This window comes from Rhynchophorus ferrugineus, unplaced genomic scaffold (assembly GCF_030347505.1).
Source record: "Rhynchophorus ferrugineus isolate W39M unplaced genomic scaffold, kcgeb_rfMv2 rfM1, whole genome shotgun sequence".
NCBI classification, from domain to species: domain Eukaryota; kingdom Metazoa; phylum Arthropoda; class Insecta; order Coleoptera; family Curculionidae; genus Rhynchophorus; species Rhynchophorus ferrugineus.
Window position 1 is genome coordinate 40,348,375 of NW_027472580.1, and position 72,089 is coordinate 40,420,463.

The 72,089-nt window shown below is 31.6% G+C and overlaps 2 protein-coding genes across 3 annotated transcripts; both read right to left on the minus strand.

Moving 5' to 3' along the window:
• Positions 1 to 273: 273 nt before the first annotated feature.
• On the minus strand, positions 274 to 1,784 carry LOC143197196 (uncharacterized). Of its 2 annotated transcripts, XM_076405447.1 has the most exons (3): positions 1,336 to 1,784; positions 1,157 to 1,275; positions 274 to 872 (listed from the first exon to the last, which is right to left on the minus strand). In XM_076405447.1, exons 1-3 carry the CDS (start codon positions 1,655 to 1,657, stop codon positions 369 to 371), a joined length of 945 nt encoding a protein of 314 aa, XP_076261562.1. In that variant the 5' UTR covers positions 1,658 to 1,784; the 3' UTR covers positions 274 to 368. The 2 variants fall into 2 exon arrangements, with proteins under 2 accessions (XP_076261562.1, XP_076261559.1); XM_076405444.1 differs by having other exon boundaries at positions 1,157 to 1,784.
• A 20,112-nt stretch (positions 1,785 to 21,896) lies between these two features.
• Positions 21,897 to 26,719, minus strand: LOC143203531 (uncharacterized). The gene is made up of 3 exons (XM_076415757.1): positions 26,579 to 26,719; positions 25,946 to 26,294; positions 21,897 to 21,976 (listed from the first exon to the last, which is right to left on the minus strand). Exons 1-3 carry the CDS (start codon positions 26,633 to 26,635, stop codon positions 21,897 to 21,899), a joined length of 486 nt encoding a protein of 161 aa, XP_076271872.1. The 5' UTR covers positions 26,636 to 26,719.
• Between the last annotated feature and the right edge of the window lie 45,370 nt (positions 26,720 to 72,089).

Here is a 72,089-nt window from a genome sequence, read left to right on the forward strand (position 1 = left end):
TATGTTGCTGGAAGAATAGTCATCCGACCGACATTCTGTGCATTTCCATCAGTATTAATCGCATCTCGAAGGTGAATATACTCTTCAGATCGGAGTTTGGTTTGATTCAACCTGATGAATGTTAATCTCTCCGTTTCAATTTTAACATACATGTCATCAACATATTTGTGATATAATCGCCGACATTTCAATATGTGATTATCTGCATTTTCCCGAATCATTAGGCGGTATGAATAATAGTTCATTGAACTGACTTTTTTCTTGGTTTCAGAACCTGTAAACAGATTTTGTTTTAATAACATTCAAATATAAAATTAAAATACATAATATAGTGACTGAGATATTATCGCCATAGCTAAACTAATATTTTAGTTACCTGTAATGGGATTTATCATTTTTATTGATAAATCGTAGCCATCTTCACCTTGCCAAAATATAATGGGATATTGCAGTGCATCATATGAGCGGTGTGTTTCCTTTATAGGTTGTAATTGAAAATTTCGACGATGTAAAACAATATCACGGGATTCCAAGTTTTCTCCAACTACAACGATAGCAACTTCATCAATAGTTGGTGCATTAAAACGTCTTGTATGTTGACCTGCAGGTGTTTTATCAGCTCTGATTACAATTTTGTGATTATCGGATGGCATCAGATCCAGGGCAGTTTTAAACAATATAATCAATTGATTGTGTTGATGAAATAAAGTTTGTAATTGTTCTACAATAGACCTTTTTACTAAATTGTTATGTGCACAACGCAGATCAATTTCTTGTGGTGAATTGCCCATAAAATAAATTTGCAGGAATTTGTTGTCGCTATCTGACACTGGTAACAGTGAACCTGCTCTGTGATATATTTGCCCTTGTATCTGTAAATAAAAAAAATATTATGGTGTGGTATAAATTAATGGATTGTCAATGATCAAACTTAAATAATATTTGATCTTAAAAAGTATATATTTAGTTTTAACTAATATCTATCAAATATAAAATATAATAAAAGTGTCACTGAAACTGAATCACCATATAATATGATGACTAAGTGATATATTTCGTAATGATTAAGAAATTGAAGATTAGTAACACATCTTAACTTTGGTGACAGAAAATTTTGTTCGCTAAAATAATTATGAGTAACTGCTATAATACATACCTTGAAAGTTGGCATAAAATTTTCCCGAACTGCATTTGTTGCCCCAAATGAAGTCATTTGAAAGCAATTGTTATATTGTTGAATATGTGTCAAAAAGTGTATAGAATCTGTTCCTAGTCCTGAAACCAATGAGTACAATGGTTCTGGTGGTGGATCCAATTGTATCAATTTCACTTTACCATTTGCGCAACACAATCCATTGGCTTCGTTTTTGTATTTTAATGCCTTACAGTGTGAGCAAACCAAGTTCATAGAACCAATAACAACACATTGGTAGTTACTGTAGTCAATTGACACATCGTAACTGAAAGCAGCTGGATTCAAACTTGCGCGATTATTAGTTGAATGTCGCGCTCGCGCTTCACGCGTTTGTGATATCCGAATTCTTTCACGTTCATTTCCGTCGTCACGTTCTTGTGCAGTACGATTAGATCGGTAATTAGCTTGGTTTATAGCATTTCTGGTTCTTCTACCTAAATTGCTTCGTCTTATAGGAGGCATATCAAATATAAATTATTTTTTCACTAATCACGAACTAAACAAACACTAACTAACTAAACACTCTGCACAAAACACGATATACGAATTTGTTTCGTGTATCACTTGACAATTCATCTGTCATCTGTCAAAAGTCATCTGTAACAGACAACTTTTTTTTTTAAATTTGATATGACTTGAACTCAAATCCTTTTAAGCCGTACGAATTGTTTTATTTATTTAAAATTTGAATTAAATTTTAAACAAATAAAAAATTTTAAATAAATAAAACAATTCGTACGGATTAAAAGGATTTGAGTTCAAGTCATATCAAATTTAAAATAAAAAAGTTGTCTGTTACAGATGACTTTTGACAGATGACAGATGAATTGTCAACTGATACACGAAACAAATTCAAACAAAAAGGGCTATTTTTAGGGTTTTTCCAGCAATAATTCTAATTTTTCTCGCCGTAAAAACCATCCCTGAACTTCAACGAACATTTTAAAAAAAGATTTGGCCAAATTGGTCCAGGCGTTGTTGAGTTATGCGCTTAGGAACATATTTTGCGATTCATTTTTATATATAAGATATATAACATCATATTTACTTGCAGTAACATTTTTGGAGGTATCAATAGCTAGAAGAAAGATTTTTGTTTGTGTATAATTGAATTTAATATTAAAATCTAATATAGGTGCTTCTTCGATAATGATATATATTTATTTAAAAATTGGCCAAAAACGGTCGAGGCGACAGATGGTCCTCCCCTTGTTGCGCTAGCCGGAGGTTCGAATTATGTTATTGTTTATAATTATGGTTACCCAAAACGCAAGAGTGCAAAATCCGACAAGGAAAATATCCTAGTTACGCTAGTACCCAGGCTGATTAAGACCGAATATATACTGGTGATGGTTCGAAGGCCACTCTGAACAGTAGGTCCAGTCCAGATAAACTCTAGTTTAGCCCTAAATGATAACAAAACATGTCAGTTCAATTAATACAGACAGGTAAAATACATTTTTTAAAGTCAAGCATTGGTTGTCTATTTTAATTAGATCTTTACATTTTCCAAAATTCTAGCTTAAATATATTTAATTCTTATAAAAAACTAATTTATATAGCGCAGCTGCTACGTTATTTTTAATTAATATCAAAAAAGTGTATATACGTTGTTATATTTAATGACCTGAATAATTCATATTTTTTACAACAACCCCCATGCGCTTGTATATGCAGGGGAGATGTTTTTTACTCTCATTCGAATAGCCCTAAATTATAGACGGGGGATAAGCAAACGATAATTCCAAAGATTTAAACCAATTTATGGTACCTTAAAATCTATTAGTCATCTCTGACCGTCCCGGCTCTGACCTCTATCTGGTTCCCCCTTAACTATCCATCGAAATGCAAAATATGGTCCCTGGAGCATCAAATATGCACAAATTATGGATCCAGTAATCGTTCCGAGCCCCGTATTCTATTTTAGCAACGTATGGAATTACCATTAAAGGCCTTTGAAGTTTCAATTATAGGAAATATATGACAAATGCGATTTAGATAAGGTCGCAAAGAATGGGGTTCGGTTTTATCTGTAGAATTGACTGACGTTGGCAGCGTTTGAAGTAGGTATTGTACGTTTTTTTTTTTGTTTTTTATAGATTTTATCGGTTTTAATAAAGCCGGGGATGAAAATTAAATTATTTTTCGATAATCGTTTTGGAGCTCTATTATATTTTCGATCAGCTGAATGGCCATTGGTTTTGATATATTTATTTGGATATATGTTGAAATTATTTTGTTCTTTATAACATCGTTTTTGTTTTTTTTTAATTCATTTTCGTTATCATAAAGAGTCAATTTTTTATGGAATCAACATAAGAATACTTACCACTAACGTTTTATTGTATATCGAAAATCCTTATAATAGATTAAGTTTTATATTGATAAAGTAATGACTTTGTACTGGCTATAGGTCTAAGACAGATTAATAAATGTCTTTAATAGCATAAATAAGACAAGAAAATAATTTTTTATACTAGATTGAGACCCTATACGACCAAATTGATTCTCTTTGTCATTGATTCTCATCATCAAATTGATTTCTCTTTGTCATCTATAAAGAACATAAGAGAAATATAGTTTCAGAAAGTGTGAAGAACCGAAATTAAATATAAAATTCACTTTTCTTTCACCTTTTGTCTGACGTTTTGGTACGATGAAAAAATTAACTAGGACATCAGGTTTACAGGAAACTCAATCACCTCAAAGAGATCTTCCAAAAAATATCCATCTTGATCCATCACCTCAGATTAGCTTGAAATGGATATAGCTTGAGCTATTCGATAAAGATTATATATGAAGGCCCTATGAGTATTTAAAAGTGTACATAGAAAAAATTGGGACGACAATAAATACAAGGACAAAAGAACGCTAACAGTGTCTTAGACATGTACGAAAGATCTACGGTCGAGTCTTGGATGGACACTAGTCACTACAATCAGTTAAAAAAAATTTTAGTCATTTTAAAAAACTATATTGCAAACATCAAAATATTCTCAAGAAAGAAAACGGCTATAAGAACAATCCTATTTGTTATACCATCCTCCCGGTCTTCAATTACTCACCAGCTAGTTTTTTTAAATTAATAAACACGGTTCCACGCTAAATAGTTAATCTGCTTTAGATATATATTGTACTACCGTTGCTTACATAAGGTATTGGAAAGTCTGGATCTACAGTCAATATCGATCAACAATTAAAGACTAAATAATATAGTGGAAGTAGAGAAGAAATTAAGAAAGAAGATCCCAGGTAATCCTATTTTTAAGACACAATTAGTAATATAAATTTGCAAATAAATACAACACTATAGATATAATAAAACCTAATAAGCGGTCAAATAAAACAGCTAATTCTATTGCAGTTTATAAAAATGTAAAATTTGTTTTAATTTCGGAGCGGAGTTTTTCTTCCCATTTTGTTCTAATTAAAATAATCTTCTGTCTGATGCATTGGAATATCAGCCTATAAAATGCGATTTGAATTAGTACTAGTGGACAATGTTGCCAGATGTTTGCAAAATTCTTTAAAGCATTAGATGTTATAATTAGAGGTTATAAACCGACGTTGTAAACCAGACTTCCAAGGTGGCCTGGCAACATTTCGACGTGCTGATGTCATAAATTTTGATGACGTGCATTGGCTGTGTTATTGGTCGGGCTATACATAACTTTTTTAACATTTTACTTTTAAAATTTCACTACATTAAAAATGTTAAAATTACTTAGAATTGAAATTAAACAACAATTTTTAAAAAATACTAGGGGCAGGAAAATTGTTACAAGTTTCGAATCACGCTTAAATCATGGGGCATCTTAATTAGCAACCATCTGTAGGCAAAAGTGTATAATCGGATAAGAAGGGTTGAATTAGATTTCCAGGCCATGTTATGCAACGCGCCCTGTCCATACAAATCCTAGATGGAAAATCTTATTGAATAATATAGAACAGAATACTGCGAAACGAAAACGAAATGTATTAATAATGACGGTATAAGAAAAACAAAAGATAAGCAAAGGAGAAAATTTCAATTTAATTCTAATATCAATTAAATTCACAGAACTACCGGTCCTGAATAACATAAAGCGTATAATAAAATTATCTAAAACCAAAATAATAAAGGAGGGAGAACTGGATTACTATTAGAGCCCCCGGCTTATATATCATCCGCATGCATGATATTTCGAAAACCCCAAGAACGGATATGTCATTAGATGCAGATGATCCCACACAAGCGTAAACTGACTTGCACATTGTTTAATTTTTTCTTATACTAGCTTATATGCAGTTAAGTAAACTTCAATTTCAGTAGTAATTAAAATTTGAAACATTAATGAACAAAAAATCCATTACAATCTGAGTGTTTACTTAAGATAATTAATATTCTATCGTCATATATGCTTTTAAATCATTAATAATATACACGCTGTAAAACACGGTCTGTTAAAATATCTTAAATAAAGTAGATATTTTTTCTATATTTTCAATGTTGGTATTTTTTGACGACATAACGTGGTTTTTCTTGACTAAGATTATACTAAATATAAATATTTGTAAAATATAGACATTTTTCAGATAAACTCAATATTTTTTGCAATTTGGGAATACGTAACATTGTGAATTGAATTTGAATATGACAGATTTTGAACGCTAAGAGAGTTTTCGAACAATAATGTTTTCGAAATATGCACTGGAAACATGTAGAAATAAAAATAGACCAATAGGTGTCAAATCTGCACTATACTAAGGATCATCCATTAAATATATTTAGATATTCAGAGTTTCTTCTTTAAACTTTTGTGGCAGCAGGCAATGTAGTGAATATGTTATTGCATTGAATATGTGCTGATATTAACTCTATAACTGGTAATGTTAGAGAATATCTCAATCTGCCGAAAAGATGCCATATGGCAAAATTAATTTAGTACAATTCGAAATTAGGAGGCAACGTTTGTATCAATTGGTTGTACTATTCTATAGCTCCCAGCAAATTTCCAGTAGTTTTTCGAGAATGGAATTTCGAGAATTTCGAGAATGGATGAATGCAGTACAATATTACTAAACAGAGAATATAAAAATTTGTTGAAATGTTTGTTGCTGACAGTGAAATAATTGTTAAAAAATAATATATGTGAAAACAAAAATCTCTAGCTTTACTTCTATGACATTATCTACTAATAGGTATAAGTAGGTCCTGTTAAATAGGCTAATCGGGCATTGTCAGTTCTCATATTCATATCTTATGACTGGCGATGTTCCTCCGTTGTGTGATTATTGTGGACTATTAAAAACAGTCCGACATGTTTTACAATAATGTGAGGCTCTACGGTCTATTCGAATTAGACATAACATACCTAGAAATCTGAAAAATCTTTTCACTCCAAATCACATCGATAAAATATTTCATTATTTACATGAAATTCATTTACAGTATTCTATCTGATCTCTTATCTCATATTAAATTTTATTTTAGAGAAACCAAACTATTTTATATTTATAACCTTTACGTTATATTTTATCTACTGCTTTGGTTTCAATATATTAATATATTATGTATTATGAATTATAATTTTTTATACTAATATTATTTTATATGTGTTTTTATATTATTATGTATTTATTTTTATATTCTATCTATCTATTGATATATTTTAAATGTATAGTATTTATTTATGTTTCATCTCGTTTTATATATTGATTGATTATTAATTCATTTATACAATTTGTGTTTGTATCGTATATGTATTTGATACATGTTTATTCTGTCAGATGATTTATAAAGTCACCAAATAACACAACAGTGTTGAAGTGACTATAATTTAAAAAAAAATCTCTGGCTTGAAAAGTGGGAAATTGATCAGATTACATTATAAGTTTTATATTAAAATTAAATTGGTGAACCAGGCTAACAAATACTACTTCACTCTCCTTGTACTAACATTTTTAACCGAAGAAAAAGTGTGTCTTATGAATGCGTAAATATAGGAAAATGTTTAATAATAATTAAATGTTAAATATTTAATTTAAGATTAAAATATTTGTTGTTCTTGTGTCGAAATGTACAAAGTACTATTCCTTGCAAAAATTAATCTTCAAAAGTACAATGTAAGACTAAATAGATATAAATCAGTATAACTGGTGAGAATTATGCAAAGAGATTTCTAGTGAGAACTACTACTGTTTTGACATGTTGGTAATATGATAGAAAACACAGACAATAATCTGTCGCTTTTATCTTATGCGACATAGACTGCTTGATTGAACTTGTCCTGAAGAATCTCCACTGCTTGGATAGGACTGCTTTATGATGAAAATCGACGGCTTTTACTCAAATACGTCGTTATTCGGTTGGAACCAAAACTCTTAAGAATAGATATATATTTTACAATTTATCCCCGATGCTTCCCTCTTGTATTCCTTGTGGTTGTACAGAAGGTTCGATTAAACTCATCTTACTATAGCCTGATTCATTAACATTTGTCAGTTTAAGACTTAACTCGTCAAATTACAATTTTCTTATTTTCTAAAGAAGGTATGCCTGTAAATTCGGAGTTTTTTTTTAATTACTTCTTATATTTGATATTTTTAGTACAATGTTAATTTACAAACTCATTTATTACAACTGTTCTATTAATTCTGCTTCTACTACTGTTCTACTGTTTCTATTATCTTGCACTTGCATTAATATACAAAGAAGGCGAGTACGGGATTAATATATTAGTGTGTATTTCCCAAATTAAAATAAAACTGAACTATTTAAGCTAAAGTTAAGCATAAACTTATATACTAAACAAGTTTCTGTGGTTTGGTTCGCTTCAATCTTTTGATTTTCTTCGTGATGTCCAATTGTTGTATTGTACGCTGCTGTGATTTAGCAAACTTATTTCATGTTTTAAGGCGAAATCTTGGATCACTTCGTGTATCTATATGATTTGGAGGTTATCGTGCAGCTCTTCGTTGGTTACATAGCGATTGCATTGCTATAGCACTGATAATTAATCGTAGAACTTTCTTTTGGAAGCATTGGATCACTAGTTGGTTTGATATGTTATTGCAACCCCATATTTACACCCCATAGGTCCAAATTGGCTCTGTAAAATATCTTATTCTATATTTTGCTGTAAAATTTTTATTAATTTGATGGAAAGTAGTAAAAATTTTAGCATACAAACCTCATTATTATTACTAATGTTTAACATATTGGCAAGTACATTGGAGTACAATGACACTCTTTCGAAGTACTTAATAAAAACACTTTCAATTTTCGTTTTTCGTTTCAATTTCGTTTCAATTTTCAATTCGTTTCAATGGTACTCGTTATGGGATATGACGGTGTCACTTCATTAGAGAGAGCATCGACCATAGCTTTCAAAATTCTTTTGGAACTGTTGAATCATGGGTTATATTAGATTTTCTAGAAGTATCCCTTGATTTGGTTCTGCAGGACCAAATGTTCTTAAGTATACATTTCTGAACTAAGACCTTGTTATCTATCCAATAACTTCGATTTGAGTTCGGCAAGCCAATATATTAGGTTTAGATTATAACTAAGTTATTTTAGTTTAGCTCAAGTATGTTTATCTTCTAATTTAGACTTTGACCGAGATACACGATAAGATATTTAACATCCTCCATTTCGGGAAGTTGGTTGTTATTTATATTCATTAGTTGGTATGTTGTTCTACGTAAGATAACATTTATGTGGTTAGATTTTCTTTTTAGGTTTTTTTCCACAGTTTTTAGTCATAGTTGTGTTTTATTAATGTGTGTCAAGATTGGTACATCATCTGTGTATGTTTCCAGAAGTATACAGGAATTACAACACTGGAGTTAGTACATTACCTTGTAAATACATATATTTTGTAGTTCAGTCTGTTGATCATATTATTTTATGGTAAAATGTTTATGATAAAGCATTTAGTTTAATCTGATTTAATAAAAGCTTGACATATATATAAGCTTGACAATATCTGTGCTATATAGGACTGCCTTTATTTGGTTTATTGATCTGTGTATTTGTTGCGTGCTTATTACGAAACCCAAGTTGATGTCCGGTGATAATATTTCGATTTAGTTGTTTTATATTAATGCTGTTGATCTACAATTTCTTTAAAAAAATTGTCATTACAGTTAATAAACTTATAAGTAGATAGGTCTACATACTATATGAATAAAATGATACATATTTAGAACAAATTAAACACTAAAGAATTAAATCAATAGATAAGTAATAAGCAACGTTGGTGTCTACTAACAACTAATAGAAAAGTACTAACAACTAATATGTATGAAATAAATCATTTGTTTATATTCAGTGATCCTGGCTGCGGTATCTTCACATGAGGTCTATGATTAATAACTTAATATGCGCAACATAAAAATCGAGATTTATTGTTTCAGTTCAGAATTTCATCATCTATGTGGACATCTAGCAACGGTTGAAATCTTAGATGTAAACAATTATAAATCCTAGTGCGAACACAAACGAATTCGATTCGCGTTAGTGCTACCTTATTATATATTCGAAAATACACATATTTTCACCAATCAGTTATTACTACACGTAACCAATATTGACCCATCACTTTATAGCCTAGAAATGAATCGCCACTTCCTTATCGACAAGTGTGTCTATTGAAACTACCATTTCCACATCGAAATTGCTTAATGAAAACCAAAAACATTAAACAATGGTTCCCGCGTGAGGTCCTTACAATTCGTACTTAACTAAGGACGTGTATTTTTTTCAAATCGTCTGTAAAACCGTTATAAATCATCCGATTTTGCGTTAAACTGTAAAACCGAAAACCCGTTTCAGGCGGTCGGCACTATCGTCCCCATTCTTCCTGGAGAGCGCGTATCATATCCGTTCGTGATGACGCGTGTGCCGTGACGTCACCGGGAATAGAATTCATTTGTTCCCCGGGGCGATTTTCGTTTGTTTTTGAACTGACAAAGGGACCCAACCGACTGTGAAACCTTTTAACGAGTCCCTACTGCATCGGAGCCTGATCGTTAATGGCGATTAGTGGTACGGCCTGGCCTTCTTTGACCGTTCTTAATAAAACGTACTAATGGAAAAAAATTGAATTATCGAATGATTAATGCTCAATTTTCTCCGATTTCTAAGCGAACCGCTTTCCATTCCGCTGAAAAGGACGATAATGATAATTGAATAGTTGAAAATGCCTGCCCAAAACGAATCTTAATCTGCCCAAAACGAATATATATATATATATATATATATATATATATATATATATATATATATATATGTATATATATATATATATATATGTACTGTATATATATACTATTTCTTTTTTATAGTTCTTTTTTTTTGGTCGTAGACCTTTTGATAAGCAATATCTGTCAATAGAAACCTGAAATATTAAAGCATGTAATTGTTATACAATCTAATCTGACTGACCATTTAATATTATTAAGTTATTCAGTGTGTATTGACTCTGTGGATTGCTCGAAATTGCATTAAGCTGCACGAAGAAAAAGCTAATCTCTTTAAAGGTGATGCTGCTGGGTCAGATTCCAATTATCGGGTAATAATCGGTTGCATTTTAATGTTAGACAAATAATGATATGGAGAATCAAAACAGAATTACAAATGCTGTTGAATGAAAATACAGCTCAAACTTTCAAAAAATCTTCAAACAGCAAACTTCAAACATCAAACTTAAAATTTGATAAATTAACAGTTTCGAAATGTTTAATATGTGATGAGATCACAGGTCAATTGAAAAGTCCCCGGCCTACTATAGTAAAACATATTTTTTGGCAAAATTAGTTTTTTTTACTCAACATAATTCCCTTCAAGGGTGATACACTGATTATAGCGACCCCCCAACTTTTCGATACCATTTTTGTAGCACGATTCAATTTGTCCTTTGCTTCAAAATAGGCCTCAGTTTCGTCGATCACATATTCATGCGAGGTAGATTTCTTCCCAGCGAGCATTCTTTTGAGATCTGAGAACAGGAAATAGTCGCTGGGAGCCAGCTCTGACGAATACGGTGGATAAGGAAGCAATTCGAAGCCCAATTTATGGATTTTACCATCGTTTTTAGTGACTTGTGACACGGCCCATTGTCTTGGTGAAGGAGCACTTCCATTTTGTTTAAATGCAGCCGTTTTTGTACTGTTTCGTCCTTCAAACGGTCCAATAAGGCTATGTAATAGTTGTTGTTGATGGTCCCTTCTTTTTCAAGGTAGTCAATGAAAATTATTCCATGCGCGTCCCAAAATACAGACGCCATAACCTTGCCAGCCGACTGTTGTGTTTTCCGAGCAGGTTCATCGTGTGCAATCCACTTCGATGACTGTCGATTGGACTTCGGATTGAAATGATGGCGTCATGTTTCATCCATTGTTGATGTACATGTTCAGTTGATATCTTCAGAGTCTCTGCTATTTCATTCAATTTCAGTTTATGGTCATTCAAAATATTTATGTGGATTTTCTTAATGTATTCGTCGGTAACAACCTCTTTTGGGTGTCTACTGCGTTCACCGTTCTCGGTTCTCAATTCAACACGTCTAAACTTAGCATACCAATCCTTGATGGTTGATTTTCCTGGGGCAGTGTCCGGAAATTCAGCATCGAGCCATATTTTTGCTTCAACTGTATTTTTTCCCTTCAAAATGCAATATTTTATCAACACGTGAAATTCCTTTTTATCAATTTTTTTCGCAATAACAAAAGTTGCTTCACTCAAAATGCTATAATTTGTAAACTAATGAGCCGACAGCTGTCAGATTTATACACGCATATTTTGAAGTTTAGGGCTCACAAAAAAAAATGATTTAATTCTAGTAGCGCCATTTATGTGTCAGGCCGGGGACTTTTCAATTGGCCTGTTAGATTCAATAAGAAAATGGCCAGACCCAGTGACTGAAAATTCCATGTAGGCAAATACGCATTTTCTGTAGCGTATTATACCTGGCGATGAGAAGTGAATCTGATACGTGTAAAATGTAAAATGTCATAAGCTGTTATACTACAGATATCTACCGATGTTAATTCAATACATTTAATGACATATTGCTTAAAACAGATCAGTAATAGTGGGTTACAGGTGCAAAGTCATCCTTTAGAATGGCAGTGTTCAGATGCAAGAATTGATATGTATGCATGTTATTTTCTGATGACAACTTGTTCAGATCGCTGCAGCATAAGTTGACTCCTATTTGGTTTAGAAATGCCGAAGAAATGCAAAATCGATGATGGGTTGTAAATCTAATATCAAAACGTAACAACGTTCTTTCAACACTTTATCGCCATATCAGTTGAAAGTTGGAAAAAAGTTTTGACTAACATGAATAAATGTTTAGTTTTGTGTTTTACAAACTTAAACCTATTTATTTACAAAACTAAAGATTAAGGGCTATTGGTTCAATAATAGGCCAAAAGATTGTCAGCATCATTTTCTTTTATTGCAAGAGAAATATTGTTTCAGGATATCTTGGATTGAAATTTTTTTTCTGAAACCATAAGTTTTCTCACGGAAAGAAAATTAAAAAAAAAGACCGTTGAATGCAACAATTGATGCGACAATCATACCCATTCAAGAAAATGTTCAGATTTAATTCCCTCTGACTTCGGTCAGTGCAATTTTCATAGTAGGAGGAGATAAAATGAGGAATTAAGTAGTTTATTCCAGAATTCAAACTCACTAGAATAAACTTGAATCATATATATCGAACAAGTATAAATCTAATTCAAAATATCTTGTATATTGTAATACAATCAACTCTCGTGTTATTAATTGGGTTACGGATCCATGAAATATCATTCTGCTTTTAACCACAAGCTTTTACAATAATATATCATGCAATAATACCAGCTATGTTCAATAATATAACTAATATAACAGTGCGGCAAGAATTTCAGAAATATTTTCTGCGACATTAAACTGGAAATATATAACTCATCCATTCACCTCTTAACTATTAGTCCAGTGGAAATTTGGAATATTTCATTCAGCCGAATGGAATTGCGCACAAAAGTGTCAGTCGACCTGTCTAACCTCGCTCAACTCATCTGCACACGAAAAATAGAGCAGGAAAATAGATATTGTTTAGAACGATTCAATTAAGCGCCAGTGCCAGTGTAAACAAACGAATAAAAAGGTATTTTAATAAGGGATGTTTTTCACGACGATATTAAACAAATCACAATAAGAAGAAAGTCGTTTTAAATTTAATGGTCGCCAACAATAGATGAAAATTTAAAAGCTATTAGGTTTTCATCGTGTTTTTTTTTCATGCAAAAAGAACAGAAATTAATTATGATACGAGAAAAAATGAATCTTGATGGATGGATGTGAGTTTAAGGTGGGTGTTAAGCTTCACTCATAGGTAATCAATAAATCCTATTAACGGCCCAACAATTTATTTGTTGACTTAAGACTAACGATTTTGGATCCTTTATAATTAACTAATCATAAGATGAAGCGAAAAAATCATATTTGGGTGAAAATATTTTATGCTTTGTTTAATTCGAATGACGATGATAAAACTAATGCTTATTCATATTTTAATGAATTCAACAAACTTTCGTCAGTGACTTTTTAAGTTTTCTTAATTTTATTTCAACACCCTCAAAGAACGCACTAATATTTGTGTTATATTTGAGAGTTTCCTTTCTGATAACTAGGGTGTATTTAGACTAGCTCTAATTGTTTTTGATAGTTTTTCGATATCAGCTATTTCATGAAACGGTTTTTGAAACTACTTTGTGAACTTATCAAATTAACTGTCTACTTTGGACCACTAGATAATTCATAATCATCAGCTTTTTTCACAGCGCCATCTATTAATTTTTCTGATAGAAATTACCCATCGGATCTTCCAAGGCGTTTCAACGGTATTTTTCTCACCAGGAAACAATGTTTAATCAACATATAAAATTATTTTTTATGTTTTTTTCCCTCTTTTTCTAACTTTAAGGAATTATTGTTTTAATTTTAAATGGTTTCTTGTTAGTTGAATTTGATTAAAACGGAGTTGTTTAAATGTGCTCTTGGAAAAAAAACAGAAATTGTTTTTAAGTACATGAAAGTATGTGCATTTCAGGCCATATTTATATATATATATATATATATATATATATATATATATATATCCAATTGAGGAAGAGTATTGCTTAACCAAGATGCAATTTCTAATTGCAGCATAAATTGCAAGTCCTTTATTATTCTCGATACTCATAATTGAAACATATATCGTGTTAATTTATCTTAACTTATTGACAAGAAAAATTTGGGTATATATATTCAGTACTGGAATCACCAGGTGTTACTTACACCTTAAAATCTCTAAAAATATATAAGTAAATAAAAATATTGTTTCAAGGAAAATAATTTGATAGGTGGGAAAGCTGAAACAAATTCTTTTGAATCAGGAGAATATTTGCCCTCAACTTCCGGCATATAGGAACCGTGCAGTATAACAATTAAAATAAAAAAGTAAGTGTATATATGTGGTAATATTGCAGGCAAGAATTATTACATATATTTATGTATTTATGATATTTACAGATGTATTTATTAGTCTTCTTTATTATCTAAAATTCTCAATCATATTTTAGGTCAAAAAACTCTTGCATTTATTAAATATAATTAATTGTCTCGAGTATCCTAAACAGGACATTGCTTTAGGTCTATAAATTAATTTTAAGAATTTAAACGAGATCCTGTTACTGTGTTAAATAGCATTGGGTATATTTGTAAATAATTTCATGTTGAAGCCTCACTGACAGGCTTCAAGTTTCAGTATGTACCAATTCGTCGAAGCGTGAACAAAAGCAATTTCAGTGCGTTGAAAAATATCTGAATTTATTTCATCGATTTCAATCATGAATCATCATGCGAGTACTGGTTTCGACGTTACGAAAGTGATGATTTTGGCAACCAAGACAAAGAGCGTTCTGGACAACCAAAATTTGAAGGCATTACTCCATGTAAAACGCAAGAAGAATATGTAGAATTGTTGGTTGTATTACAAGAAACTGATTCAAAAGCATATATATTTTAAGTCATATGAATTGAAAGGTATTTGGTCCTGCCTGAAATGTTGCTTCAACTACAAAATCGGAAAGATTTTTTACATCGTATTGTTATTGGTGATGAAAAGTGGATCTATTATGATATCAAAATGAATATAATCAAGAGGACCACTTGTTTATACATTTTTTTTTTTTTTTTTTATTACTCTTCGTGAGTCCACAATCTGCCCTATTGGCAATAAGTATTTCTTATGTCTATATTATATATACATGGCACGTAGAAAATCACTTCATTAAGCAATCTTCTGTATAAAATATTATCTTAATTAATTAGTCTTATTCTAATGCTTATTCTAAACTCTACATATGTCCAGTAATCAGATCAGGTGGTGTTAAACGTTTTAGTCTACGCACTTCACTATCACGTCGCATATTTAGCTGATTAGCGAGTACATTGGGATGCACTGACACTCTTTCGAAGTACTTCACACAAACACGTTGGATTACACTCGTTATAGGTTCTAGAGAAATATCGCGTTGTATCACTTTATTTGAAATATAGTACGGAGCATCAACAATGGCGCGCAACACCTTATTTTGGAACCGTTGAATGATGGATATATTAGATTTGCTAGCGGTACCCCATAGTTGAATTCCATATGTCCAAATGGGCTTGAGTATAGACTCATACAGCAATACCTTGTTATCTAATGATAACTTGGATTTGCGCCCAATGAGCCAATACATTTGATATAATTTTAGTCCTAGTTGTTTCCGTTTAGAGAGTATGTGCTTCTTCCAGGTTAGGCGTCGATCTAAATGCATACCAAGATATTTAACATGCTCTGCTTGGGGGAGTTGACGATGATTGATATTTACTGGTGGACATGTTCTTCTACGCAGGGTAAACGTTATATGCATGGATTTTGATTCATTGGCTTTAATGCGCCATGTCTTCAACCATAATTGTATTTGCTCCAGGTGGGTTTGTAGGTTTATTGATGCTGTGTCTGGATCTTCATGGGATGCTAAGATTGCTGTATCGTCTGCATATGTTGCCACAGTAGTTATTTTTGTGGTGGGCAGATCAGCCGTATACAGAAGATACAGTACTGGACCCAGTACACTACCTTGCGGAACTCCTGAATATATGGGATTTAATTCGGTATGTTCATCGCCTTGATTTACAATAAAATGTCTGTCAGTGAGATACGATTTTAGTAGCTGATAGTCCGGATGAGGGAGAAGTTTCTTTAGTTTAACCTGCAAGCCCGTATGCCATACTTTGTCAAAAGCCTGAGATATGTCTAGGAAAGCAGCCGAACAATATCTTTTGGCATTTAGGTCAGCGTTTATTTTGTTTACAAGTCTATACACTTTTTCTATAGTCCCATTCTTATTGCGAAAGCCAAACTGATGTTCTGGAATAATTTTTCTTTTTTCTATTATATAGTTTAGTTTTTTTATGTATAATTTCTCGAAAACTTTCGAGATTATTGGTAATAAACTTATAGGTCGGTAGGAGGTCACATCTTCTGGTATTTTTCCTGGTTTAAGTATCATTAATATTTTAGCTACTTTCCAGATACTAGGGAAGTAATTAATTCGTAGCATAGCATTGAATATATATGTTAATAGTTTTATAGCCTTTTCTGATAGTTCTTTTAAAATTTTGCCAGTAATTAAGTCATAACCAGGAGCTTTTTTAATATTAATCTCTTTCATTATTGTATGTTTAACTTTTTTGACCGTTAATTTCTCATGCGGTAAATCCATTTGAAATGGCGAATCTAGAAAGCTAGTAATTTTATTTTCGTCATCTTTATGTAGCTGAGACTGGAAAGGTTTAAAAACATTTTTTAAGTGTTTTGAGAAAATGTCGGCCTTCTCTTTATTGCTTCTCGCCCAATTATTTTCGCTTGTTTTAATAGGTGGATTATGCTGCTGGGATCTCCTAAGCTTTTTTGTTGCTTTCCACAACGAATAGTCTGTAGCCTCAGTTGATGTCAAGTTTTCTAGGTATTCTTGAATGCCTTGGTTCTGTTCGATTTGGATTAGATCTCTCAGCTCTTTTATGGCCCTATTAAATTTTCTTTTATTCTCTTCAGTCCTTTGCTGTTGCCAATTTCGTCGTAACTTTCTTTTTCCTGCTATCTTTCTCTGTATTGTACATGATATATATGTATTTTTTCTTGGAAATGTTTCACTGTTGGGAGTCGCGGAATATGCTGCCTCCTGTATATTTTTTGTAAGATTTATTGCTGCTATTTCTATATCCATTTCAGTTTGTAACGGTAAATTTAGAGAGATATTTTGGTCTAAGTTTTCTCTAAATGAGGGCCAGTTAGTTCTATTATTGCACAGAGAAGGGGGTTTATCTTTGATGGTAATTTTTGAAGAAATTGTTACTATTATTGGTGAATGATCAGAAGACAGGTCGAAGCATGATTCTGCCTGACACTTTTTTGGATCAATATTTTTTGTAATACAGAAATCTATTGTATCTGGTTTTTTATTTCTGTCTGAAGGCCAATATGTTGGTTCACCAGTAGAGATATGTTGTAAGTTATCTTTCCTTATGGCTTTGAGCAGTTCTCTACCTTTTGAGGTTATTATTCTTGAACCCCACATTAAATGTTTTGCATTATAATCTCCTCCTGCTATAAATCTATTACCTAGCGTACTGAAGAATTCTTGAAATTGTTCTGCCTTGTTGTTATGTTTGGGTGGGCAATAAATCGCAGAAATTGTTAATGGTCCATGGGCTTCCTCTATGGTTATACTGGTGGCTTGCAGGTAGTCTTTGCGGAATTTTTCTTTTTCGAAATGCTTTATATCATCTCGAATTATTATGGCTGTACCTCCATGTGCTTTATCATCAGGGTGATTTGTATGATATAGCTTATATTTAGGAACTTTCAGATAATTCTTGTCCGTAAAGTGTGTTTCGGAAACCATCATAACGTCAATATTTTGTTCATTTACGAACATTTTTAGTTCCCTGGCGTGTTGTTGGAGCCCATTGGCATTCCAGACGGCGATTTTGTAGCTATTGGTTTCAGGCATTAGGCAAGTTTGCTTACGACGGTTGTGAGTAGACCAAGCATCGTACTCATTTGATCCATTAGTTTGGCCATCATATTTTCTAATCTTGAGATGTTGCTAGTTTCAGTAGGTTGAGATATTGTCTCTCGTTTTTGTGCTGAACCATTTTCAACTATTTGGGCATAAGTTATGTCTGGTTGACTTGTTCTGGTGGGTAGTGGTAGATTGGTAGTAGTGGATTGTTTTTGTTGATGCCTTTTTTCCCTTAAGGCAGGATAGAGTTTCTGCTGTAGTTGCTTGTGAACTGCGCAACCCTTGTAGTTCGCTGGATGATTTCCATTACAGTTAACACATTTCACTTTTTCATCGCGAACTTTACGAGTACAATCTCCTGTCTTATGTTCTCCTGCACATTTTACGCATCTATATGATTTGCGACAGTAAGTCTTTGTGTGCCCGTGCGCTTGACACCTTGTGCATTGTGGTATAATTCTTTTTATATGTGGTGGTTCGCATTTAATAATATTATTTTCCAATTTGGTGATTTCATACACCGCCTTATTATTTCCATTAGGTTTTATGTCTATATAAAACATAGGCAGAGGTTTTTTTGTCGTGTGATGTCGTATATTGTGAATATTTACGACCTCATGGCCTTTTTCAGCTAGTGCTACCTTGATGGTGTTAAAGTCCGTCCCGTGATGTAATCCTTTTAATACGAATTTAAATGTTCTCTCGGATTTTGGCCTGAATGTATGGTATTGGGTGTTTCTTTCATCTAATTCTTTTATAAGAACTTTAAAGTGATCCGCTTCGAACAATTGGATTTTAATTGTTTCATAGCTCACTGTTTTAATTGTGTAGTTCGTAGTAATGGTTTTCAATAAGTCATGGATGTTTTTTATTATTCCTACCTTATAGACTGTTATTGGTGGTGGTTTGGGAACAACTTTTTCAGGGCTTGGTTGTATGTTCTCTTCAATTTCTTCCGACAGGTTGCTAAAACTGTTTTTTGTCTCTATCGGTTTCTGCAACCAATAGTCACTGATTCTTGTTTGTTTCCTCGCGATTTCTTCTTCTGGACTTCTCAATCGTTTTTTGTTAATAACTGTAGTCCATTCTGATGGTGGAGTTTGCGTTATTGCTGTTTGTTCTAATCTTATATCAAAGTGTGCAGGTGATTTGGTTGAATCGCTATGGTTTGCCATTTTTTAATTTTTAATATTTTATTTAATTTACTTCCAGAGGATAAAAAAAATAAAATAAATACATTGTTTATTTCACGCACTTCATTTTTCACTTACGTTATTTTAGCACTAGTTTTTTACTATAAATACTATAAATATGTTTATACATGAGCATGAATGGCAAAGCCGAATATCCTTTTGTTCAAGCGAATGCTTTGTATTTGGTGGGATCAGATTGGTGTGGTATACTATGAACTACTAAAATCTAATAAAATATGATATTTGAGCCAAGAAATGGACGAAAAACGGCCGAAAGAGAAGCCAAGATACAACAATTTTATTCTTCAGCATGACAACATTCGACCACATATTGCAAAACCGGTGAAAACTTACTTAGAAATATTAAAATATTCCTTGCTCCTCGTGATCTGTCTGAGAAGCACTCCTTATAGAGCTACCAAAAAATGATATCCTCAAAAATACATCGTTCTTTCAAAATTGAATCCGTAAGTTGCTTCAAAGATGGGAAAATCCAGAAATTATCGATGAACAATGCTTTGAATAAAATACATTGTACCGATTTTTCATAATAAGGTTTCAAATTAAAAGAAAAATATTTTAAAGTTAATTTATATATAAACCGCACTAGAATATAAAAGGCCAATCTTATATAATTTTCATATTGAATGTTATAGAAATGGAAACATTTTCATTAATGTTAAATGAAACAGATATGATTTGTATATGATAAGGAAGGAAAAATTTTTCATCTTTTTTATTCATTATAATTGTCAAGTTAAAATGGTGCTTCTTGAGTGAACAAAACATTGAAATTTTAAATCGTATTTAAATAAAAATGGTTAATAAGATATTCTTTTTTAATTACTCTGGAGTTTGACAAAACTTGGCTGCAGCTTCGTATATGGGAGATCGCCTTCTATGTGTTTTTTTATTATGCTTGAAGCTATTATCAATCGGTAAAAGCTTTATTCGGCATTTCCCACTTTATAAATTATTTAAAAATCCCTAAAGATTTCAAAGTTGCGTTTTCTTGAATAACGCATTGAATGCTTTTAACTAAACCGAGTGCCTAATGTTATTATAAATTTACGCTTAAGTAAATTAATATATCATAGCGCTAATACGTTTTCCACCTTAATATCTTCATGTATATCATGCATGTGTAGGGAAATTGCCGCAGAAAGGAAAGATTAATCTAAGGCGACGGAAACCAAGCAGAACGTTCAATATTCACTTTGTTGCATCCACTTCCCAACATTAAAATTATACATTAAATAATGATGCATCTCCCAGATGCATAAAGCAGATATTGCCAAGTTTCCGCGTTACACATTAAAATCGTCTGCGTGATTACCTTAAAGCGTAATAACACTCTTAAAATGTTATGAGAACATCGGTTTAGGATTTTCCTAAAGTAAACATTTTTTAGTTCTTTAAATTACTCATTCTATGGCATAGAAATATGTTTTAATTATTTGTTTAGATCACTCTTGTAATTGAAATGTTTTTGTTTGAAATTATTAAAAACCAATTACATTAATATTTATTTTCAAGTATATTTTCAATATTTTATGGTAATATAGGGTACTATATTTATATAGGATAAAATATGAAGTTTCTTTTCAACTTAATTACATAAAATGCAACTCTGCTGATTAAATTGATTTAGGCCATGTATATATTGTACATTATAAAGTTGTCGCCATGATTTTTGCACCAAGATCAATGTGTGTGTTATTAAACGATTTCAAAATAGGAGGAGGTTTGACTGTATTTTTTTAGTGTATGATCGCCGATTTCTCCATCATCTATGGACAAATTCCTTTTTTATTCGAACACTTAAGTGCACTTCCGTTGTGGTCCCATTGGAACCAAGTCAGGATCTGATCGTGGAAAGAGAGAGAGGGGGGGGGTGAAGTCGAGGGAAAACCTCAAATTTCAAAGACACGTACAAAGTTTTCACATATTTTTTATCTAAAATAATCAAATATTTGGGTATAATGTTATTGCTGAACTGACGTAGCGGAAGACCAGAAGACGTTCAGTGCAAAAGCCGTTCAAATTGCATATTAAACACTAACCATATGATATAAGAGCTTTAAGTACACACGCGGAGGTCGGACGTTCGATTTTCGAGAGCAACGAATTTTTATTGTTATTCTAGTTTGGTTAGAACATTTGTCAAATTACCTAGGTTAGGTACCGGACCTGGGGAACCGAGGCGTTCCTCATTTTCAATCATTGTTTCTATATTCCTAATTTTCCTCATACGGTTTGCTCATCAAGCTAAATTGTATGTATATAGAAGAATATAAAATATGTATAGTAGATAGGTTAAAAAATTTTTTCGTTAAAAATCTAAATTTGTTTATTTTTTAATTTTGAATAATATGCAGTGATAAAACTATTGTGTTTTTATGGATTAAATTCTAGCAAATAGAAATAGGAGCTGTATCTTCCATGTCAACCTTTAAAAAGTCTGCAGCTGAATTCACAGCAGTTAAAGCAGCTAATGGATGCCCGTGGTTGAACATTAAAGTCAATACAGTTATAGGCAACATTCGCAACTCTAATCTTTTTAAATAATTGATGCGAAAATTTGCAATTTGACGCCAAAGTTGAGTTTAAAGAAGAATAAAATCATCTTTCATCAGGACGGCATATCTGGGCACAAAATTGCACTGGCAATAGAGACACTTCGGCTTTGATTACCGATTTCCCCTCTATTCTTCTAATTATATAACTTGTGACTTAAAATGTGTGAAATTTTTTGCTCAGAACGACTTCTAATGAGGATGTTTAGAGGCCATTAATGGATACTTTTAAATTATGTCAATAGATTCTTAAATTAATAAAATTGTTTTTTTTTACTAAAACTTTGTGATTTGACTATAAGTCGAGAACTTTTCACCTTACTCTCGTTTTATTATATGGTTGTATTCAATGGTGGACGTAGCTTATATTTAGAGGTATTTGAAGATGGACTGTATCTGATGTTTCTTCACCTCAGTTCATACTTGTTTCCATATCGTTTATATCTTGAGTGTGTCGAAAAATTAAATACTTTTTATAGGTAAAAAGATGAAATGTGTCAACATGTTACCAACTTTTAAACAAAAAAAAAACAGCTTAGCATAAACCAAAAAAAAAAGACCAAGTACTTTCAAGAACTTTCAAAAGTTAAAAAACTTGTTTCCTATATATCACCTTAGAGAGAAAAATGAACCAAAACCTTATAAATATATAAAATACTAGCTGACCCGACAGACTTCGTCCTGTCAAAAAGATTTGTAATGTGGCAGTTTTTGTGCCTACGTATTTTAAAAAATTCTCCTGAACAGAACCATCACCCTGGTGATAGGGCGTTGTGAATAAAAAATAATTTAATAAAACATATATAAGGATTGAAAAGTAAGTAATCGCTTTATTGTTAATCATGTGAATCATAATTATTATTATTATTATCATTATATTGCTTTGTGGTATACGATGTTTTTTGTTTGATTACCTGGCGCATAGATAAACAAATCTGATGGTTTTCCAACACGGGAACAGGCAACATACAATTGACCATGTGAGAAACATGGGTTTTCTAGATTAATACCACAAACACTTAATGATTGCCCCTGGGACTTGTTTATAGTCATAGCAAAAGCAAGCCGTCAACATGTCTATAGGAAATTTGCCATTACCAATGTCAATGAGTTGTTTAGAGAATATGTTTCCAGATTGGTCATTTTGCAACTCGACACGCATATTCTTGCTTAAATGAAGTACTTTAACATGTTTCCACAAATTGGAGGACTTTAGACATGCATTGAGTTCATCAGCTGGCGTTGATCGTGGAATCACTGGCAATGTTTGACGAAAATCTCCTGCTAATAAAATCATTGCACCACCAAATCGGTTATTATTGCTACGTAGATCTTTTAAGGTTCTGTCTAAAGCCTCCAAAGATTTTTTATTTGCCATCGTGCATTCATCCCAAACAATCAATTTACATTGCTGCAAAACCTTTGCCATTGCAGAGTTCTTCGAAACGTTGCAGGTTGGAGTTTCATTGCTTTGCATATTTAATGGCAATTTTAGTGCTGAATGGGCTGTTCGACCACCTTCAAGCAAAGTTGCTGCGATTCCCGACGAAGCGAGTGCAAGTGCAATTTTATTTTGTGAGCGAATTGTTGCTAATATTAATGAAATAAAAAAAGTTTTTCCTGTACCACCAGGTGCATCTAAGAAATAAATCCCTCCAGTTTCATCATTTGTTACTTTCATAAGAGTTTCAAATACATACTTCTGTTGTTCATTTAACAGTGGAAGATTTGTTTGAATTAATTCTTTCAAAGCGTTGAGATCATACAGTCTTTCTCGATGCAACTCTTGGTTAAAAGCGTCATGCATTGGACGATTGGGCGCGGTCAGGCCTAATTGAATTAATAGTTTGTTTGACATTATCAAGCACATGTCCTCAATTGAAATCAATGCTTCATTGTAAATTTCTTCACTGATTTGTATATTTGGATTTCCCATTCTATTCCGTATTTGATACAAAATATCATCACACATATAATCTTTGTACTTCATCCACAAATCAATTGGGTTTGATGGGAAGCATGTAGATATGATTATAGAAAACAATGTTCGTATTTGATGAGCGTGTGATGATATTACAGCATCATTGAGAGTTTGATCCCAATGAGCGTCATTTTCAAGCAATTGCAAACGTTGACAGGCTTCTCTGTAGGATCCACACAATTCACCATCAACAGTTCGTAACTGTTGGAATGATGTTGGGCCACGTACATTGACTAATAGCAGTCGTAAATAAAAACATTCATCATTGCTTGGATGTACTGAATAAATCCGGCCAATCGCATCGGTGGAATATACATCTGTATATCCTGGAACTGGTTTTCCTTGTTTCCGTCGTATAAATCTCCTTGAGGATTGATTCCAGGTATAATATTTTGGCATTTCAGAATATAGCAATGTTTGTGCGAAATCATCGTTTTGGCATGTCTCAAAAAAACTGGTTAATGTAGTAGATGGTGGCTGAGCAGCTCTTTGTACTGCGTTCTGTGCTGTAAAATACACTCTTTGTCCATTTTCTAAATGCACAGCTAAGTGAACAACAGAAGGGTGTCTCTCATGAATAGGAAAAGAAAATATTCGCCAAACTGCTTCATTACTACTGACATAGCGGCCCATTTGGTATTGGGTAACTTCATCATTAGAATTCTCTGCACCAATTCCAATCACAGCCATATCACTCCCTTTGGTTACATATTTGCAAATGTATTTAATCGATTTCACTGAATGGCAAGATTCAACGTTGATGTGTGCTTTGAATGTCTTTGATAAAATGGGTGAATATGGAACAATCCAACGATTATCTATTTCAATATCTTGTTGATTTAATTTGACAATTGTTGATTTTCCATTGTCTGCTGTCGATCTGCGACGATACAATGGATAACCGTCATTACCAGTAATTGTTTCCGATATTAATGTCCGTGGATATCGTTTTGAACATTTACCATCCATCATACACGGTGAATTTTGATTAAGAGTTCCACAGGGACCATGTATCATGTTTTTGATAACTACCTCATGCAATCCAGGATCTACTTGTACATTAGGGATTTCAGCTGATATCACTGCATCAACTTCATTTGGCCTTATCTTTTCAACCAACCAAATCAAAATGTGTGCATGTGGCAATCCTCGTTTCTGCCACTCCACAGAATACATCCAGCAGCGTGTCTCACCAAACACATTATGTTTTACGATGAAATTCATTAAAGATTTCAACTTTTGTCTAAAGACTCTGGCTGTAATATCATGACGATCAATGGATGATTTCCCAGGTAATAACTCCTGCTTAATTTCTATCCATTGCGGATTGCATGTAAATGTGATGAACAAATCTGCTGTACCATAATGACGAACATACGACATGGCATCTTGAGCATATTCGTGCATATGCCGAGGGCTTCCGATGTATGTTGCTGGAAGAATAGTCATCCGACCGACATTCTGTGCATTTCCATCAGTATTAATCGCATCTCGGAGGTGAATATACTCTTCTGATCGGAGTTTGGTTTGATTCAACCTGATGAATGTTAATCTCTCCGTTTCAATTTTAACATACATGTCATCAACATATTTGTGATATAATCGCCGACATTTCAATATGTGATTATCTGCATTTTCCCGAATCATTAGGCGGTATGAATAATAGTTCATTGAACTGACTTTTTTGTTGGTTTCAGAACCTGTAAACAGATTTTGTTTTAATAACATTCAAATATAAAATTAAAATACATAATATAGTGACTGAGATATTATCGCCATAGCTAAACTAATATTTTAGTTACCTGTAATGGGATTTATCATTTTTATTGCAGTGCATCATATGAGCGGTGTGTTTCCTTTATAGGTTGTAATTGAAAATTCCGACGATGTAAAACAATATCACGGGATTCCAAGTTTTCTCCAACTACAACGATAGCAACTTCATCAATAGTTGGTGCATTAAAACGTCTTGTATGTTGACCTGCAGGTGTTTTATCAGCTCTGATTACAATTTTGTGATTATCGGATGGCATCAGATCCAGGGCAGTTTTAAACAATATTATCAATTGATTGTGTTGATGAAATAAAGTTTGTAATTGTTCTACAATAGACCTTTTTACTAAATTGTTATGTGCACAACGCAGATCAATTTCTTGTGGTGAATTGCCCATAAAATAAATTTGCAGGAATTTGTTGTCGCTATCTGACACTGGTAACAGTGAACCTGCTCTGTGATATATTTGCCCTTGTATCTGTAAATAAAAAAAATATTATGGTGTGGTATAAATTAATGGATTGTCAATGATCAAACTTAAATAATATTTGATCTTAAAAAGTATATATTTAGTTTTAACTAATATCTATCAAATATAAAATATAATAAAAGTGTCACTGAAACTGAATCACCATATAATATGATGACTAAGTGATATATTTCGTAATGATTAAGAAATTGAAGATTAGTAACACATCTTAACTTTGGTGACAGAAAATTTTGTTCGCTAAAATAATTATGAGTAACTGCTATAATACATACCTTGAAAGTTGGCATAAAATTTTCCCGAACTGCATTTGTTGCCCCAAATGAAGTCATTTGAAAGCAATTGTTATATTGTTGAATATGTGTCAAAAAGTGTATAGAATCTGTTCCTATTCCTGAAACCAATGAGTACAATGGTTCTGGTGGTGGATCCAATTGTATCAATTTCACTTTACCATTTGCGCAACACAATCCATTGGCATCGTTTTTGTATTTTAATGCCTTACAGTGTGAGCAAACCAAGTTCATAGAACCAATAACAACACATTGGTAGTTACTGTAGTCAATTGACACATCGTAACTGAAAGCAGCTGGATTCAAACTTGCGCGATTATTAGTTGAATGTCGCGCTCGCGCTTCACGCGTTTGTGATATCCGAATTCTTTCACGTTCATTTCCGTCGTCACGTTCTTGTGCAGTACGATTAGATCGGTAATTAGCTTGGTTTATAGCATTTCTGGTTCTTCTACCTAAATTGCTTCGTCTTATAGGAGGCATATCAAATATAAATTATTTTTTCACTAATCACGAACTAACTAAACACTCTGCACAAAACACGATATACGAATTTGTTTCGTGTATCACTTGACAATTCATCTGTCATCTGTCAAAAGTCATCTGTAACAGACAACTTTTTTTTTTTAAATTTGATATGACTTGAACTCAAATCCTTTTAAGCCGTACGAATTGTTTTATTTATTTAAAATTTGAATTAAATTTTAAACAAATAAAAAATTTTAAATAAATAAAACAATTCGTACGGATTAAAAGGATTTGAGTTCAAGTCATATCAAATTTAAAAGAAAAAAGTTGTCTGTTACAGATGACTTTTGACAGATGACAGATGAATTGTCAACTGATACACGAAACAAATTCAAACAAAAAGGGCTATTTTTAGGGTTTTTCCAGCAATAATTCTAATTTTTCTCGCCGTAAAAACCATCCCTGAACTTCAACGAACATTTTAAAAAAAGATTTGGCCAAATTGGTCCAGGCGTTGTTGAGTTATGCGCTTAGGAACATATTTTGCGATTCATTTTTATATATAAGATTATATACGGTATAAAAGTAAGTATAAAGGCGAAATTGCTGAGTCATTTCAGTGTTGTATTAGACAATGAATTGCAGTTTGTCTTCCCTACAGAAAACATCACTGTCATATGGATTTATATATGATATGGGTATTATTACTCTGTCCATTTCTGTAATAAAACGGAATATGTGTAATTTTAATATACCATTATTATTTGAACAAACTATTAATAAAACAAACCATTGAGGCACAAGCGTAAAATCATTATTTTTCATATTTGCTGTAATTAAAAAAAAACTATATGATGTCAATAAAAATAGTATTCGTTAATTTATAATTTCAGGGAAATATATCTTATTAAAGTATTTTTTAAGATTTTATGATCACAATTTTAAATCCGGATCAGGACACTTACTGACGACTGTACTGTTAAAATATGAAGGGTAGAAATTGACGAAGCCACCGGCATTATATGACGCACATATCCTGTTTGAATGGAGGGGGCTGTAGATATAGAGTGGGGAGAAGAACGCATTAAATGTAAATTTCAGGGTAGAAATGTCGAAAATGAATAATACAGTGGGGGTAATTTGGACGTTGAAGATAATTTCAGATGGTTATTAGGGATAATTTTCATACCGACTGTTGTCGTACTCGCATGTAAAACCGCAAACGTAATCATATCTATAAAGCCATCTGCGTATACATTGATAATAACTTTTTGGTTCGGTTACTTTTAAAGATAAAAGTAAAACGGAAAGGTCGGCCTTGTTTTGTTTTTTTATAATATTATTTTAAGTGTATAAATAGAATTAATAATAAATTCAGTTAGATATTGATTTCAAATAAATATTTCAATAATATTGTAACTATAACACATATGTGTGTTAGGTATATAACGAATATTCTGGACTGGAAGGTAGAATGTATATTTTCTGTGTATCCTTAACGCTTAGAATTTTAAAACCCTGGAAAAAAAATCCAATACTTAATTTATTAATATCCAATAATTTACTGTTAGCTATTTTAGTGACGTAGCAAACCTGACATGCTAGAGTAAACCATATGACTGTGGTTAATGCCTTTCTGCTACAAAAAATAACAATTTTTTAAATTTTTTTCAAAGCTTAACCATTTAAGAATATAACATTGTGATAATTAAGTTTGAAACACTAAATTATTTTTTGGGATTTAGCGGTTTTACTGATGGGGTATCTAAACCGTGGCATCTAAAAGTAAACTTAAAACCCATTATTCTTGAAACTGCTTTTTTCGATGTGGTTAACATTATATTACATATTCTACTGTACCGGTTTACTTGAAATTTGCTGGAAGTCTTCTCTATATATGCCTCTATCGTATCAAAGTAAAAAATCAAGTTATTTTTAGTCCAATTTCGGCCGTACGAAAAAACTAGTTTTGTACATTTTCTTCACATTTCGGAATTTATTAAAAACAGCAAGTTTAAATTTAGTTATATTTTTACTTTTATAGATATATAGATAGAATATATAGAGGAGATTCGCACTAAATAACTCAAGTAGATCTTAAAAGAAAATCACAGACAGCTATCATTCTAAAAACAATTTAAATTTTTAAAAAATCAACTAAGTGTATATTGTGTATATTGTGTATAAGTGCATATTTCCAAAGGTTTAAGCTTTTAAAATACGAAAATAGCTTAAATGTTTTTGTTTTAAATATTTGTCATCACTTTTTAGATGATATCTGAAATTCTATTTATTGTTATTCTTATTGTTGAGTAACTTTATTTCTTAATTTTATTTTGTAATTTTGTTAATAAACGTTTTTCCGCTTATACTATATGTTTCAAAAATGTTTATAAACACTATGTAAAAAATGATTTAATTAATTTGACCTAAAATACGTATTGTTATAATGATTTTTCTGTATATTTGCTGAATTATTGGCAAATATACAATATGTTTTTATAACATCTTTATTAGATACATATACAGATTATAATTTATTACTACTTTTCCTACCTGCTTGGATTAATTAAAAAGCAAGACGAGTGCGAGAAAATACATCAGTATGTATTCCTCAATTATAAAATTATAATTATTTATTAATTATTAACTTATAGCTATAGTTTACACTAAATCTATACACTTTATATATGAGTTCGTATGGTTTTGTTCGCTTTAATCTCCTGACATCCTGCGCGCTGTCCAGCAGTTGTATTGCTTCCACGTTAGTATGATTTAGTAATCTTTAATTTAGTAATTCTTTTGTGTTTCAAGGCGAAATCTTGGATAACTTCGCAAATCCATTTGATTTCCAGGCCATCGTGCAGTTCTTAATTGGTTACATAGCGATAGGCATTAGTAATCCAATCGAAGAACCTTGTTTTGGCATATAATAAATGATAAAAATGTATTCAATATATTTTGTCAACAGTTTTTTGATATATTTAAAGCCATTGCAGGTTTGCTCTTACAAATTATTACTGCAATAAAACATTTACAAATTGTGCACAATAGTCCCAAAAAGCTGGCTGACTGAGGTCTGCTTATTGTTCTAATTATTGATGCAGTTTAAATAACATTTCACTTGATGCAAACACTAAAGGAGCAACAAGATTGGGGTCTTGTAGAATTTTTTCAGGTTTCTGACATGTTTCATTGAATTGAATTTCGCATTAATCTTTGATCTTTCCGTTCTTTTAAATGAATTTCCTGTATTATATTAATTATTATTATTATAATAATTTATCAATTGAAAGAAAATAATTGATGACAACATAGCTTTGGCCCCGCAACATATAGATATATAACGCCATTCAATTTTTTCTATTGGATTTCCACCTTCATAAACTTATACCGCGGTAAAATCAAAATAATTCTGAAAAATCCTGATCCAAAGAAAACAAAATAAGATGTTTTAAATAAAATCAAAAATTAAATATTGGACAAATTTAAATTAAATATTTTATTTCTATTTAAAATTTACTTTTACATTAGCTCTAAATAATTATATAAAATAAAAATGTTTTAGTGCTTACTGTAACGATTTGAACCTACATTTAAACAAAACTTTAATATTCGTTTACTTATCTTTCTTAAAATTGCCCAAAACCATAAATTCATTAGAGAATAAACTGGCAAACGTTCCCCCACCAGTGTCGCTCGACATTAAAATGCACATATATTATAAAAAGCCCTCTAAAACATTGAAAATATGACTTCATTAATCGATTGGGACAGTATTTTGCCCAAATTAGTCCAGATTTAGGGGATATTTCCCCAATTAAAATCTATACTGTGGGAATTATTATTGATAATAAAGAAATATTTCAGCCAAATATAGAAAGCAAAACGAAAAAACGAATTTTATCAGAATTTCATTTACAATTGAAACTATGTTAAATAATTATAAAGGAACTTCTGCATTACCAAGATCGATTTCGCCACCGACTGTACTAGCAAGACATTTGATATCTTTATCGACAAGCTGTCTCGATTCGTGGTTTTCCTAGGGAATTGTAGTTCGAGTAGATTTAACTTCAGAAATTCTAGGTGAGACCAGAGACTTCAGGATGCAAGTTTAATGATGACAGTTTAAGCTTTATATAAAACAGGAGCTATGTTCAAAACTTGAATAAGACGTAATTGGATTTACAAAATTTTTTAATTATAATGTAACAATTGTATTGGCTCATTGATTTAAATTTTGTGCAGACATCAAATATTTGTATTAACGTCCATCTCTGTTTATAATTACTATTTAAAAGGACCCCAACTATAATTATTTCCCAGTTACGCCATACGAACTGCTATATACAAGGGTGAGAGTTGAAAAATCATCAGCCAGACAATGAAATACTAATACTTTCATTTAAAAAATTTCTAAGCTTCAACATAATTTATCCTGAGTTTCTTCAGCATCATCATTTTTTCCAGGAAGTCTGGAACGATATGAAAATATTTATAGGCCTTTCAACTTCTTTATTGGATGCAAAAGATTTCTCAGAAATCTTTTGTTCATATTTAGGATATGTGTTCAAGCTTGATGGTGATATAGACGATAGAAACATATGTAAAGATAGCCGATCAAGATGTGTACAGGTGCTTTGTTCTGGTGAAAGATACGTTCTTCGTTCTTCAAGCCAGATCTCTCCTCCCGAAACTTTACATCCAACTGATCCGAAAGATTGGACTAATATTTGCCTGTCATTGTTCCCACTTTTTCGAGGTAATAACTAAACAGGGCCCCATTCGCCTTCCAAAATACGCTAGCTATCATGTTTCTGGCAGATTGAATCGACTTCGCTTTCTTTGGCGCTGAATCACCGACTTCCATATACTTCCTGGACTGCTATATGTCTCATCCATGCTTAAAATGTATCGCATAAAATCTGTTGAGGCTTTATTAAATAGACACAAGGATTGCTGAAAAAGACGCTTGCGCATGTGCATCCATCTTGCGTGAAGTTTTCGCATACCTAATTATTTGTGGAAAGAGAAGGAGACTCTTCGTAAACTTTTGTCAAATTCGCATAAATCTACTCAACGGTAAAAAAGAAGAATTTTAAGAATTACTGTACGATATACATTATCACACAAGTAAAAAAGATCGTATAAAATACTAAATTAAAATCAAATAAAGGTTACACACATGTCTCAAGATAAGATAAAGCAATGTTTGCGTCTTGAAACGGCATCTCCGTGTCACGCCGAGAACTTTTCACTTTACCCCTGTGTTTCTGTCATCTGTATTCGATATTTATGTTATATATGTTATAATGTTATCCAATAGTTATTAATGAGGATAATTTAACTTAAACAATTTAATTTTTTCGGGTGATTTTGTTATAACGCTAGGTATTTAACATTTTTTTTATGTTTTCCTCTTTTTTAAGGCTTTCATTTTTTGAACTTACGACAACTGTTCTTTTCTCCTTTTGAAGACATTCAAAATATTTGTCTCTCTTCAGTTATAAGGCATCTAATATTAACATCTGCAATATATTAAATTCTTGAATATCCTATTTCTCCTCACATTATTTACACATTTTTCACATTATATTATTTTTGAGTATAGCACTGTCGGCGATTCTCGTTTCTAATTTTTTTTTGAAATTTTTTCCAATAATGTTTACCTGACGCAAGATGAAACCTAATATTGATTATATATCATAGGTCTAAGTTATCTGTAATGATTATATCTGTACCTTAAAACCGGGTAATTTACCTACTAGTGGTAAATACACTATTATATAGAAAGCAAAACTGCTACAGTGTAGGACCTGAAGTATTGAAGACTATAATGTATTTCCCAAATATAAAAATCTTTAATAGTGTGCTATGTTGAATTTCTTCCATCATAAACAAGCGTTAACTTTGAAAGCCGTAAATATGTGAACGACTTTATAAATTTATATATATTTTTTCAAGCATGTCCTTAAAAATACATTACCTAGAGCACCAAATTCTACTAACCAATAAAACTCTGAATATGTTAAGTAATAAACATCCGTTTACCATGGAATATATTTATTAAAAATAAACTATCTATGTATATTTTCTTTATAGATAAGGTACACTTGATAGATATTGCTTCCGCAGGAACTCTATATTTTGGGCACGTATATTTACAAGGTCCATTACCCTAAATGATGTAAAGCTCTTCACCGCGGAGGGTTCGAAACTTTAAATATATCATTCACCTTACAGACAGTGAATAAATCGTTTTCTTAGCAACATGATTTAGCTACAAAGAAATCCAACGGTCGGATATTCGGTGGTCCTTAAAAGCACCGCATTTAAAACGGTAATCGTCCTCAGGGGAACATTTCGCAAAATTACAAAAGGGTTGTCTAACATTAGATTTTTATGACCATGTGGGATGGGATCGCCGACTTAATAGTCTCGCAGAGGGTAACAAACATTCCTGAAATCTTCAAATATTCTCTGTATGTTTTAAAACTATGTTGAAATAAGCATTAATACCTTCTAAGAAAGCTTCTCTTTCTGCTAAAATGTTTGTAATACATTTTTTATCAGGATTATTTGTTTCCTTATTATAAAAAATTATTAATGTTTACTAATATTTTTATTGATTAGTTTAATTTTATTTAACAGGTTAAAAATACCTCAAATCATTGTTTAAATATTATTTGACTGGAAATGTCCCGTGTGTCCTGGAAATGTCAGTGAAATGAAAAGGTAATATAATCAAAACATACGAAGATTTTTGAATCCAATTAATTAGGGTTGCCAAAAAATCATGCAGGTTTTTATATATTTTCAAAGCTATATAATATTATCAATAATCAATGACAATCGTCATTTTTCAGGTAGAGTCATGATTATTCCTGAAGTTTCATGAAGTCCCTTTATGGTTTCTGGTTCTTTTAACAGTTTAATTCTATTGAAAGAGTCATGTAGAAATCAGAACAAGAGATGACTCGAGAGAATATTTGTTTGCACTCTACCCTGAATGTATATATACGTATCAACGTAATATCTGCAGTTTTTAACGAGTTATAATGGCGTTACCAATATGTTATTATGATGCAATACCACTTCGCTATTATTTGAATCGACTAGTATTCTAGTATTTTCGTATTTTATTTTTTTGTCCGGTGTAATTTTTCTAGTTGCCCACAATTCTGACAACCTGAAAGTAATTCGATTACAGTAGCGAATATTGACTTCAAGTCCCACTATATATACATTATCGCCTTTTTCGGCTTAATTCTAGTTTCACGAAAACATATGACAACTTATCACGATATTAGTGATGATTTTCGCTTTATAATCATATGTTGTTGAATATAATACAATTATTACCTTTCTGCATTTCTAAAGGCAAACAGTTTTGTAACGTTCGCCGTGTTAGCGATACGCCAACTTTACTGTAATTGCACTCGAAGGAGTGATTAAAAGTAGATTAAAGTTAGTATCGAGAAATCGCTATAGATTGGTGATTTAAAATGATATTGAAAGAATGTCATAAACCGTCGACCGTTATTGGAAATGTAGAGTAAACATAATCGATAAAAACATGAATATTGATTTCGACATTTTAAAATTGCTTGCTTCTGTACTACAAAACACTTTAATTAACTTATGAAGATTACAGATGATGAATTAGAACCTTAAATAGAATTTAATCACCACGGCTGATTGCCATTGATTGTGAATAATTCATTGAAGGCATTAAAAGAAATTTGTTGTTATAAAAGAGTGCTTTCGAAACAAAATCACATGCAGTGACATATTTGGAAATCCGTATACAAATTTTTGATTGCCTCCCCCTTATAATTTGATTGATTCCTGATTCTTTTATTTTAATAGAAGGACGGTTTAACAATTACACAATTTCGACAAGCAAAAACATCTGATCTTACGAAATCATAGGAATTCTTCCAGGCGAAAGGAAAATTGAAGGGTGATACAAGTAAAAGTTATTTATGTAGATAGGAATAAAACTACAAATAACCTTTTAACTAAACTAAGACGAAAAACGAGTCTAAAATCATGCCCATATTATCTTAGAAAATTGTGTTAATTCTGTGGCTTGATCCATCAGATATTAAAGGTATTGAATGACGGAAAACAACTGTATCATCATAATTTTTTGTGACCCTTAGTGGTTGAACAAAATGCCCAGTGGTTGATAAATGTGATATGATATCTTATGATAGCTATTATATATATTACATGTAGAAAATCAATTCAGCAAATGATCTCTCGTGCCGAAAATATAATTATTAATACATATTATATATTATACTAATTAACACTTCCTTTTAGAACTATCTACATTAGATTTGTCCGTAGCCCCACGTAGTTAGATTCCATAGGACGAATATTGATTCCTATAGCCGTATGTTGTTTTCCAAAGATAACTTTAACTTGCGATCAACTCAATGAATTTGGTTTAGCTCAAGTCCAAATTATTTTTGTTTGTAATACATGTGCTTCTGAAAATATTGGCGTCGGCCTAGATCCTGTTAAGATATTTAAGATCCTACACCGAGGGAGTTGGCAAAATTCACTATGGTATTAAAATTCACTGATGGAAAGGCTCTTCTAGGCAAGGTTAAAGTTACCTGGGCAGATTTTGTTTGTTTGGCTGTAATACGCCAAATATTTTTGCGCCGATTTTTTTGTCTTTATAGTATTTTTTACTACTGGTGTTAAATTTATGACAGTAGCATTTATGTGTTTTTTTTGGTCGGTAAATCAGCAGTATATCAGCAGTATACAGGATATGGACAGTACTAGACCTCGTACTTTTCCTAGTAGAACTCTAGGACATCTTCAACGTAATTCAATATATCCTTCATCTTGTTTTATAGTAAACTATCTATATAGAAGATAAGATTTCATTAGTTGAAAATGCGAGTGAACGGTTAAAATTTAAATATATATATTATTATCTAAACATATGTGACCTTTAAATTACGATATTACCTCAATGGCACATGCTTTCCAGGGTATTTTACTTCCTATTACACATGACAGGTTATTCACATATACAAAAACAAATTTATTATATTCATAAACGGACTTTTTCACAGATAATTTCAAGATGGAACGATAATGTTTACAGTGTTGCCGAAGGAACACTTTTACAGCGTCCAATTTTTTATCCAACTGCTTCCCATCATCCGCGCGGAACAAAGAAACGAATCATTGTGCGCCTCCTCTTCCCAAATGCCGTAAAACGGCTTTTAGTTAATGAAAATCCGGCCGTAAAAATCGAACCGTCGTGCCGTTTTAAAACATCCTCCAACTTGATTTCATTTTAATTGGTTGAGGAAGTTCATTATCAGTTTATGTTTTTATTTAGCGCTCTCGACTTTATGACGTATATAATTTACTAACCATTCATTGAAACGGGTCTAGGACAATCGAGTACTTATTTGGCGTTTTACCATTTAATGATTCATTTATTATTGTTGGGGAAGTCATTTGGTAATTTGAATCCAATAGTGTCCCTGGTACAGATTAACTAAAAATTATCAGGAATTTTTTTATTAATCAGAAAAATTTTCGTAAATATTTCGTCTCTAATAGGCCATTACTTAATCAGGCGATGTCTATCTAGGAAGAGTTCCAATCATTCTAGTTTGTGTCGTTCAGTTTAATCTGCAGTTTAGGCAGCAGATAGGGTTATAATATTATAATATATTGCCTTTGTTATTTTAACTATTATATATTTCTATAATTTGATTTTATGTTTTGTTTTATATTAAATTTTATATAGGCAAACTACATCTGACATTTCAATAACTTTAAAGATATCAAATTATAATATATATAATCCATAGAAAGATTATTCCCAGAGATTCTCTTTATTAATTTCAAAAAGAAGTATGGTTAAAAGCCACTAAATTCTGATTGAATACATTTCAGCGATACAAATATTTATACAAAAACATTTAATTAAACGTTTGGGAAGAGGATGCCATAGCAACTTACCAATAAATAAATAAACGGATATTAATAACTTCAAATACAGTAATTTCATTATGAGAGATAGTATCGATAGTTTGCAGCTAATAGACATGTAAACAGGCTAATATATTACATGCCTTCTTGTATTTTTATCAGCAATATTTATGGGCCAAATTGTGAAGAATATAAATAATTGTTAAATTCGATGGTATTAAAAATGTTCTACATAAAAAATTATTTTAACATTTCTCGTTCAACTACTACAACAATCCTGAATGAAAGGCGGAATATTCATGACTATGAAACATTGCTGTACATATAATGGGATCATCATACGATTATCAGTATTACAAGCCACTGAAACAAAATTAAACTGTCACAGCAGATGCATAAATTCCAGAAATAGCAAGTTACAGATGCAAAACCATCCTTTTGCATGACAATGATCAGCTAAACATTGCGGGAGTTAGGGGAGTATCGTATACAAATATCGCTATATTTTTTGCAATAACTATAGAAAATATCGATATTTTGAAGAAAAAAATAAAAATAGTGAAATATTAGCCTGAATAGATATATATTTTTATAATAAAAGTAATTATTTTAAAGTTTTATTAAAAGTTATACTTAATTTATTTTGAAAAAATACCAAAAAATCATGCTAAAAAATTTTTGATATATTGATATATCGGCCAAAAATATCGATATTTTTTCAAAAAATATACACTCATGCAGCTTGAGTGGTTCTACACATAGAGCCTTCTGATAGTTAGCAGCACGACTTGATTGGCGGAGGGTTTCCAAATGATGAAGAAGTACGAAAATGGATTGATAGTTGCCAAACATCGTTTTTTGAGCCGGCATCGCCATATTGCCAGAAAGATGAGAAAAAGTAGTAGAAAATGGTGGAAAATAATTTTATTAACATGCATTGCGCAATAGTTCCCAATAAATATCTTTTATGGTGGAAAAAATAATCATAATACATGCAAACATATAAATAGTTAAATGGGTTAAATTACCAAACCTCGTAAATTCTATACTGCTTAATCTTACAAAATATTATATTTAGAGTATTGCATTTCAAAGCAATTTTTATAAAAATTAAAAATGCTGTGTGTAATTTCATTACTATGGTGCCTCTTAGATATACCTCATTGTTCCTAATCAAAATGAAAAAAGTATGAGAATCCATTGTTTTAGTTTCAAAGCCAGTTAGGATTTGGAAATCTGGATCTAATAGATCGCTTTCATTTTAGATAAAAGATAAGACCTAGTTAGTGTATTTATTATTATTATAATTTAGCACTTCCTCGTATTATTTAGGCGGATTAAGAACGATAATATTGTTACAAGTTAGTTTCGTTTAGCCAGTAATATTTTTATTGTATTTATAATCAATCTTAGTGCATAAATGATAACTAAGGTGGTAAATAACAAATACATTACAAAAATACCAATAAATGTTGAGAAATATACAGAAAATATTATGGGATCTATATTTGTTTTATCTTGAATAACTGTATTCCTGCGAAAGTGTTGTCATTACCAATAACAATTGAACGTCAAAAGGCCTATGACATATGTTACAAGAATCGTGTATACGCTTTTAGAAATCATTCACTGGGGCGTCCCCTTCACCAGAAATCATTCATCCCCTTTTTTGGACCGATATTATTCCTTTCGATTACCATTTATTCCTGTAAATTATACATGGCTTCGACGGACAGCACTCCACTTCTTACGATTAAAAAAAAATGGGGTGTTGCTTTCGATAACCTCAAAAAACCAAAAATTTTTGTTAGTCAATTCTCCAAGTTGAAGTACTGTGTACCATCGTTGACGCCCCGTGTTACGCCTTTAATAAATCATTCAGGAACCTATAACGAGAGTCGAAAAGTCGAAGAATTATTCTAAGATGTAAGAAAAACGTACAGTGACAGGACAAGGAAAATACAATTTATTATTATTTATATAGGTGTAGGTAAATCAATTATTGCTTTATAAAAATAATGATGTATTGACAGAGATGTATTTTAGTTTTAATGTATGATCATCTATTTGTTTTAGGCTAGTAAATGTATAATATGTTAATCGAAAACTCGAGGTAGTCAATTCATTAATGGGTTTTGTGAATCAAGAATAGTTGCGATAATATTTGGATATTTATATTGGCTGAGTTTGATCTAAACGATTTTGGTCTTTTTTATGGTAATTTTTATTTATATGGTTCTTGGAGTTGTTAGTTGTTCAAATATGGCGTTTTTATAAAAATAGAAAGGCATATAGAAATTATTTTTATTATTTAATTTTATTCAATAATTTTTTAACTAAGATGTGTTATTTCAAAAAATGTTCAATGTTTATTTTCTTCCTTATATATAGTTTCAATATTAAATCAATTATTTATCATAATTATGAAAAAAAATTATGATGTGTAATATGATGTATTTATAAAAATAGAACAGCTGGACATATATTAATTATATTTTTATTATTTCGTTTTATTCAGTATTTTTTAAATAAAATGTGTTATTTCCAAAATTTTACCATTTCTATTTACCTCCTGAATCTATTTACCCGCTTAGTATATTCGGCAGTAAATCTAATAATCACGATAAAAAATATACAACCCAACATAGAACCACCACCTTTTTCGAAGTCAGTTTAAAAAATAAATAAATAAAGCTGCATATACGCATGCGCCAAACTCGTATTATTCTCTGTTTTAAAATTAAATTTAGTCAATATGCGCGTGCGCCAAAACCGGAGATGTTGTTGAGAAATGTATCCTCAAAAGGAGTTAAAAACCGTAAATCAGCAAGACGAACAACGTGAAGTCTTAACAAAATGTCTCGATTCCGCTTAAACCGCAATATTAATTCCGGCGTCATTTATGCTGGTGCAACAAACGTAATTGCCGAAATATGAAACAACCATAACGTTTAACTCCCGCTCGATAAATCCGACCGTCGACTGTACGGCCCTCGTCTTCTTAGCAATTTGACCGATAGTGAACGGCTTTCATTGTCGAGCCGCGGCAATTAAACGCGAATTTGAATCAGGATGGGATTTTCCGACGCGATACGAACAAGAATGTCTACCGGCATAAGTTCGCCGCCGATTAATTAGAAAAGTTTACAAAGTAATCAGTCACCTTTTGTTAAATAATCACGAGCTCGTTCTGGAAGTTTCGGCATTTTTCCGGAAACAAATGAATAACGAGTTAGTTTTTGGTACGGTCGACGTTAATCAAGGGTTCTGCTGAGGACATCTGTAAACCTTGATGGAGGAAAATGTGAAAACTTCAATGGAATCAAGCGTTCGGTGTTGCTCTCGAAACGAGATAAATGCGTCTGGAAATAAAACATATTTTCCAGTTGCTCTTACTCGGTGACATAAGTATTTCGAATCGTTTCAATATCGGGGCTTTATAGCTTTCCAGGCAAACGGAGTTTTCGTTGGTGGTAAAGGCGTGTTTTGACTAGCAACGTATAGTGAGTCTACTATAACGTCAATTGGGCAAATTCATCGACGCATTGTTGCAAAAAAAACTCATAAAACGTTGCAAGAGTTGTGAAGGATATAATGTTACATCTCGAATCAAAAGTTTCGCCGCATCTAGTGTCCACTAGAGATAGCGCCTTCTAGTCAGAATGATACACAGTTTCGAAATACTAAAGAAGTGCGAAAATGTATTAATGACTGGATGGCTGCCAACGAACATCGCTCTATCAAGATGGTATATCCACCATGAAATTCAGTAGTAAGTGTAAGAAAACTTTGGAAAATATTTTGATAAATATTAATTGTACCAATTCTGCCCCCTAAATGCCTAAGAGTAACAGGTCAATTGAAAAGAACTAGAATAACGCTACTAGGATTAAATCCATATGTTTTTAATTAGCTCTGACCTTCACAAGATGCGTGCATAAATTTGACGGCTCTCGGATCATTAGTTTGTGAATTATAGCATTTTGGGTGAAGCAACTATTTTTATTGTGAAAAGAATTTCCGGAGTTTTCGCACACTGCCCCAGAATAATCAACAATCAAGGATTGGTATGCTAAGTTTAGACGTGGGGAAATGATCACCGAAGACGGTGAACGCAGTAGACGCCCAAAATAGGTTGTTACCGACGAAAACATTTAAAAAATCCACAAAATGATTTTGAATGACCGTAAATTGAATAGCAGCGTCACTAAAGATATCAACAGAATGTGTACATCACATCATTCACGAATATTCGGGTATGAGAAAGCTCTGTGCAATATGGATGCCGCGCGTGCCACTTTTAACCAAAAACAACGACGGGTTGATGATTCGGAGCAGTGTTTGAAGATGATCAAGCGTAATAAATCCGAGTTTTTGCGTCGATATGTGACAATGGATGAAGTATGGCTCCATCATTTCACTCCGAAGTCCAATCGCCAGTTATCCGAGTGGAGTGAACACGATGAACCCGCTCCAAAGCGTGGGAAAACACAACAGTCGGCTGGCAAGTTCATGGCGTCTGTATTTTGGGAAGTGCATGGAAATTTTTTTATTGACTACTTTGAAAAAGCAAGGACCATCAACTGCGACTACTACATAGCGTTATTGGACCGTTTGAAGGACGAAATCGCTGAAAAACATTGAACATTGGCATTTGAAGAAAAAGTGCTGCTTCACCAAGACAATGCATCGTGTCACAAGTCAGTGAAAACGATGGCAAAAATCCCTGAATTGGGCTTCAAATTGCTTCCTCATCCACCGTATTCTCCAGATCTGGCCCCGGCGACTATTTTCGTCGAATGAAGAGGTGATCGCCGAAACTGAGGCTTATTTTGAAGCAAAGCAAAAATCGTACAACAAAAATGGTATTGAGAAGTAGGAGGGTGACTATAATCAGTGTATCGCCCATGAAGCAAATTATGTTGAATAAAGAAAATTAATTATGCCAAAAAATGTGTTTTACTATGGTAGGTCGGGGACTTTTCAATTGACCTGTTATATCACGATCATATTGAAATTATAAAGTTCATATTATTTTAATATTTAATTTAATTCAATTTGTAAAGTTGTATTCAGTACTAAGACCAGTAATTGTTGGTGTACTATTAACAATTCTGTCGGAGTAGTGTAGTATTTTCTTCTCAAATATAGCGCAATTAGAACTTCTACCGTATCATTATTAGCAACAGCGTAAATTTTAGGAAGCACAGCCATACATTTTTGGCTGATTGTCAGTCACTGGTTATTTTCAATAATAACGAGCCCATTTTGGAATTTTCGGATTTTTTTCTCTCATATCGAAACAAAAGAATATAAGGACTTTAATATTACAATTTTATTAATAGCTACAATGAACTATTTTTTCGCATAAGTGACAGTAAGTATTCGTAAAGTGATATTAGAAACACTTTTAATAGAAGTCTCACTTCAAACTTAATAAATATTACATTTTTTATTCTTGCTCCATTAAAGACAATATTTTTTGAGCATATCCAAGAAATTTTCTACCAAATTCCGTGGTATCGATTGAAACAAAGGGATAACTGATAATAGTTTTTTCAATATTTTATTAAATACATTTCAAATACATTGCAAATTAACTTTAGTATTCAATAAAATCTGAATCAATGAATCAATCAATCATCTGAATTTCTATACACTTGTTTACTGGTTTTTGCGTTTGTACACTTTTGGTCTCTAAACTTTCTCAATGTTAACAGTAATTATATTTAAATAGTATTAAATAAATAATCCTCAATAACTGCCTTTGGTTATCACTAAATATTAACTACCAGCCTGTGGGATTTTAAACTAAACATTTGCATATAATAAAATATATTTTCAGTACAATATTTAAATAACAAAAAATAAACATCAATATGAAAAGGTCACATTCTTTTAAAAATCCGGAAGGAATAATAATTTGTCTAGGTTTCTTGATGATGAGGGCATATTGAGCACTGCCAGCCTATCTAGACTCTTTCTCAAGTTACTGTGTTTTATAGCTAGGGCTGTGGTACATCCTTAAATATAAATTAAGTCACCCTCCAGTCAATTCTCACTGTCCAAATATTATTTTGTAGGTAATCATTGAGGCTTCAGAGCCATAGTAACAAATTAACGTCACTCCTCAGCTTCTTGCTTTGAATCAAGATCATGAGGACAGATCTAAGTTTAGTCTATAGTAATAAAGGAAATAAACGACACATAAAATTGATCCGGTACTTTGTGAAGTTGTATGGAAACGTATTTTAGTTGATTAATGAATAAGTTAGTAAATACGATGTCCATTATCCATACAGCTTTCTGAAACCCACAGTTCCAGCCAAAATGATTCTCTAACTCCTAATAAGTGATCATGATGAATTAACAAAAAAAACTTTTATTAAACACAATAATAATTGAATTTCTTGATTGTTATATCTTATTGAACATATTATATTTGATTAACTGAATATATATTTATATAAACAACAGAAAAACACAACGGAAACAAAAATCAACTGAGATCACGTCTGATTTCCTATAAAAATTGACTTCAGAATTTCTTCCGAATGCGGTGCTTGTTTGAATAAAAATTTATCTTCAGGGCCTTATTCTATTTTATTCAATTCGCGCTGTCGATTCGGACGTAGATATAACCTGGACCGGCACGTACGCCCTGACCAAATCCGCCAAAAAGCGCACTTTTCCCAGTTGTCAGTGCCGTCTGCAACTCGTCCATTCTCCATTCAACGTAGGGCGCCGGTAAATTGATGGCTACAACGACGTTCGCAAATCTGGACTCGTCGACAATTCGGTGGCCGTTTTCGATTTATTTCTTTCGATGCAAATGATGACTATATTTATTTAACTATTTATTCCGCTAATAGTTTTACATACGTTGCTGAATAATGATTTAATATTCATTGAAGGTTTAGAAATCCTGTTTTGCTGATTAATAAAATATTTTTAGTAAAAATATTGAACCGACTTCAAAAAATAAATAAGGAATTCACTAAAAATCATCAAACTTAAAATTATCAAACTTACTAAAAAAAATAAATTTAAGTTAATTTAGGTTTAATAAGGTTTTTGTTTACTTTTATTTAGTTATTACAACGATTTTTATGTACATATTTTATTTTAAAAGGCTTTTTATGTTAAACATCTACGTTTGATTATTTTTAAATTTTTAGTGAATTCCTTATTTATTTTTTGAAGTCGGTTCAATTTTTTTGCTAAAAATATTTAATTTTTTTCTTTTTAGTGCTAGTTATTTACTCAATAAATTAAACAGTTATTTTACTTAATATTACAATGAGTAGGCCAAGTAAAAGTGCAGCCCGTATGAGGAAAAATAGGAATGAAGAAACAATAATTGAAAATAAGGAACCTAGGTGAACCCACGACTCGAACGAACCCACGAGCAGCGTTTGGAAGCTAAACGATTTAACCATTACACAATAGAAACAGTAGTACAATATACACAATATTTCTATGCGGTCTTATATGCTACAGTTAGTGCTTAAAAAGAAAACAGAATGTCTTTTACACTGAACGACTTCCGAATTTCCGCCAAATCAGCTCAGCAATACCATTATACACAAATATCTGATTATTTAAGATAAAAATTATGTGAAAACTTCTTATGTGCCTTTGAAATTTGAGCGTTTGCGTCGATTTCTGCCCTTCCCTAACAGATCCTAATTTGGTTACAATGGGACCACCTTGGAGGGCACTCTTTCAAAAAAAAATTGAAAATCGTCCCACAATTGACGGAGAAATCGGCAAACAAACATACATTAAAAAAATATATATATACAGCCGAACATGTAAAATATATATACATTTTCGTAGTCAGTTAAAAATAATAAGATCTATTGAAATAATTTCAAGGTTATATAATTTCGATTTAAAAAAATTAAACTTTATTAAATCAATTTCAGTTCAACTGGATTTTAGCCAACGCTTTTCAAGTCTTCGAAATCATTGTTGAATTTGATATCTAGGCTGGTTCTTCCACTAGATCTTAATATTCTCTGTTGAATCACAATGATGTCTTAGGCGTGTTTTGATTTATATGAGATAATTTTTGAAGCAAAAATTAACAGAAACAACTGAGAAGGCGCTTTTACGCAATGAAAAACATTTTAAGAGAAGTAATATATTATTTATAAGACTCCTACTGCAGACATAATAGAAAATAGGGTCCAATCTCGCAGAGAATGATTATGTTTGTGCTTGTAATTGTAAATGTGTGTAGGCAACAGCGTAAATTCGGATAAAGAGTAACTATTCCCGTCACGCCAGATACCAAACTGGGTAAGACCGGATGCCTTGTGGAAAGGTCTTTAACTTGGTCACTAGACAGCTGTACTCTTAATATCGAAGAGTGTGGTTCGGAACCTACGCTAAGCGGTAGGTCAAGTCTAAATATACCCTTGTTGGTAAAAAGAAGATTTTAAGGTTATAAGCTTTGATAACGGCTTTATTTCTTTGTTTATTATAGTTGTATAATATACTATTATTTTATATATTATTATAGCACGTTAGTTAAAAAACAGATTATACGAATCGAACGATACGGAAGAGAAAAAAATATGTTTCATAAAGTTTTACCGTTTGGATGAGTTATTAATTTATTCTATTAGAAAATATGAATTTGTTGCTTGTTGGAGAGGAAATTTGATATATTTTTAAGCATTTATTTTTCTAATCATTTTGAATGCTCAAACTGGGACTAATATTTGCTTTAGTTCCAAACACCAACATGTTAATTATTTTTGGAATAAAGTCACATATACACACAACTTATTAAGTAACCTTTATAGAAAAGACTGTGGAAACATTTATATTCTATGACTACTACGAGCGAATATTGGAAGCAAATAATAATGGTATTCTTGTAATATTTAAGAATATCGTGATGACATTCTTTTAATCTAATTTCGTTTTCAACAGCACCCGGCAGGTCTACATTTTCTTAATATTTGTAGAGCACTTTCAACTTATGTCCATAATTAGGTAACATTATTACCAATAATATTTCATGCCAGACAACTGTGGCATCAATATCGAATTATGACTTCAAGCTGTGAAAAATCTAAACAAATGTCTAGCTTCCAATATAAAGTGTTGAATTTTATTGTGAAGTAGCCTTTGGATGTTTGCGAAAGGGATCTTTATTGTGGCGTAAATATTGAGATGCTTTTAAATTAACATTATTAACGTATAGCCCTTGAAGTAAAACAGCCAATTCACGTCATCAAAATGTATAATGCAACGTTTCCGCATCATAATTTAAGTTTTCTTTTATTTTGACAATGACATCAAAATAATGATGTAAATAAAATAAAGAAACAAAATACAATTTATTTTAACATTATAATACATATAATACATATTTATTGAAGGACTTAAACTAGAGTTAATTATACAGCCACAATAGTTTGTAGGTTAGAGTTGTTTTATTAAATTTACATTAACAGAGGACAACAGTGTCGACCAGTACTAACACAATTCGAATTTTATTGAGCGATTTATTTATACGTTCGGACGCATCAGACTTTATTTTGCCTCGTTTTAACTAGAATAATTCTAATTAGCAAAATGAGAAAGAAAAATGATCCATCTTTAAAAGGGATTTTACACTTTTATAAACTGAATTGGGCAATACGTTCGACGGTGTTAATGACGTGCTTTGGCTGTTTTATTGGAAAGACTATATAACACTACTTATTAAAATATGATAACATAGCTTATCAACTAAATTAGATATTACGTACGGTATCTATTGGTGAAAATGTGAAATATCAATGTAAGCAATTGTTAAATTATATGGTTTCAACAAATTGAACAATTAAATACATTGAATGACATATTGTTGCAAAAATATCAGCAATAGTGAGTAACAGACTCAAATATATCCTTCTGTATGACAACACTGTTATAAGTCACAGGAGTGGTGAAGAATATATTCTTACAGTTCGAGTGACAAGTAACGTACTGATCAAATATAGAGATCCCTGATTACCATTTTTTCAACCCAATGGTGCATGACCAGGGGTTGGTACGCGGTTTCGAAATTCTACAAAATAGATGTTTGCACACAGTAAAATAATGCTGGCAGCAAAATGGGAAAAATCAATATAAAATGATGGAGTCCATTCAGTGCAAGAATGGTTAAGAAATATTAAGTAGTGTGATAGCAAGATAATAGTATGATAATAAATATTATAACACAATTATTATAAGAAAAATAAAACAAATAATGATGGCAAAAAACTCTGCTCCCATTTTGTCGGTAATATTTTTCTGGTTCGGACTGCATCGCTTCTGCTTCCGTTCGACCATTTCCGCTTGTCCAGCCGTCGTTTTAATCAATGGTATATTCATAATATGCAGTCGACAATGACGCCATTGTGACGGATTCCCATTGGCGACGACCAGCAGGTGAATTATTACTCGAGAGCTTTTGTGGCGTCCCATCCCGGCACCGTGCTTTAATTTCCTTCGGTTGCAGTTTTTCGATGATGATCGTTTCTTTCAGACGTTGCATCAGGTGTTTAATTCATTTTGCAAAATAAAGAGCTTTTCTTTGAAAATTTACCACTTTGTATTTAATCAGTTCAGTCCTATAATCTTCACTTTTTATCGTATGTCATTTTGATTAAATTTAAACGTACCTTAAAATATTCAATAAGAAGTATGTGTATATCGGTTGTAATATGATTTTGAGTAATAGACTGAAAGAAATAAGGTAACACGTGAGATTGTTTATAATTAAACTATTCACTGTTATTTTTTTTAGTCTTGCTGTACTTATTTTATATTAACATAAGTTGCTTTAATCAATCAGTCCAATCAGTCCAAATCACAACAGTATATTAATAAGAACAAGATAACATATTTATAGATAATGCGAAAAGAAATAATATAAAAGTATTATGTTAGTTTAATACATTGTTTTAATCTCAAAAGATCAACATTATATCTTATAATCGATTTTTTATTACATCTTGCATCTGACATGCTTAATACAATTTTAACTTAAAATTAATGTACTGCCTTATTTTTCCGTTGTACTTGCGTTTAAATGTATTAGACTATTTCCGTTGAAGTTAAGAGTTTCATTATGTGATTTCTTGCGCGTTGTCGGTTCTTGCAGTAGCTGTATAGCTTCCACATTACTGTGATTTAGTAATTTTATTTTATGTTTTAAGGTGAAATTTTGGATAACTTCTTGGGTCCATTTATAACATATAACCATTAATAGATAGATACTCATTAACAACTAATCGAAGATATTTTCTTGTTTACGTTAGATCACCAGTCGGTTAAATATCTAAATGTAACCCGATACTTGCATCCCATGAGTCCAAATAGGCTTCATAAATGATTGCTAAACCAATCTATTTGATCTCAGGTTAGGCTACCAGTCCAATTCTTTGATTTTGAGTCACCGAACGGCGCTGCTTTTTGTAAGAGACAATATATAAAAGATAAAAAATAAATATGCAAATAGGGAAATATATAGATTAAGGCATAACATTTTAGAATTTATAATACATTTTGTTAAACACTTTAAATCATTTAATTGTCATATCGGTTATGTAATTTACTATTTTGTTAAATGAAATTGCTGTTAAATATACTTGCAGTCCATAGACTTAAAATTACATTAAAATCATATAACAGCGATATCAGTGACTCTATCTTATTCCTTATATATCTTATTCCCAGAATTTACAAGATATTTCATCGTCCAAATATAATTTATCAATATAACATTCTAAATATCGTCATAATTAACTTTCTTAATACTTTAGAAATGAAAATCTTAGATCCTTCATTGTTCATTCCTTCATTTACTAGAGGGACGTACTCCTTGTCTCAGTGTGATTTACAACACTATACCTTAAAATCAAAACCAAGCAACTTAAAAGGCTTGCTAACCTCTCTGCTATGCCACTTATAATGTAAAAAATAACAGCATAAAAGAGCATAAATGTTTTAACATTGTATAGACCGAATAGCTGTCGAAACATTCTGGTTCTGTATTCAAGTTTCGTTCAGTGGCGTGATATATTTATGTTTCATAGGCTTTTTTTCTTCAGTTACTTTCTCAACATTACTGTACAAGTTTTAGTTATATAACAGTATTTTTATAATATGTGTAACGGTGCTAGCCCAAATAATTTTTACAGTAGCCGTAAGATGTGCTAAAAACCTTCAGGGCAGTTTATGCATATTTTTCTGATTTCTTCAGTGACAAACACAGCAATTAAGTTTCCAATTTATAAATATTTGATTTTATTAACGTGCGATAATTTACACCTGCAAATGTTCCAGGTGTACTGGTAATTACTCTCCGGTTATTGTAACCGATTTTGATTAACCATCAGTATGTTATGTTATGATTTGATACTTATATCATTTTATTCTGCTGACATTAACCTTAAAACTAGACAACTTCTTTTCCGTCAAAACAACAGTCTTAAAAATTTCTAATTTTTTGTCTGGCAATTGTAACTTATCGTTTGCTGGTAGAGGCTTACGCTAAGCATGCTCCATCCATAAGAACATGTGAAACGTGGTTTTCACGGTTCAAATATGGTGCCTTCAATGCTCAAGATAAAAAATGTCATGGTATGCCGAGGAGGTTCGAAGATACAGAACTATTGGATGAAGACCCAACACAAACTCAAAAACCATTACCAGATAAAGTTGAATGTGAGCCGAATCGCAATTTGTGAACAAATGATGGAAAAGTTTTAAAGGATGAGAAACGGGATGCTACATGAATTGAATGACAGGCTATTAGTAAATTCAAAAATCGGTGCTGAAATACTGCTAGATAGGTATGAGAGAAATTCCTTTCTGCATATAATAGTGACGGGTGATGAAAAATGGATATATTTCAAAAAATCGTCAAGAGCAAAGCTAAATCGCTTTTGTCGTAAAACTATGCTCCGATACTGGTGAGACTAGGTGGGTGACTTAGATTATGAACTGTTGAAATCTGGAGAAACAATTAATATTGATGGCTAAGAACTGATTGAAAAACGTCTGCAATACCCTCAGAGATAAGATGATAAGGTAATTTTGCAGCATCACAACGCGTCGTCTGATACAGCAAAATCAGTCAAAAAAGTACGAATCATTTGAATAGGAAATTCAATTACATCCGTTGTATTGCCCGGACCAACAGGTGTTTAAAACCGGCTCGAAGAATGGTTTAATGCAAAGGAGAAACTGTTCTTTTGTAGTGGTACCCACAAACTGAGTGAGTGATGGATAGATTATACGGAATCAAATAGCCCCTATTTTGAATATATACATTTTTACTATTCATTGTAAATAACGTGTTTTCTTTGACGAGAAAAAAGAAAGGTATTTCCGACACGTGTGGTAAATTTTTTAAACAATGTATTTTTTGACCTCGAAAAATATTAAAGGTTTTACCGATCTCGTGAATACTGAACTCAGTATTCCAAAGAATCCATAGCTATATTTGATAAAAAAATACGATCAATAGTTAGTTCTACCTTATACGCTCAGAAACCAAAGATTTCAATTGTTCAGCAATCGAATTGATGTAAAAAAATAAAGGCGACCTTTTTCTTGATCGTTTATATGCTCATCACGAAAACATAACCGAAAGGTCCTGGGAGAAAGAGATCGTTCTATATAATCATTCGTACTCATAATTCCTATCGATGCCGAACTGAAATCGAGCCAGTCGTGAAATTCGGGACCGGAAAAACATGGTTTTTCCATTAAACGTTTTAATTATTCCCTCGATTAGGCATCGTCGTCAATAATACGATTTTTCGACTCGATCGCTTGCGCCTTTAAAACATCCAACGGTTCGGTCGCCAATGTTTTATTCAGTTAAATATTCCCGATACACCATTCGTAATCGACTTTTATGATGGGCCATTTCACTCCTGGTCAGGGGGTTTCTGATTAATTGATGGTGATAGCAACAACATGTATGCGCTTATGTTGTACGATGTGTTTTGAACTTTGTCGTAAATTCTAACGATTTGAATGGTGTCACTTACTGGATATTCCTCTTAAGTTTGAAATTCATTCTATATATAGGTAACAAACACACGCACATATATATATATATATATATATATATATATATATATATATATATATATATATATATATAGAAGTAATTAAACTATTAACTTTATTAACTTTATTTTATTAGAAATGTTTAAAACTGGATATATATATCTTAGTTGTTACCAATAATTTTGTAGTCATTTCAGTTATTTTATATGGTTCTAAATATACGATATAATATATATATATATATATATATATATATATATATATATATATGTATATATATGTATATATATTAATAAAGAGCAATAATAATATTTCTGGAATAAAACTGCAACTACGAAGATTGCTTTTTATAGTTCTGGCCTAAAATTAAAAAAAAGATATTCGAATGATAATCGAAATTTATTTTATTCCTTTTCAGAATATTCTTGTAACTATCAATGTATTTGTCCATGTGTTGAAAATAATTGAAAAAATTAGCTTTGAATGCATCAGCTGCTTCTTTCATGCAAATTTGACAGGTCCTCGTTAAAGCAATTGTCTGATGTTTAAGTACAAGAATGGGACAACATATAGTTGGGAATCATTAAGACATTCTACGGGTCCATTCAAAGAAGAATTGCCGCTCTTATTAATAAATTAATATATTTATATGTCAGGTGATCATATTATTTTGTTCCTGTGTTACGTTCGATGTACTTCTTCCGCAAACCTTTTGTTAGGTTTGGCTCGTCTTAGAAGACCCATTTCGATGTGATGAATATTTGAAATTGCTATAAACAATACATTTACTTAGACTATAAAACATTTTAAGGAAGCTTATGGTCAAGCTTGCAGTGATAAAACATAAAAAACATACGATGACTTATTTCCTATTATGACTTATTTTGGAAAAGGGATATATCAAACAATATTATAACTTATTTGCCATAAATTATAGGTACTTATTAACGTCCTATTATGACTACCTAAAATTGTATCTTTATCAGAATTTTTAGAAGTATCTACTATGCCAGTAATTATAAGAAAATGATGAGAATATTGGAGGCGCGAGACTTTGAAATGCATTGACTCGATTGAAATTTGCAATCAGGCGTATGTTACTGGCTAGCCTATTTTGCAACTATTCTTCACTCATATATGATTTGCTGATCTGACCAAATACAGAGCAGAAGGCACGGACCATGAAGAATCCGTATTGATAATGATTGGTTTTAGTAGATTGCACGTGCAATTTTGCAATTAAATAATGGACCATCCTTAATATATACCATTGAAGCATAATGAAGAATTATATATGATTATAATATAACTCATTCATAAATTACAATGCGAAAAAATAACTAAAATTAATAACATTTAATGAATATGATATGTCAAAAATTACACTACCAGAAACCCACAATTCAAATAACATAACATTAAAAAAGAAAGGATGGAGATTATAGAGTGTAGTTTAATATATCTACCTATTTGTAATTAATATTCATTACTTTACAATTACAATGAGTATTAGGGGCATGTATATATTTTGATTAAGGATCTATATTGGGCTAATGCATCAATGTAAATAAACGTTAGCAACATAATCTAAGCATTAAGTACGTTAATTTTGACATTTCTCTAAATGTAATAACAGTTCGAAAAATTATTGTTGAGTTATTGAGTATATAAAGACAATTGGTCGCTTGATATAGTTTTTATGATTTAAAATGCTGGTGATTTAACCAGCATTTTAAATGAATTTTTAAATGAATTTTTTTTATGATTTAAAAAAAGGGCGATTTTGATGCCAGTGATAAAAAACATTAAAAAAGTTCGAAGATAATAACTTACAAAATTTATTGAACAATAATCAAAATCAAGCTCTCGAAAAAATTTTAGACAGCTTAGAAATTGATGAATCAACTGTTTTCATACGTTTACATACCATGGGAAAGACCCAAAAATAGGAAAATTTCTACACCCAAATTGACTTTCATGCAATATTCTCATTGTAAATGGCTATAAGAAATTATGATATTAATTCAGAAAAGCCATTCACATCAACGCCGAAGCAGAATATGTGTTACTGTAAAGTATAGCTTGCATTTGATGAAATCAGCAAAGCGTAGCTTATTAGGAACTGGCAAAACCGAATGAAAATGTTACTGTAGATTTATATACACGTCACATGAATAAATTGATCAATGTTTCTTTGCAAACGGGACCAGCCATAGCGATGAATAGTCAGCTTTAAATAGAAGAATGATGATAACAAAACAAATCAGTCCAAGGAATTAAAATATTTTTTACAATTAATACTTTAGTTTAAGCTGAACGAAGCTAAAATATGCAACAAATGTTCTTAATCTCCCCCCTCTGAAAAATGACTGGTTTTTCCGCATGTTTATCTGAATATTGACACGCACTCCATACATAACCCCTGTTTTTTCAAAAGTCCTTTACAAACAACCGCGTAAAGCGTATGCAAATATACAGTAACAGAAAGGAGATCTTTATGCATCAACAAAAAAGTCCCATTTCGCTTGCCTTAAATCCTTACACAAACACCTCGCCAGTTCGGTTGGTGAGATTGGGATAAATTCGTGGCCAAAGAAGTTATTCCGCCGCCTCCTTCCACCCCCTTTTATCGCCACCTTCAATGGCTAATAGGCTTTAGAAGTCCTATAAGGGAAGAAAAACACAACTTGACGCTTTCCTTGGGAGGTCGGTATCGCCTGAGCGCAAACCGAAACTTTTAAGTGCCGCCTCCTTATCTTGTTAAGGGAAGTTTCAGATTTTCAATCGGATTAAACAGATAAAGTCGTTTCAATCTTCTCTAAACAAATGCCGGGATTAGTGTGTTTGATGTATCTCAATTATGTTGGAAACTTTAAAACCGTTCCAAAATCATTCTCATTTTTCGCTAGCTAATCGTTCAGAAAATTGTATAAGAATGTTTTATATAATAAGCTTTTAATTCTTATTCTGTCGTAAATAAATGGCATAATGACAAGCTTCGCTTTATTCTTAATGAAATTGTCTCCACTTTATAAATGCACAGTATTTTCCTTAATTAATTCCTAACAATATTTTTTTCAAAATTACGTGAAGTCGAATTCAGAACACTTTCTGTTCTATGATGCACTATTTTCTGCCTTGTTCTGTAAAATATCGAGATTTTAGCACCTGTTTCTTATATTTTGTGTTCAATGCATTGGATAACATGCGACACAATAATTTCATTGTGTATTAATATTTTGTCTGTATTTTACTTGCAATTCAGCTAATTTGCTTTTAACACATTATTTTACAGTGGCGCCATTTCAATTTATCAGTTTTTCATTCTAATCGGTTTTCAGGCAAAACAGATCTCATCAGATTTCAGATTTTGTTCTCTACTGTTTGTTCCAGTTTATTATTTTATCGCCAGCTGCTTAAAGACTCTGGACGCTTCTTGGCGTCCACCACTAACAAAACTGCATCATATAATGACTGTGACGATTATATCTTGCTGCGATATAGAGAGAGATTGATTATAGGTCTTATCCTGATTATAAGTGTTATCCTGAGGTAATTATACATGTATATTTCCTACAATTCGAAACATGCATCCTCTTGTTTGACTCTGAAAGGACTTTTGGATAGTTAGTATGTTTTATATCTCTACATATTACTATGAAAACATTTTGTTTAGTTTAGTATTTGTACCAACCTTTGTAAAAAGTTTGTGCTATGCCTAGAAAAATTGCAGAACCTATTTGTTTCTCATCTGGTGAACGTTTAATGATGTGCTTTATTCTACAAACTTATCGATATCGAGCATTTGGTTTGAATCTATACTTAACTAGGCTTCATTATATTCGAACCAAGAAGAAATTAATAATAAATCGATAAGAACCTTAAGGTTCATCGATTGAAACTGTAAAAGTTTCTTTGAAAGCTTGAATATGTAGTTTTCTAATAAATACATCACTGCTAAATCTAAGCGGACAATAAGAATTGTTATGGTATTATGTACTTAGTATGCAATTATGTTTTAACTGAAAGAAAATAACTAAAAACAAAGTTAGAGTTGAGAAAAAATAATAAAGGCACCGTAAAGAACAATAATCTGAAAGAAGAATATTGTGAATAACATCCAGAATTAGATGAGAAATATCTCAATAGTACATCAGACAATTAAAACAGAGTAAAAACGATTAACTTTCATTCTGAATATTAAGAATATTTTTATATGTAAGATTCAATTTTAAAATGAAGGTTTTATTGAAAAAAAATTACACCCTCGTATAGGAGTAATTCTCTTAGTTCTTTCTCTTAGTTAGTAACATAACCTAGGTCATCGCTCAAGAGTCTTTCTAAATTAGACCAGAATAATGTAGTATTCCATAAAGGCCTTTCAAATAAAAACAATATCTAATATCTCATAAATAGTTTATTTTATTCAATTTCAATATTGACTTGTCCTTATTGAAAAACTTTGAGGTCTAACCATTAACGATCTCTCTGATTTCTTCCATTCAATCTTTCTAATGCCACACAGTATTATTTTGTATTTTTATGGAGTGGAAGGTCGTTTCCACGTTTTCCAACGCTTTAAGATATAGTAACGCTATCTGAAACTTATTATATACACAGGTACTTATCATATAATTCTTATTATAAACTTAGCCTTTTTATTAAAAGTTTTCTTTAAAAAAAAACTTTTTATTATTTTTGCCTAAAACTGTTTATTGTTAATAAATAAATGAACAAGTGGAGTTACTAACAATAAAAGCATTAAAATTTAAAGATACTTCTAATTTCTCTTGTTCTAAACAAACTTAACTTTCGTGAATATTTCATTGAGTTCATTATTTCTGTTGTAAATTTAGCCCTAACCGTCAGCAAAAATAGTCTTTGAGTTATCCGCGCTACGCCTTTGGGCGAAATGTATGTGTATGTGTATGTATGTGTAGTTTAGGACCGATGTAATTCCATTTAGTCAATTTGCATGCAGGACCAGGACGAACAAATTGGAAACTAACCAGAATAATTTAGAGAGACTATAATTGATAAATTAGAGAATTTGTGTTGAAACATTTTACAATTTGAATCCGTAATTTTTGGCAATACGGGACCAAAATTCGTTATATTTCACGTACGATTATTTAATAATGAAAGTGTCGAAGATCTTGATAGATTTTCATTTTTTGCTGTTACTTAATAAAAATATATTTCCATATTAAGCAGTTAATATACATTGAGTTTTTATGTAAAGATAGAAATATGTTTTAAGTTCATAGTAACAAAATGGGAATTAATTAACCATTAACATTAATTAACTCTGCTATTATGTTAACAGATTAAAAATATTCAAAATTGCTATATTTAAGAATATTTACTAGTATACCACAAACAAAATTTTGTCTTTGGTATGAACTAGCGATTAATAAGAAAATTCACAGAACAAATTAAGGACGTTCAAAAGTTGGGGCACTTGTGAATATTTCATAGCACACCAGAAACATTATTTTGTCTTTGGTATAAACTAGTGATTAATAAGAAAATTCACAGAACAAATTAAGGAAATTCTAAAGTTAGTGTACTCGTGAATATACCAGAGACATACTATTCTAGGCATTCTATCTTTGGTATGATCTGGTATGCGATATATATGCTGCATAAAAACGGCAAACATAAATTAGGGAAATTAGATGTTTTATTAAAACGGAGATAGAGCTACGGTAAGTGAGAGGAGAACAATCCCGTTAACCATTTTAAAATACAAGGATTTTTTTATAGCCATAATACAATGTTTTGTTAGTCCATGTTGGTTTAGTTTATAATTGCGTGATATTCTGTAAATGTAAGTGTTCAAATAAGTCTATATATAAGAAATGGAATTGTAACGATACAAATATCAGATAACTAAAATCTATTAGAAATGTTTAAATCGATACAGTTGACAGATAATGTCAAAATCAACCGAAAAAGAAAATGAACAATTTAATTTCATATCAAATGAAATATGACATTATGACATGAAATTTCGCATTATGATAATGCTCAACCACATGTTAAAAAATATATACAATTTTACGTAGAAAAACTTAATTACGAATCTGATTATTTCTTGTTTACGACTGATTTTAAGCTACGCAGTTATTTGTATAAAGACCACGAATTTTCAAGGAACAATAAAAATCAGTTTACAAAGACATTTTCTAAATGAATTCATCTATACGATTGAAGAAGAAACACTCAAAAAATCACTTGACAAAAGTGAAGCATAAAATGTGCGATTAAAGATTTTTAGAGAAAATATTAAATAAGAACTTGGAAGAAATATTAGGGACCTTTATGTTCTTTAAAAGAATACCTTTACCTTTTCCTTTAAAATAGCAAGTACATAAAGGGCATTGTTTATTTGTTCCTGTAATAAACTACACTTTTCTCCTGTAGGACGAAAATCACATTCGCAAATTCTCCAGTAGCCCTAATAAAATTCAAATGTATTCATGGGATTTCAAGGAATTATTTTACGCTGCTTTTAGTAGAATATTAACCTACAGTCTACTTTAAATATTATTCAAAACTGACTAAATATTCAAATTTATTCGGGTTACAACAAGAGCCATGTAAATGGTGCGACTCTTCCTTAATGGACAATGACCAGTTATTCTAATTTTATTTGATAATTGCAAAATCAAGCGAAATTCCATGAAATAAAACGAAAAATCCGCATCTAGTTTTCTTGGCCAGCGGCGGGAATATTTTTTATAATAGGAAACCAACAGAGCATGTTTATTTAATGAGCTAGATCCCATTTCATTATTTGCAAAAGGTTCGTAAAAATCTGGCGTTCCTGAACGTGCTTTGTATTTTCGCCTTTTACAACTGATTGTGGCTTTAAAGGTTTTATTCGTTCTCATTCCAGAGGTCCCTTTATTCCCAGAAAATGTTCCGTTTACGTTTAATACATTTTATTGTATTTTTCGGCTATATCTATGAAGGAAAAGGAAACTGGTAATTTTTTTGTATTTCTCCATCTTTGATAAAAAAATATACTAATTGAAATATGTATAAAACTTAAATATATATATTTATAAACAAATTAATGGTTTTTGTCATATTTATATTTTTAACTTGAAGGAAATTAATGTGTTTACCTTCTGTCTTATCGAATTGTGAACGATTTTAGCATGCGATTGGACATTGTATTTCTATATTTCTTGGCTTAATTTAAAGTTTAAAAATTGTTGAGAACGATAGACGATGATTTCCTATATTGTTCGGATATAACATAGCATAGCATGATACTTTTTGCAATACTCTTTGAACTAAAACAAAATTATATTCTCCATATATCAAAAACAAATAATATTCCATATCAAAAAATAGATTTCTATTTCGTGCCACCTCAATAATTTGGGTATTTGAATATAAAGCCGTTTTAACAAAAATTGGATTAAAATTTCTAATATTTTCACGTATTCAAAAAATTCTTTGATAAATTTTAGAACGACTAGTGTTGGAGGAAAACTATTGATTACATTTAAACTCTAATTATCGTGATTAACTTAATGCTAATTAAATTTAACATGAAATCAATATTCTTGGAAATATTTCAACAAAAATTAGGACTTTTTATGTCAAATGTTATATTTATGGATTTCCTGGATATACAATAATTCATAAAAATTTACATGATAAATATTAAAATCAATTAAATTATTTTTATGTAACAATGCAATCTTAAAATTTATTTTATTATCTAATTATCAAATTTAAACAAAAACATTTTTAACAGACATTTTTAATCATACTGCGAAAAACTAAAGATGTCGTGTTTATCATACAATGTCTACACTTAATGCTCACTTAAATGATAAACTGTAATTAATTGCCGTGTAGAAGGCTTTGTAGTGGAAAAATTTTAAAAGGTCGTCTAGACGGTGTAAATATGTAAAAAGTGTATATCTATTTAAGTAGGAGATGTAAAATTTTATTTAGGCAAGTGTGAAAACCTTTGTGAAGCATATGAAGCTTATTTCAACTGCCCTGTTCGAAATCTGGACAAACTCTGGGTTCCACATGTTGTTTGCAGTAATTTCAAGAGATCTTTAGCAGGTAAACAATTTTTAGAAAAACATAAAAGAAGAGAACTAACAGATCACACTGATGGCTACTATTTTTGCGTAGTTAATTCTGCTAAAATACATAAATTGCGAAACCCATCGAATACCCTGACCTGGCTAAATTTTCTACTCCAATCTCAGATAGCCCGAAACTTCTAGTACATAAATCTCTTAAAAATTTGTAAATCCGTATTGTTACTTCTCTACTGCCCAGAAAGTCGGGATGAGACAATTGAGCAAGAAGTTTTTACCAAAGAACATGTAATTTATTTTTTGTAACATGTGAGGTTTTTTGAAGCAATTGGAATGCTTTGTGCTCCTATTGAACGTTGATTAGCTTTTATTTATTCTTGCTCAAAAAACAGCTTGAAAGCAATTTTAAAATATAACTATATATAACTGAAACAGAGCTATAAATGAAAAATTTAATGATTTTCAATGAAATTAAAGAGTAGATATACATGTTATTCGAGTTGACTCTGGGGGATAGTATAGCAGATGTTTAAATGATTGAAAATAATAAATTAATAAACGCTGAACATGAAAATATATTAAAGCTGCCTTTAGACATCAACTTGGAACTTAAAAAAAATTATTATTAAACAAAAAGCTAAAAGTTTTTAATATTTTAAGTTGTCAGAATCAAAAAGAAACATTATTAGTAAAAGTAACTAAAGTTGCTTGCTAACATAGTACTCAACATAAAATTTGTTCAAAAAATATATTCTGCTCGCTTGTTCAGATAATTTTGTAAATAACATGAGGGTGTTCTCATCAAGATATTATAGACTTGGAACAACGTTATCAGGTTCAGTACAGTGAAAATATCTTTAAAACTATATTTGGGATTTAGTGAGACAGTGTACTTATAAACATAAAATAAAATATAATAGAGTTCATTTTTAAACTTTTGCCCACTATTCTTTAATTTCACTTTTTTGTGAGGCACTTTTTCTTCACGATGCAAATGGAAACTTTTTCAGATATACTTCTTGGCCTTTTAATAAATGCGTCTAAATTAGACACTCTCTTATCACTCTCAACATTCGGCTAATATACAAATTTTTGGTAATCTGATAGTCAGTTTATAAAATTCTATAATAATCATTGTTAAGTTTGAAGGATTAGGTTTTCTATTTATCTATGAAAATAAGAGAGAAATATATAGTCAATTAAAAAAAAAAGTAACTATGGCAATTAGAAATATAATTTTCAATTAAAATAAATACACCGCTGCAAACTGACCATGCTTTACATGAATAATTTTATGTACATCTTAAGGGTATTTTGTGAAATATAACAGTTAGAGTGAAATGACTTTGTTCTATGGTCGTCGTAAAATTTTTAATCTACACTAATATGGAATATAAACCAACTCGAACATAAAATGAATTTACGCCAGATTAAAGACAGTAAAAGTATCATTAAAATAACTTACCCATAATAAGGTTAAAATAGAGCTTACCTGCAAAAAAAAAGAGATAATGAATTAGTAAAAAGATATTATAAGGTATGTGGTAATGTTATTTAAATATATATGAAAAAATAAGTTTGAACACTAAAATAAACTTTTGAAATATTACCGCCCTGATGTTAATTAAGCGTTGTAAGTACTTAATTTGTGATCAATAATAATATTACATTTAATTTTTTATCATCTCAAACAATACAAAGCCAAGTTAATACCACATTACTTGTCTTAATATATTTTTATCACATTAGCATTACATATTATTTAGTAAGATATTAATAATAGTTAAGGTGTATATTGACCAGCGATTTCTTTTGATGAAAATGAGAAGTAAACAACTTAACCAAACTGTTAAGTTCGATGGATTTGACATTTTTCTATATAATTTCTATATAATCGTTTTACATTTACTACTGTTGAGTTAATTAGTACATATAAAAGCTAATCATGGAACGCTCAAAACTGCATTTTCGTCATATATTGTCGGTTCTCGTTTCAACGATTTAAAAGTGATGACTCCACGTGAAATGACTAAAAATGTCAAGATTTTATGGCTTTCCAGTCAAAAAGAATTTTCTACGGTATATTGTGATTGGCGATAAAAAATGAATCTAATATAACAATTTCAAGTACAAAAATATCACGTGTTAGTCCTGGAGCATTCATAGCTATAAAATATAGCATACACTGTTGTAGTTCCAGTGTCCCTACCAGACATAACTTCTCACTATTTCTTTTTTAGATCGATGAAGCATGAGTGACCTGGCATACAGTTTCGAAATGCTGAAGATGTGCGAAAAACAATCTATGATTTACACGGCCATGTTGCGAAAGAGAGAGAGATATATATTTTAGTTAATATATATTGTACTGTGTATTTTAGTAAATGCCTTTACAAGTAATCAAAACATCAAAAAATTATCAGAATGTATGCAAGCACCTAGTAAAATCATCATCAATCAAATATCAAAGAATATTTTCAAAATATAAGAAAATATATGGAATATTAATCGGAAGAAAACCACAATTATTAGTAAATTATAAATTACTATTATATAAGCAAGTGTTGAAACTTGAAAAAATGGATATACGAAAGAGAATTATGGGGAGGTTCCGTGAAAACTTATATCAATACATTACACATTTTTTAAAACAAGTCCTTACAAGTATTGTAGGTGCACCGAGATACTAGAGGACTGATCACTTACATCGATACCGTCAGGACAGACTCCATTCTCATGTCAATAGCTATGTAATACGCTGGAAAATAAATTTTTGAAAAATGTTTTATTTCTGCTTTAAGTGCAAATTGTTCAACAGGAACCAAAAAGCTCTAATTCATTTTTAAATTAAAAAATGATATTAGAACTGAGAACATCAAACACTCCATATGATAAAATGCGTCACGTTATTTCGGCGTTAGACATTTTATAAATTTTATATACATAAGTACCATATTTGTCTATTTTAGAATCGATCTTTTGGATACGAATACCCTTAAAAATCGATACCCATTGTATAACTCGCATTAAGGGTACATTCATGCTACACAAAAAGTTTAATATAAGTACAACACAACACAATACAAAAATTTGTTTTCTGGCTTGGTCAGTGGTAAACGCGACAGGATGGTACTCCTGCTGTCGTGATAGTCGCGGGTTCCAATTCTACTGAAGCATGGTTGCACGAGGGTCACTATTTATATTTCGGCAGCAGGAAACACTGTTGTCATGTGAGTCCATCTGACGGTTCCATCGTAAAGTTTGACATCTTGGACGATATACATACTCAGAACATTTTGTCGGACGGACGCTATTTGCTTATTTTATATTCAGTTGAAAGTTTCGTCTGGGCAAAAAATGGAAATGAATCGTGAATATTTTTGTGCGATGATTTTTTACGATTTTCGACGTGGATTATCATAACAAGAGTGCATCAATCAACTTAATTTGAATTAAATCGTGGCGGTAGTTCGCTGTCCGACGAGTTTCGTGAAGGTCGTCCAAAATCGGCTGTTGTGCTAGAAAACATCGATGCTGTGTGCGAAATGATTAAGCAAGATCGTCATGTCACCTATTGTGAGACTGAGGCATCCCTAAGCATTAGTTCTACTAGCATATATGCGATTTTACATGAACACTTAACTGTACGAAAGTTATGTTCGCGTTAGATTCCACAAATTTTGACAATCGCTCAAAAAAAAGGCTCGTGTTGAACGTGAACCACATCCAACAAAAGTTGTTCGCGCACGAAGCACTTCAAAGAAAATGGTGGGCTGTTTCTTCGGCAAAACTGGTCATATTGCAACAGTGCCTCTAGGGGATCGTAGAACAGTAAATTCGGTGAAATAAGGAAAGCAAACAAGAGACGCCGGGTTTTTCTTCAGCATGACAATGCGAGCTCCCAAACAAGAGACTATTTGAATACTCGAAAGAATTGTTGGGTCATCCGCCGAACAGCCCTGATTTGGCACTCAGTGATTTCCTGTTGATCCCATCCGTGAAGAATAAACTGCGTGGTCAAAGATTTTCACCGCCCGAAGAAGCTATTGAAGCGCTCAAAAAACATATTTTGAAGATACCTCATTCGGAATGGCATAAATGCTTTGAAAATTGGTTTAAACGTATGTAAAAATGTATCCATCCTCGTGGCGAGTATTTTGAAAAAGAATGAAAACATATTCCCAGCTTAACTATTTGTTTTTTTCCTATACCAGAAATATAAATAGTGACCCTCGTAAAATTAAATAATAACCAGATGTCTTCTGAGATCTCTAAGTTGGGGTCACTCGCCAGTTGTAAGCTTAATGTAGTGGACAGTGGTTCTGAGCCCACGTTTAATTAGTAGCTCCAATACAAAAAAGCCTTAGCTGGAAAAAGGGACCATAAAACATACCAAAAGAAAGCAAAAATCTATTTCATAATTAATGAATGAACTTATAAGACCTTTTTTCGTTCAAGGAGGACATAACATTGGTCATAACGAGTCCAGAGATATATACCTGCTGGTGTATTATAAATAAATATAAAACACGGCACAGTTTTTACACAGAGTTTGAAAATCCTAATTAAAAGCGATTTTATATCTTCAAGTTACTGATAAGTCTATTGTTTCCCAGCAGTTGGGGTTTTTTGGTGGTGAATGAAGATGCGGCGAGGAACTTTGTTTTCATAAGATTTGTATAATATTGACATTAAACTTCTTTGTGTACTCGCTTTGGCGGTACATATACTAAAATTGGAACGATACTCATGAACACAACGTTCCACATTTTTACTCTCCCACCATGAATGCCCACAAAGAGATCTCTAACAATTCACAGCAAGGATAATTTTGGTCCTGGAATCTTCAAGGGGCTGTTTGGTCATCTTCTATCGCTCTATCCAAGCTATAAAATTTTGTACACGGATGGTTCCAAGTCGTCCGAGGGAGTCCAGCTGTTTACGGATCCTCTAGAATAGAAACTTACAAACTTCATAAACATTCATTCATACTATCCTCAGAATTAACAGCCATCTGGAAGGCTCTACAGATTGTAGTGGAGGTTGAGTCCGGCGATTGATTGATTTGTACTGATTCTCTGAGCTCTATTTTGCTCTATCTATTAATTAACTTTTAGACGCCCTATTATCGTTGGTATCTATAACATCTGTCACAATCTTGTTGAACGGAAAAAAAGAATGTCAATTGTCTGGGTCCCCAGTCAAGTCATAGAGGGTAATGACAGCGCAGACAAAGCAGCTAAAGAAGCCACTCTAAGAGATAGATATATTCATAGCTTTCCATATTATAAAGATCTATATCAAATTATTACGACTAAAATCGATAGTCTTGTTCAACTGGAGTGGGACTTCCTGGAGGGCGATAATAAATTGTGGTTTATTTAGCAAGACTTTTTTGCTTCTATGACATTATCTACTAACAGATATATACTTCTCACATTCATATATTATGACTGGTAATGTTCCTCCGTTATGTGATTATTGTGGACTAGTAAAAATAGTCCGAAATGTTTTACAATCATGTGAGGCTCTACGGTCTATTCGAGACAGACATAACATACCTAGAAATCTGAAACACTTTTCACTTCAAACTACATCGATAAAATATTTGATTATTAACATGTAATTCATTTACAACATTCTATTATTTCTTATCTCATGTTTAATTTTATTTTGGAGTAACCAAACTATTTTATTTTTATAACCTTTACGTTATATTTTATCTACTGCATTGCTATCAATATATGAATATAATATATATTATAAATTATAATTTTTTAAACTGTTATTGTTTTATATGTGCTTTTAAGTTAATTTTATTTATTTATTTATTTTTATATTTTATCTATATTTTCATATTTATCCGCTGTGTTACATATTCTACTTATTATATTGATATATTTTAAATGTATAATATTTATTTATGTTTTATCTCTATCTTTTATATATTGATTGGTTATTATTTTATTTATACAGTTTGTGTTTTTATCGTATATGTATTTTATACATATTTATCCTGTTTTGATTTTGTCAACTAGGCATACTTAATAATCTATATCACAGTCCTAATAAAATAAATATACGTTTAAGTCACCAAATAACACAACAGTTTTGAAGTGACTATAATTAAAAAAAACTTCTTTGTGCAACTTCATGGTTGTACAACGTAAATCCACATATTATTCAAAATTTGTTTATATAATAATAATTTGTTGCGAAGTGATTATTATTATTATTGGTAGATAATCTATTTTTTATGTGAAATCTGAAATATTCATAAGCATCACAATAACTATGAACTCATTTTTAAAGAAAAGGAATGGATGGCCTAACTAATAGCATGTAACGCTTAATCATATGTGAATATAGATAATAGATGTATGCTATAATTATGTTGCTATTTGTAAATATATTTTAAAATGTTAGATCCGTAATTACATCCTTCTATGTTTAAATTAGAATGGATCTTCTGGATATGAATACCCTGAAAAATCCATAACAACTAAAATTAACTGGAAATAATAAAATAAATTTCTAAACACTCAGTATATACACATCAAAGCACATAAATTCACGCGTCCATTTACGGCCATAGAAATAAGTTCAATATATACTTCAAACTTCATCAAATAGTCATAGAATTTTATCGAGCAATAAACTACTTCGAAGTTTAAAAACTAATTCGATATAAAGATCCTTAAAATTCTACCTCTTTCATCTAGTTTATGTTACTCTAAGATATCGATTTCCCCTTAAGAACTCTCTAATAAGAACTCCAGTTGTGTAAACAGGAGCAATGCAATAAAAAAAAATTACAAAAGCCGCAAAATGAAACTCGATACCTACTTGTAAAATTAGGATATCTGAAGAAGGGACCAAGATAAATAGCGTGTCGTGTTACCGAGTTGCGAGGCGTTCAACGAGGAAACGGTGCATGGCATTCTTTAAAAGAGATCGTTTTGGTATTTATTAAGATTTTTAAGTGGTCAGGAATTAAGTTCGCGCAGCTTTGGTATCGTCTTGCCACCTGGTAAATATCGTTAAGAGTCGGTTAAAGTCTTTTAGATTTAACAATATCTTTACGCGTTTTTACGATGCAATATATAATAAGAATACATATAATGAGTGCAATGACTAGTAAGTTTGATATAAAACAGGCGAATTTTAATCGAAAACAGGCGAGACCTCAAAAACTGATTTCTGAAAATATATTGTGATTTATATCGACAAAAATGTTTACAGCTGCATATTTGTTCGAGAATTTTTGATTGAATGAATTCCTTCAAATATGAAGACATCATTAAGTCAGTATTCTAGTGCATAAATTTAAAAAAAATATATATATTTTTTTAAAATATTTTTGAAGCTTAACCCTTTAAGAAAATGCCTTGAGAATATTTTTTTAAATTTAAATTATTTTCAGTGCTATAGTTGTTTTAATGCCGCATCTATATTACGCGTAATTTTACCCGAAATTTTAAGGGTATTCTAATGTATAAATAAAAAAAATGACTTTCCTCATATTTTCAAAGCTTCACTGTTTAAGAATATGTCCTAGAGGGTTGTTGACAATTCATCTGTCATCTGTCAAAAGTCATCTGTAACAGACAACTTTTTTTTTTTAATTTGATATGACTTGAACTCAAATCCTTTTAAGCCGTACGAATTGTTTTATTTATTTAAAATTTGGATATTAAAAATAATAAAACACTGTTGGTAACGCGATTTTTGTTTGACTGATGTAATGACGTGGAAACTGATGCATTTTATCTCGCGTGCCGAAACTAATACAAAAGAAACGCGAGTTTCGGAACGCGACATTAAACTCCTCCAACTATGTATTCTGTGCTCCAACGCACACACGCACATTGTTTTGATAGATATGATCTTTGACGTTAGGAACACACCTACATTGCTTAGACAATAGTGAGTGCTTGTAATTTAATATGAACTTTATACCATAGCAATAAAGCTCAAATTGACTACGTTTTAGTTACAAATCATTTGTATGGGAAAAAGAAAAGGGCTATTTTTAGGGTTTTTCCAGCAATAATTCTAATTTTTCTCGCCGTAGAAACCATCCTTGAACTTCAACGAACATTTTAAAAAAAGATTTGGCCAAATTGGTCCAGGCGTTGTTGAGTTATGCGCTTACCAACACATTTTGCGATTCATTTTTATATATAAATATATATATATATGTATATATATATATATATAAAATATATATATATATATATAAAAATTTACAGTCTGTTGGAAAAACCACTATAACAAATTGAAGTCATTAACCATAGTCTATAATCCAAATCTTTGCTGGAGTGAACAGATTACTACAGAGAATTAGAAAAATTAAATGAAAAGAAAACCACAAGATGGACATATTTGCTAATAATAAATACACTCTAGTAAAATATTAACTTCATTATTTTGTTATTTTATTCAACATATAGGAATAAATAAAATAAGTATTGCTCCATTACTCAGGACGAATAAAAGGAAACTTTTATATCAGGTCTACAATTGTATGTATTTACATTTTTTTATAATTTTTTATTGAGACATATTGCTATAATATGTATTAATGAAAATATTTTCCATAGTTTTTCACAACTTTTTCCTATATTTCTGACAACATGGGGATACCGTACCAAAATAACAATGTCAGTTTTCCAGAAATCCTATCATCGACCTATTTTTGGAATTTCTTCAGCACTTGCACACATAGAAACCGTGTACCGACCGAGACCTGCTGCATCGATCTGAACAAGTAATAATCAGAAGGCGCTATACCTGGTGAGAATGCTGGGTATGGCAGAACTTTTGAAGCTGAAACAGAGTATGGTTCTCAACTCTTGCAAGGTATGACCTAAGGTTGTCTGGCAAGAGGTGCATTGTGCTTTGGTCTTTCTTGCTAAAATACATCCATCAAGTTTTTCAACTGTCGTCGGTAGATCTTCTACTTTTTTTATGAATAGAACAGGTACTTCTTTAATATATTCTGCTTTGGTGTCGATGTGTTTATCATGGCTTTACTGAACGAACTCATAACATTTTGCATGTAGGATTATCGCCAGTCATATACGCTACAGCAAACTCCTCATTTCGCCGGGCAAGCAAGGAAATTTCGATATTGAAACGATTCGAAATGGCATTTTCAGTCAATTCGTGTGGTAGCCATTGTCCATCCGTTTAGATTTTCCCATCACATATAAATACCTGGAGAAAATTGTTTTATCAACTGCTAAACTAATCTGAAAGTTTTTTGAGAGTTTGGCTGGAATTTTCTTCCAACAAATCTTAAAATTCATTCACTCACTTTTAAATCTTTGATACCAAGAATTATCAAGCAGCCACATCGTAAGTTTTAAAATTATTTGACTTGTTTCGGTGACAGATTTCTTCAGAAAATGCTATTGGAAAACAGTTAATGTATAAACAGAAATGTCAAGAACATCCGCTTAAGTTGTTTTATAGTTGTTAGGTGGTTTAAACGTCTTCACCAATAGATATTGTTGATCAAATAGATGCAAGCTCCTAATAAAAAACAGTATCTAATGAAGAATTAGTAGTAAGTTAACAGACTGATCCGACCTTGACACTTGTTAATTCTTTAATTTCTTCATAGAAAAGATATATGGAAGGAAAACTTTTTATTAAATACATATATATTAAACCCATTATATCAGTTTGCTGCATTATCGGCAAAAAATGTGAACTGGATACTAAAGATCCTTCATAAAACAGTATCCATAAAGAACATTAGAAATGTCGTAAAGCCCTTAACGATGGCGGGGCAATAAAACGGTAAACCGTGATAATTTTTTTACGACTCCCGTGTCTCATTGCCGACAATAAAACACCCGAAAACTTATTCGCCAGAAGGAGAAGGAGCGAAATCGTATTAGAAAGGCGAATATCTCACGAAATTACTGAAAAGACGGCATTTTTTCGATCTATACGACGACAAAAAAACGTTTTAAATTAAATCCAATATAATAGAATTTAATTATGGATAAATTAATTAAGCGACTTTTTTTTCTTCGTCCCCAGTTCGGCCTTCGTTCCGATTTTAATTCGGTAATAGACGAATTGAAATTGTGTATTTTTTGCCAGAAAGGTCAGCATAATAACGACAAGGATTAATGATAAAGTATTAAATCAAATTAAACATTTTCCCTTCGAAATTACTTTCCATAATACATTATGGTCCTTTCAGTTTCCAACTTTAAAGATTATTAATTCTTATAATATAATTATATAATAAAGCGGTTTGGCTTTACAAATGGTTGAAAAGTTCACGGTATGACCTGTAGATAAAATCTCCAATAATAAAATATTGGCAATATTTATTTAACAATATTTGGAATATTGATATGAAGTTAGGCTGAATTTAGCGAATATTATTTTGATATTTTTGAGACTCTAATGAAAAAATATCTCGTGCTAAAACATGTTATTTGAAAATACTGGCAATATATATATATATATATATATATATATATATATATATATATATATATATATATATCACAAATATTAAAGAATAACAAACATAAATTTACCGCCATGCCTCAGCAGGATACGAACCTTCGACTATCGCACCAACCAAGCCGGCTATTAATTGTTTTGAATTTGACACTTTTTCAATTTTGAAGTTAATAAACAGTGTTGTTTCACAAAATGACACTGCTAGTAAACAAATGATTTAAACGATAGGAAACCTATCCTTTGAACTTTAATATTATCCAAATATAATAGTTTAATTTAATATATTTATAAATAATGTAGAAAATTTTCAATAAATATTAGATATATTTTTCAATTATTGAGCCCAACAGAATATGAAATAAATTGGCATTATTAGCAGGCGTACTGAATATTAGTAGAACCAAATTTTCGAAACTGCTTATATGCATGTAATGCTATAACCTGGTATATCTTAAAAGCAGGAACGATACATCTGAATGTTTATTTTCTCAGGAGTCTGGTTCATAACTAATGGAGGTTCGATAAATTATAGAATTCAGAATGGGTAAAAATTGGGATGGCAATGTTATGACGAAGTCTAAAAGTAACTGCTTCAGCGTTACAAACTTGTGGCGAGTTCGCCAATGTGCGGCAAACTAATGTTTATTGGTCATTGGCATTATCTAAGGAAAATGCAGTGATTTTGATATATCATCGTGAATATAGCAACACATCAATATGACATCTCATTATAAATATAATATCTCAATATATTGTGGTATATGTAAAATGTATATTTTATACTTTTACTGTTAATGAATTTCAATATCTTGTTTCAATTAGAAATATTCCTTCTTCGCAAAATGAAACCACAGATAAAAAATCTCTTGAAAATACTATTTGATACCTTCGTGAAAATTAACTACGTCAAGTACTGTGCCAATATTTTAAATACTGACTTCAGCAATTCAACGCATTTTCTAGGTTTAAATGAACATGCCAAGAATTTTGTATTACTTTGACGTCAAACATTACCATGTGGTTTGAGTTCAGCGATGCTTAATTTCTTTTTATATCCACTATAAATTCATCAGAAGATTAACAACTAAAAATCATTATAAATCACTGGCAAATCTATGACATCACAAAAATTAGATGACGAGTGGCGAGCTCATGCTATGCTGGATTTTGATCAACATTGGCTTGGAATATTTATCATTCCAGATGAACAATTCGGGTTCCGCGCCAAACACTCAGCCGCTCATCAGGCCCATCGGCTGGCCGCAAAAATCAACTGTGTCTTTAACCGACGTGAAAGACTTGGAGCGGTCTTCTCGGATCTAACCAAAGCCTTTGACAAGGTTTGACACGGGTTAGGTCTACCCGATGACTTAACCGCTCTTATCAAGTCATTTCTGTCAGGACAGTCGTTTCAGGAGAAGATTAAAGATATTCTCTCTAGCCGGAAAACCATCGACGCAGGAGTTCCACAAGATTCCCCCCTGGCACCCGCTTTAGTTAATCTTTTTCATTCAGATATCTCTCGGAGACTACAAGTTGAGGCAGTTTTTACGCAGATGACACTGCTTCTTTAAGAGTAGCACCGCACATCCAAGGCAGACTCCAAAAACAGCTCGAGCTCGACAGGTCAAGTGGTTGCATTTTTGGAAGTCAACCCATAGAAAACCCAGGCTACCTGACTACCACGCTCCACAAGAAGTGTTTCGCACCGAGCGTTTCGCGTCTTAATATCGAGAACGCCAAAATTCCATGGTCAGGGGAAGCCGCCTATCACGGTCTTGTCTTTGATCGTTTGTTTAGGTGGAACTTCCGGATTCAATGGTCCCTCTAGAAAGGTCAAGGTATTGACAATCTGCAGGTTCGATCAGTCGTACTAGACGGCTCAAGTGTCTATCTCAAATACGTCTTACCTAGCCAGGTGGAACGTTTTTAAGGTTTTCAGAACAAAATTCGCGGGAGAATAATCAATGCCCCCTAGTTCGTCAGGAATAATCAAATTTATAGAGAAACATACGCCCCCAAATTCACGATTTTAGATCCGAGATCTACTCGAGATATTTTTCCACTCTTCGTCTCTCGGATAAGAGATGTATTACCGAGCTGGCCGATATTTTAGGCCAATGAGTTATTGGCGAGTATATTCGTCTCTTCGTAGCCTTATTCTATCGCAGCCAATAACTGCCTCGTCGTGCTCTAACATCATATTTTCTCGACCTTCTCCAGCGAGCGATTAACTCAGTCTCCATATAACCAGTTCAACTCGCTTATTCACTGCGGGTCTTCCTGGCCTGGTATCCGTAACAGGATTCCCCTTCCCGGTTTCATACCAAAAAAAAGGGAATACTTATTCCAAAAAATAATAATTTTGATGTTCTTACTACTGAATGAAAAATTAGCGCCCTGAAAAGTTCTAA

Coding starts and splice junctions, on each gene's coding strand:
- LOC143203531 (XM_076415757.1), bottom strand. CDS start 26,635: ATGACTTCATTTGGGGCAACAAATGCAGTTCGGGAAAATTTTATGCCA. Junction 26,295..26,578: donor ATTTTATGCCAACTTTCAAG/GTATGTATTATA, acceptor TTTTATTTACAG/ATACAAGGGCAAATATATCA. Junction 21,977..25,945: donor TGGAGAAAACTTGGAATCCC/GTGATATTGTTT, acceptor GGCATCCATTAG/CTGCTTTAACTGCTGTGAAT.
- LOC143197196 (XM_076405444.1), bottom strand. CDS start 1,657: ATGCCTCCTATAAGACGAAGCAATTTAGGTAGAAGAACCAGAAATGCT. Junction 873..1,156: donor ATTTTATGCCAACTTTCAAG/GTATGTATTATA, acceptor TTTTATTTACAG/ATACAAGGGCAAATATATCA.